This window comes from Rhea pennata, chromosome Z, assembly GCF_028389875.1.
Source record: "Rhea pennata isolate bPtePen1 chromosome Z, bPtePen1.pri, whole genome shotgun sequence".
In the NCBI taxonomy this organism is placed as follows: Eukaryota; Metazoa; Chordata; class Aves; order Rheiformes; family Rheidae; genus Rhea; species Rhea pennata.
Window position 1 is genome coordinate 4,799,534 of NC_084702.1, and position 72,089 is coordinate 4,871,622.

The window sequence follows — 72,089 nt, forward strand, 5'->3', positions numbered from 1 at the left end:
AAAAACTGTTAGTCTATTCCTAATTCATGTCATCATCTCAAAATTAAAGAGTTCTAACTCTCTAGGGAGCCTAAAGTAGAGCTCAAGTTAGGAGACATTAAAAGAATTCTTAAAGATATTTTAAAAGATTTAATAAGTGCTACAAAAGTGTGCCTCAGTAGTTAAAATAACTGTTTAAATACCAACAGCCAGTGTTGGATGTTGCCACTATTTGTTGTGATCTCTCAGGTTTACAGGAGAGCGTACTGTGTGAAACAAACTTTATTTCTACAAACTTATTAGTTTTTAACTTATTAAAAAAGAAGCAATAAAGAGGTCAATCCCTTCTCTACAGTTTAGCCTAAGGTTTTGATTCTCCAGTTTCTGAAGTCAGTAGTTCAGTAATTCTCATGCTTATGAGCAAAAAACTAGTTACTTAGTTGATAGTGAGAGCGCTTTTCTTCCCTCCTCTGTCACAAGGAGAAGCATGAGAGCCATGAGAGCCAGCTGCTGGTTGATCTACTTCAGTAGCTGAGTGAGCTGACTTACCTTCCAGCTTGGAAGTTTAGTCTAAATCATTGGTCATTATTGGTTACTATTGATTATTTCCATTACTGGGTAAGAACTTGCTTAATTCTGGAGAGTTTTAGTCCTATCAGGTGTTAACAGGCCACTACTTACAGAACTGCAAGGACTGAACCTCATTCTTTTTTCTTCTTGAGCATCTGGAGAATATGTTGCTCTTGTCTCAGCCTACTGATATTACTCCCAGGAGAAATTAGACCTTAGCACAAACTGTGTGTTAGACCCAAAAAGTGAGCAGGAGTTCAGTGAATTGTCAAATTCCAGTAAGAATAATTTTTTAACAGGAAGGATCTAAATATATTCATTTTACAGTCTCTAGCTATTACTTATTTTTATTGTTCATTGCAAAATAATCTGGATGGATCCAACTTTGTAAGTAGCTTACATCCGCGTTCAGGAAGATAAGTGAACAGGAAGAAGGAATTGAAATTTCTTTCATGAAAACACTGGTATAGCTTTTGAAAATGTGTTTATTTTTCTTCCTGTATTTTTACTATTTTTTAATGGCAGAAACAATGTGTTCTGTAGCCAGAATAAATTACAATGTGTTCTGTAGCCAGAATAAATTGGCAAGGAAACATTCCAGCATGGGTAAATGATAGACACAATAAGGATGAATAAGATGATTGTGAAGAAAGGGGTTTTAAAAGAAAAGGCAACTTGAAATGTCAAAGTTTCTTCATACATAAGAAAAATAATATGAATAGATACTGTGGGTAATTTAAATTTTGACTGAAAATCAACACGTTTACTGGGGTTCTCCTACTCACTCCAGCATGAAAAAGTGACTGTATAGTTTCACTGAAAGAATTCCGATAAATTTTTTATAGATTATTTTCCATCTACTATTGTATTAGCTTTTATGTATCTTAATCACCTTCAGAAATTTTTCTTCATCACCTCCTTTCATTCTCTGTGCTATATTCTAGTAATTTTGTCTGTCTATGTTTGGCATTTTTGTTTTAAGGAGACTTTTTTTATAGTTTTAATTTATTTAAATTTCTATATTTTTTCTCTTTTAAATTTGTTTTTACATATTGTATCTTTAGATTTCTCTATATTGGTTCACTTTATCTTAATAAATATGGTTTTGAAAGTCCATTTAGTAATAGTTTCTGCTTCCAAAACATCAAGATCCATCAGGTCACATATCTAAATTCTGTTCAAGTGCAGGCTAAAAACTAATTTGAAGTTAGGGCAAGTCAGTATGACTCTCAGTAATGCCTGAGAAAATTCTGTATTGCTAAGATGCAAGAATAAGTTGATTGTATAAAATGTACATGGCAGGATAACATCAATTGCATTAGGTTTCAACTTTCAGCAGAAAGAGAAGTCAGAGCACAGCCGAAAAGAAACTATAGGGCAAGTATGAGGAGCTTTCTGTATTTTCTCCCTTCAGACATATTTTTCTTTATTGTGATCATTGGCAAAGTCAGTTCAAATCTTGGGAGTTTTCAGCTAATGAATTATGGCCTTTCACATGTTAGTACTTACAGAAATACTTTCTCATTTTATTTCTTGTTCTCCCTACATACCAGGATGTTCTGATGTTGTAGTAGCAAAAACATTGAATAATCATCAGGTGCCACACAGGTAAACATGGGACTCAGGATGGTGCAGACCATAGAAGGGGGGTTTGCTCTGGGGTGCTACCCAGGAGTTAATGAACCCTGGATGCACCACAGCCGGAGTCACCACACTGTGGGAGCTGCTGTAGCCTCAGGGCACATCTTCAAATGACCCCTTGACTGACAAATCCAGTCAAAGGAGAAGTGACACTGCAAACCCACAGCATAAACACCTTGGTGCTGTGGGACTCCCCACAGATGGACCGGTTAATGGGTGCACTGTTACCAGCCAAAAAGGGTTGTGGGCTGAGCACGAGGTTACCTGCTGATGTGCCTGCTGCTACTGACTAGAGCCATACAGTTTCTGCATAGCTGGGTGCTGGCGTTGTTCTGACCAGCTGTAGAAGAGAGCAAGACACACGTCTGACGTGAACTTGGACCCATGGTCAGCTGAACTGTGAGCTTGAACCACACATCAGTGGGAATGGCCCTGATGTCAACAGCATGATGAGGAGAAGCTGGGGAAGATGAGATCAGAGGGGTGGCCCATAAGACGCAAGAGTGGTTGCTGCACTGGGCAGTCGTTGTATGGGAATCCAGGAAAAAGTCAACTGGATCGGAGTCCCATGAAGGGTGAGAGTGGTTGCTGTAATGTGCACCAGTGAACGTGATTGAACATATTCATCATATACTCATTATATATTCAACATATCATATTATATATATATAATATATAGTTATATTTCTAGCTTTGCTACACTGTTAGCTCTGCTATACCCTCTTAGCTCTGATAAATTCTCACATTTGACAAATAACAATCTCTCGAGTTCAGTATAGCTAAGCCTGGAATCCAAAACAACCCCCAGACACCACTCTAGTGATGCATCACAATAATTAAGGAAAATAAAAAAACTTCTAATTTTTTAATAGTTAATGAATCCAGAGTAATAGCCTGGACCAGAGTGAAAGAATTGAGCTAATGATCATGGTCAAAGGGATGTTTGACAGCACAGGAAATGGGAATTATTTTTTATTCCTCCATAGTAATAAATGAAACAATATAAATACTGTAGCTATAGAAATACTGATTCTGATCAAATATTCAAGTCTTCAAATATTTGGCACTGATCTAGTGTATAAAATGTTTTGTCTTTTCATTTTTTTATACGGTATTCTTTAACAAAAATTGAAAATCCCTTTATAAATATTTGCTTATCACTTTACATAACAAAGGTAGAGGGCCCTTATGGGGACTGAGGATTCTACTGATATTGGAATATTTGTAGAAAGATAATATTTGAGTTAACGAGTGTAATTTATCTTTGCTAATGAATATTTGCACATGATAAAAACTGCTGAAATAAGACAGTTCACAAGAGTAGATGCTCAGAATATGAAGGATACACAAGCAAACTATTAATGCTGGGTTTTTTAAAATCAAGATATGACTAGGAAATCATCATAACTGCCTAATTAAAAAAAAAACTTCAATGTCTTATCATCTCATTATATCTTCAGATTTCGTGAAGATAATATAAAACCTATTTTATTTGTTTGTGCTCATGAATGTATTGGTTGAAAATTCTCATTGCTAAACATAATCATATTATCACTGATCTGATCATGTTAAGATGCTTAAAGGTTCATTAATCAGAAGTAAATTCCGCCCCCTGCCTTGCCCCGATCTGTTCAAGTGACTGGTAATTGCTACATTGTCAAGGAAAGGGGAAGGGGAGAGGGAAGATGCCTGGGGAGAAGAAATATGTTAATATTCTACCAATCATTTAGTATTTACATTCAACGCTGAATACATTAGAGTTCCTCTTGCTGAAAGATTTTTTTTTTTTAATTTATATTGCTGTGAAATACCAAGACAGTTTGTGTGTCTGGACACTTCTTTAATTTATGTCTCAGAAATAACCTTGGAAGGATGTCGTAGTCTGCAGATAATGACAACTTTGACTAAACATAGAGAGTATGTAATTAAACAAACTCTTAAAAGGTTATAGTCACAACTGTGTCAGAGCATTGTCATTATTACATACTGAAGAGAAAGAAACCTAAATTCATCTACATTATTTATACAGCTCATCATTTTTTGGTTTGCTTTAGGCTATACACCTAGCTATTAATAGAAAAGGAGGTGCAAGTTACTGGATAAGTCTTTCTTTTTCTCTCCTAGAATGCAATTCAGCACTCAGACTTCTGGCATTTCACTTGAGTATTTAAAACGAACAGAAGCAAAATATCTAAGATGCAGATTTAGTGTAGAATTTTCTTTCACTATATATGTTTGCTGTGAAAAGCTTCTGATTTTTCTACAGTTTCAACATCTGCAAAAGTAAACACTTTTAAAATACGCACTATCTCTGAGTTCTGTATTAGCATAGTAAAAATAAAATTTTTACAGAAATTTTTATTGTTTGTCTCTTTTATGAGCTGAATACTTCAAAATGATTTATCTTGCGTTATACTATCTTGCTGTTTCCCAACTAATTTTGAAACCAAGCCCCTAAATGGATGTTATGATATTACAAGAGAGGATGAAAATTTTGCAAGTATAAGCTATAATTTCTAGAGGGTACTACAACACTCTCCATTCACTAAGTTTCCAGTTTTTATTGTGTATTCAAACTTCACATCTCAATTAAAAGTACTTGTATATGATGTAGAAGATTAGTCAAACCTGCTTTCCAGTTAAGTCTAGTTTCATCTAGCATGCTTTCCCCCCTGCCCCCAACATGTATGGACTTTGCTGTTGTATATGTTTTTTTTTTTTTCTTTTATATTTTAGGATTATACTAAGGAGTTTTGTTCTGTTATTATTCAATAATGTCATGTGTTTTTACAAACTGAAATCCCAAAACACGATTTATTTATAAAGTGATTTAGAGGTAATTCTAGATATTCAGGAAGACATCATGAAAGGGATAAAGATGTGGATTAATATGAATACTTTTTGGTAGATGGAAGAAATACAGGAATAATCAAGAAAGAAAGTTCTTAGCCAAAGTCATTGAAAAAATACTGTGCTGATTCCCAGATTTCTTGCATATTTCCCAGATTTTCATAGAAAGAGCTTTTGAACTAGCAAGAGTTCAAACATTACATTTTGCACAGACATCTTTGCTCTTATCATGTAGAAAGCGCCCTGTGCTTTCCTCCTAGAACAGCAATTGCAGCCTACACAGTGCTCGTACAACATGGTTCTAAGCATAGTTGCATGGTTGGAACTGCAACCATTCATCTATTCCCTATCAATTATTTCTGAATGGTGTACCTGAAATGAAGGTATAGTTATTGTAGCTTGTTGTTTCTAAAGATCAGTGATGGATCACTTCTCTGTTCTCTCTCCCTCTTCTCTCTTGAATGGCAGCTGAGAGGCACAGGAAGGATAGCCAAGTGGAAGTTTATCAGTCTGTTTCCTAAAGTGGGTAAGGGGCTGCTTTAGCTCACTCAGTAATGACTCAAGTCTGGGAAATGCCAAGGATCAAAATCCTTGTCCAGGCATATGGACTTCAGTATAACATCGTCTTTTTAATCCCTCTGAGTTAATTTGTATTGTAACGCTAATTATTTTTAAATTATTTTTGCCTGTAGATTCTATTACCTACCTTCAACAGAATAATCATGCTCAATAAAGAAGATCCATGTGGGAAAATAAGTGTCAGGTGGGTTATGTGACATTCCAAGAGATATAACATGTCCTCTGCATTATTGATAGAAATCTGTTCAGAGAGGATACTTGTTTAACAAATGCGCATAACAAATTATTGTTTTAATATTTATACCTTTCACTCTTTTTCCCTGATTTAATGACTCATTTAACATGTTGCTAATTCCTTAGATAATATTAGAAATCTGTTTCATAATTAGCCTCTATTCACACTCGTCTCTATGCCTTGTACACAAGACAGCTTTGATGATCTGAGTTTACTTCATGTAGATTAAGTATATGTAAACCATAGTGTAGAAAGACACTTTTACTTGAGAGAAATAACAATAAATCTTTGAATCAAAAATAGATGAATGAACACTAAGGCTGTAGATTATCAAATGTAAATCAGTATCGTGCCATGGAAGTCAAGACAGTTCCCTTGCTTACACAGAGCAGCAATGCTAATGACTAATCTAGTCTAATAACATTTTTCTTAATTTTGCTTGTGTAACACACACAGCTTTATGATTGGTGAGTATAACTACTTATTCATCAGCTGCATCTACACATGCATAGAGCACATTTACTTTGTAACTGTCTATGACAATGACTGAGGCTGTTTGAGAAAGCCTATCATTGTAGACAGACAATAAATTGTTTTATAGTCTTTTCTCATATGGAATCTAGACAAGACCAGGCCATAAACCTGAATGTGCCATAAATACTGACTAGAGTTGGAATTAGATGGAATGATTTAGCTTGGAAGAGACTTCCGAATATCTGTGATCCAATCACCTTGTCAAAGCAGCACCAACTGAGGTCAGGATATCCATGGCTTTGTTCAGTCAGGAGTTTGTCTTATATATTAACAGACTCTCCCTTACCACAGCTTTTTTCTGTTGTATCTCATGGTAGTACTGCATACTTTCAAAAAGATCTTGCAAGATGTACTGCAACAGGAACTACCTCTGGATATTTTGGGTTGCAATGCTCAAATCAAGGACATCCTTCTGAATATTATATTTACTGCTGGTGGAAAAAGTTGCCTTTTTCTTTTTTTCTTTTCTTTTTCTTTTTTTTTTTTTTTTTTTTTTTTTTTTTTTTTTTTGCTATATGCATGTGTGCTTTATTTATAGTCAAGAGGGCTGAGTTCCAGATTAGTACAAAAAATGACATCTTATCAATTCTTTTACTTACACCAGGCTAAAGAGGAGAGTGAGAATATGTGAAACTGTGTCTGGAATATACTATTTGTGTTCATTCTTCTCACGGAAAATTTAGTATTCTAGGCAGAATGGCATTGATGAGACTGCCTCTCAAGTCAGATTGAAAAGCAAATTGATATACATAACACTCTAAAATAATCTCTGTGATTTTCTGTTTTGGCTCAGTCCATTTTCATTTTTTACTGTTTTAATATTAAGAGGTTGGTGGTAGGTTATTATTATTATTTTTATTACTTATTTTTATTTCCAGTTTGACTTATGACAAGAGTAGGCAGGTTTGAAAAACAGTCAACACTTTGTAGCCTTGAGAACTCTCTCATCTTGGAAGATTTCTAAAAGAACATAAACCACCAAGGACCAACAAGATCACCAAAGAATTTCAACTGTCTTGGATTACAAAAGAGTGAATAAACACAAGCTGAGCTTTTCTATGAGAGATTTATTCCCATTCTAGCAGTAAAAAACACCCAAAATTTGATTGTGATGAAGAGCTCTTTTCAGAAGTGCTTTTCTCCTTACCTCATCTGTTATTATTCAGACACAAAAGAAAATTTGGGAAGTGAAGCTGCAGAGATTCCGACCAGTTATCTGCTTCTCATTTAGGGCAGAAAAGATGAGGAGGAGAAGAGGAGTTAAAGTTAAATTTAACACTTTTTCCGTTTAAGTCAACATAGTTTTACAGAACACGCCACTGTTTCATTCATATATTACTGATGACTGTACTAAACTGCTCAACTTCTGTCAACCGACAATATCATCTGTTTCATTTAGAATAGAAAGTGCTTTCTTTTATTTTTACTAGTCACTTTTACAGTTTGTCCAGCTTGTTTTTAATGATGATACATCTTGTCTTACTTTAATAATAAATAAATACATAAATTGGAAATGTTCAGTTGCTGAATTCTCACTACTTTTTTGAATAATGTAACTTTTTATGTTTTACGTGTATCTTCTGCTTGTGTTCATTTTTTAACTTTTCTGCTCCTTCTCATGGTTTTACCTCTATCAAGTTATTTCTACTTGCTTTTAAATATTTTTTTTTCTTATTTTTGTTACTGTTATGACAATCCCAGCTAGGCTGAGACCTGTCTCTACTGACATACAAAATACTGTTCTTCATCTTTAGAAAGGCTTTATGTGCTATCAGATCTGACTTGAATAAACTCTCCAGTCAAACAGAGCATCTACCTCTTGGGAAAAATAGGTGAGAAAAGTAAATTTATGTATAATGGAAGATCCCTGCTATAATAGACTTGGCATTGTTCAGCTCGTCAGAACAGGAGAGAGCTCAGGCTTGTCCTTTGAGTGGGAGTGAAGTTTCTGTCTAAATTTGTGGAACCTGATAATGACGGAAATTGTTAAACAACCACTTGCAAAGCTAATGTAAAACATACTAACGTAGCATTTTGTGTTGTCTGATGGATTTTGAGAGACTGGTCTTGTAAATCTGTAATGCTTATACATATATATACACACAAATATATGCTTATACACGTATATATACACATACCTTATATATATATATGCTTGTACGTGTATATACATATATATACACAATACAACACATACAGATGTCTGCAAATGTCTGGGTGTATGTATTTATTTTGTATTCCTCTGCACAGAATAACCCTGCAACCTGAATGCTGGAGTCTCTGAAGTGGGGACCTGGTATTTTTATGAATTTCTTTTTCTTTCTTTTTTTTTTTTTTTTTTTAGTTCTGTTTTTGTTTTTGCTCTGGTGGGTCAAGCTCATTATGCTAATAATTAGCAACATGTCTTTTTCATCAAAAGAAAATTGATTATAAAAATACTTGGTTTTAGTTTTGGTTTGTTGCTGTTGTTTGTTTTGTTGTTGTTGTTTTTACCTTAAACATGGCAAGTGCCTTTCAGCAGATCAAAATCTCAATTGATTGAAAAAATGCATCATTGAAGTGTTTGGGTTTTCTGTTGTCATTCTTGGAAGAAAAATGTTCAAAAATAAAAGACTTCTTCAAAGAACATTAATTTATTTCAATGTGACTCTTTAAGAAAAAGATACCCACATAACCCCCAAAGTCTACAAGCTTGGGATGGGAAAAGATGCAAATATCTGCACCGCCTGAAAATATAGATATATATTTCGCCTTATTGCTGACAAAAATATCAGTCAAAATGGAGCAAAAAGAATTGTTCAATATATTTCACAGAAAAATGTTTATGAGTGACTCCATATAAGACTGCAACTGTTGTCTATGACAATTTTGCCTAAATTAGAGTTGTTTTAACATCACTACACAAACTCCCTTAATAGTAAAATTATTCATACATATTATTAAAGAAAGTATTCTGAAATATACAGAATTTGCCTATACCTATATCTATCTGTTTTTATCTAGCTATATTCATATCTCTGTTTATGTATCTTTAAACTTTACCTATATCTGTCTATATTCATATATTTTTAGTGTCTAATAAAATTCAAGCAAAGCCTATGGCTTTGTATTAAAGCAGAATTCAAAAGAAAGAGAAAAAAATCTGTAAGCTGTTTTAGAGGATATTATGCCTAAGAAATGGTTTTGATAGATAGTTACAATGTAAATGTTAGAATACAATTTCAAGACCTAAACTATACCAGTGGGAAAGCAAATCACTATGTCTAAAAGTGATGTGCCATTTGCTTTCAAAACCACTCAGTTATGTTGTTTCTCTCACTTTTGTCAGACTCTGATGTACTAAAACAGGTCTTGGGAACTGTTCTCCCTATCAGTCAATGTCTCCAAGAGCACACCACTGAGGCAAGGATGAAAGGCATTTGTATGTAACCAGGAAGGTTTGGGACACTAGGACAGCACAGAAATTTTATCAGGCTCCTGAATAACAAATCATAATCAAATCAGGTCTACTGTGAGTGAGGGCTGAAATTCAAGCTGACATTACTGTTATATAAAATAGCAAGTAGCAGGACAAGAGGACTCCCACTAATGACAGATGTAGGCAAAAACCAAGAACATAGAAAATTAGGCTGACCTAGAAATGCCAAGAGCTTGTCGATCTTTGCAATCTAGTAGAATTGAAAGATTTTGGAGGGAGGAGAGAGGGAAATTCATTTCACTCCAGATGGTAGATAGTATGCATATACCATCCTGTGCTCATTAAATAATGTATGCAGGAAAAAGTGGAATTGAATTTGAACAGCTGGATATTTTAGATTAATTATTATTCAGTATATGCTGTTCAAGAGAAGCTTTTAAGAGTGTTTAGCATGAAAATTTGATGTGAAAATAAACTATGTCCTTAGAATAGATGTTGTGCTAAAAGCAAACAAGTTTGAAGAATTATTAATACTGCTTTGCTCTTGAATTTCAAATGACCAGAATGTTAATTGAAAACATTTATTAATGACATATTTCTGATTTCAGGGTGCTGAATTTGGAAACATTTCTTCCTGAGGCCTTTAAAAGTACATTTATTGCAGACTGGAGTAGCTCCAACTGGCTTTCATTGCTGTGCTAGTTCCCGTGGGATTCATTTTTTAACCAAGCATAGGCAGAGTTAAGGTGATAAAGCTGAAAAGATAATAAATTTCATTGTACCTATTAAATTGCCTGCACCTGTCTTTTTCTCTGCCTTTTTCTAGTCTAAGAGTACCAAAGGAAAATCTAGGAACTCTAGAAACTGGCGCATTCCTAAAGCAAAAAAACTCATGAATTTTGAGATCTCTGAAGGAAAAAAAAAAAAAAAAAGAAATATTTATGAACCCCATTCTAAAATAAAATATCAGGAAATCTTGTACATATCAGTTTTGCAGCAATTTTTAAAATGGAAGCTATCGTGGAAAAAAGATAAGGAATGAGGGTGCTTCAAAATTGTAATGATGGCTTCAATACTGAGTTTTACTTGACTTTAGGTTAATTAAAAGTCTGATTTTTTTCCTATGCTAAAGTGTTATGAAAAGGCAGCACAAGAGGAATGGTTGGCTTAATTAATGATTTGAACAGTGAGTTATGAAGTATAATTATGTATTATCATTAAAATGAATACAATTCCTTTGGATATTTAGCCCATCCACTGTCTAGCTCTCTCCCGCTTTAATGAAAAAATGTTTTGATACGGAAAGTTTAAATAAGATCCTCAGAAGTCGACTTCGAAAGCTACACTTCTAATATTTTTAAACTTTTGATGTTATTGATGGAAGAGGAAGAATTAAAATGAAACTGTAATAAACAAGGCTATCATAGGAAAAAAAATAGATGAGAAGCAACATTAGTAAAGTCTGCTAAGTTGCACAATGGTTTCCTTTATATAACTTTGCTTCTAGCTTTCAGGGGAAGGAAAAAAAAGTTTATGCTTAAACAACAGTTTTGTGCTGAAATAAAACTTATTTCCAATAACAACCCCTGAGTAACACTCTAACTTGGAGACAGTGAGAATTGTGATTTTGTGCAGCTATACCAAATTTCATTCATTTTCTGTTCATTTTTCTCTGAATATTCTAAGGATAAATCTTACAAGTTTTCAAAACAGCAGTCTAGCATGAACAAACATGTCTGATATTGAGGAGCATATGGAACTTCGCACAGTATCCTATCTTACAAAATGCTCCATATGTTTTAAAATTAATTTGGTTTTCAAATGCAATAACCATAATGAAAGAAAGAGTACATATGAATTCCACAGTTTAATTGCTACAGCTAGGCTGTGAGTAAATGATAGCTGCAGGTGTGGGGGATTCATAAGTTTGCACAAATATAGTTGAAAAGAAATAAAAGTGTTGTATTGATATTTATTTATCTTTTGATAGAGAGATGAAGAGATATTTTATCTCTTTATGGAATTCTTACTTGAAAGTACAGGAGACTTGATTTTGCTACCGTAGTTCTTGAGGAGAAGTATGCTGCAGTAAACTAAAGCAATTGAATTACTGGAAGAAAGTTTCCTTCTGGAGGGGAAGAGTCTTGTGCATCTTGGGCCTTCTCATTCAGTCTTTCGGAGAATTCAGATCCTTTAGAAAATTTACCATGCCTATGCATTACGTTGTCCTGTGTAGTACTGTTCTTCTTCTTTAAAGTGCTCTATTTTCCATAATCCTTCATTAGATAGTGTTCAAATAGCAAGTTAAGGAAACATACAAATGTCATTTTCATCCTCATTTTGAAAGGAGATGGTCTGCTAAACAGATACAGGCATGATGGAAATTAGGAAAGGGAAGTGGAACATCATAAGTGAGGGGTGTGTAATGAGAGAAGAATGACAGAAGAGAGGAGCTAGATGTAAAATACCAAGCAGCACAAAGTCAACTGAGCTTTCTTCATTTCATTATTTATGATCAGCTGTGCTGTAAACCTGCTTCAGAAGCAAAGCTTTGCTGAAAACAACAGAGTGAACATAAACTGTGTAAAGGATAACTTATATTTATTAGTAATGAAAAATAAAGAACTAAAAAAAGTGGGTAGTTGCTAAGGATCAGTGGTAACTTGTTTATATGCACCAAAATTCTTTGTGTTATAACAGACTACTTAACACTAAATAATATCCTGTGCTGCTGGAAATCAACCAGATGATTCTATTAAATGACAGTCCCTCATTCCTCCTTTACATCAATGATTTCAGCCAAAAGTAATTTACTTTACAAACAAGCTACAATATATAAAGAATAAGTTAATGTGAAGTCTTGTACATTTCTATTATTTCAATAGCTGGGTGCCATATCGCTTAACTAAGTGTGTGTCCATTTCATAATTACAGATTATGTGCTAATAAGAGTCCTAAAGTGAGTTTCAATAATATTATTAAAGCAGCAGTAAAAATAAGCAATAGCTATCAAAGCTACTTCTTTCTTAAATTCTGAATTGTTGCTACCTATAGTTACTTCTATAATAGATCCATTCATTGAATAGATCTTTAAAATGTAGTTTGATATAATATCTGGTTTTACTTGTGATGTGTTTTTACTGGTAAAACAGAAATAATTTTTCGCTCTGTTTCTAGGTGAAATGACGATTTTGCTTTTGAATAGACACATATGTATCTAAGCATAGCTCTAGATCTTGGGCTTAACGACCTTTGATAGCACTGTTCAACAATGTTGTAATATACACTGACTAAAACCCACCATGCTTCCAATCTTATTATGCTGGAAATCTTCTTGGTTCTATATTGTGAAGCTGTACTGTAAATCTTGAAGGTTTTGGGACAGGGAAAAGTGGTATTTTTCATTGAGAGTGTTGGGAATGCTTAAAACAAGGATTGTTCTTCAGGGCAGAATAAGAATATTTGAAAGACAAATTCTGTTATACTGTAGTGGCAGAAAATTGAAATACATGTTATCTTTTAAGATAGCATGTATAATATCTGGGTAAGGATAAGAGAAGAAATATAATATTGACTACTTGATGTCTTTGATTGTCCAGTCGAAAAATATAGTTGTTTCTTTCTAGTAAGTGAAAACTGATGCTACAGTGGAATATAAACATTTTGACTTCAGTAAAGATTTCTATTTTTAATCTTTATGGGATGTGCCTTTCACATATTTAATTGATTATCTAACATGAAGTTATATATAATATAACTAATGTAATATGAAGTTATATATATGTAAATAATATACAGTAATGTATATAATTATGTATAATATATTATTATATATTAATATATAAAATATATTATTTTATATATATAAACAATATGAAGTTATATATAACTGATATAATATGAAGTTAAAAATTATACTTTGATACTTTTTTTTACTTATGTAACAGTATTACTAACCATCTGCTGTAAATTTCTTTGTTGTAGTGCTTCTGCAACTAGATCCATGAAAAGGTGGTACTGCTAATTATCTGTGAATAGTAGCTGTGTTTAGTAGTCATCCATTCAGTTCAACTCTACCCTGAGACTGAAAAGCAGCTCTGATTTATGTCACTATTCAATACATGCATTGTTACAGAAAACTTTTCCCAACTATACTGGAAAACGCAGAAGCTATTAGTAACAGAAAATACTCTATCCCTATAGAAAATTCTCTGTTGACTTTTTCTAAACAATCTAAGCTCCAGCTGCAGCCCTTAATGCCCAAAATAGTTATATATTAAAAGTTTCTCTTGCTAAATGCCAGAAAAGCGAACTTAAACTTGCAAGTCTTCAAGATGCCAAGAATTTCTGGAGCTTCTTTAAACAATTTTCAATTTCTCACAGTCCTTTTTGAAATTAAAACACCAGAGAGGGACATGAGTGATCTCATTGGTCCAATACCAAGAATGAGTACAAAGATGACATTCACCTGTTTTAAACAGTCCTAGACAGTGTAAAATTTTTTCTGTTTTAGCATTACATCAGCTTTCTTTGGCTTGCTATCTATGGTGTTTTTAACAATGTGATATCAGCTTTCTATGGTTGCTGGGTTTTTGGTTGTTGTTGTTGTCTTTTTCAAATTTTCCAGTATTTAGTAGAGGCTCAGTTGTAATTTCTATCTCTTTGGTATATTCCTGTGAGTTGAGGAGGGGAACCTTGCCTGAAAGTCAGTGGGAGCTGAGTCTATTGCATCAGAGACTCGTGTCTATCCAGATGAAACAACCAATGACTTTTTCATATATATGTATATATTCTGAATTAGTGATATTTGTATAAATGTGTGAAAGAAACAAATTTTGCAATCCTAAGTGCTTATATTTGTCTCTAAACTCAGTAAAGACTAGGAAATGCATCAAACTGTCTTTTAATATCAAAGTATAAGATAGTTTAGTATCTTCAACACATTTATCTTCCCTGAAATTGAAAGTCAAATGCCTTTTACAGTGAAAAGATACTATCTTCTAGCAACTCTGCTTCAATCTCCCCATGAAAATCCAAAGGAAAATCTTTGTAGGTCATTATTTTAGATGAATGAAGGGGTTTATTTATTTTTCTGTTTGTTTTTTTTCTGTGGAAGGTGAATATAATTCTTTTATAACATGTTTAGGAGGCCAGATTTAGCACTTCATTTCTACAATCTTTTTTGCATTCAAGTTCATTGATACTGGTAGAATTAAATTGGAGTCCACTTGGAATAATGTAAAAACAAATTAGATATTCTATCTTATTTTTTGCTCTTCACGTTTCCATTTATTTAAAATCATTTTAAGTTAATGCCCAAATCTTGTTGCAAGAAGCAACTAGATATCTATCACTGAAAATTTCACCTTCAGCACAACACTAGTCTTCAGAGAAAAAGTAATGCTTAAAAACTATTCTTCAGCCTTTTCCTCTTCTCTATAACATTTTCTTTTTTTTATTGTATAGCACACACGTTTGAATTTGAATTCAACAAAAATATAAAAAGTCTGATAATAAAATATAAGCTTCTTAGACAATAGACTTTGGTTTAATATGTAGTACTATAACTAGACGTTATGTATCTTGAAAACACTTTGCACTCTGCCTCCAATGAATTTATATATACGTATTCCCATGAGTATTTGTTGTCTACATTTCTTCAGAAATTTGCTGTTTGCTGGGTGTTATACTCTCATTTCTATGGAGAATTGGATTTGTTCAGAGGAAATTTTGATATATATGGTCAATTCTCAAACAAATTGCTGTAGCGTAGTGGGGAAACTTGGTTGTATGAATATGAAGGAAAAGCAGTTGGAATTTTCTGATGTGAAGTTTTCATATACTGAAAAACGATTACTTTAAAAATTCTTAACAAAAAAAGACTCATTTTTACTGTATATTTAGAAGCTGTACCTTTTAGAACTGAAAGTGAAATCATTGGATGCTTAGTTTTGAAGCTCTTAAAGAAGAATGGCATACTTCTTCTGTAATTATAGACAAAGGAAGTTGATCAAATGTAGAGATTTAGAATACAGATAATGTTAATTTTCTAAGCAGCTCCATGGTTTATTCATTTCTTTTGTCTGAATGAGAGAACTGTTTAGAGGAATTGGTAATGAGCTGAGAATTTAGTGGAAAAAAGCAATATATGTTTGAATGAATGTCAAACTCAAAAGTGGCATTAAGATCTAGTTCAGAGAAAAATAGCTAAAAGCTTCTGAGTGAAAAGACTAAAAAAGTAGCTAAAAAAGAGACTGAGGATAGGCGATAGGCCAAAACTTGCAGCAATATGATCAAGATCTAGATTTTTCTATTATTAAGGTTTAGCCTTTGTAAAGCTCGGAGTCAGATGAAGCAATTGAACTTCACAGCTTACTGAAATTCAAGAACACTGAAGTACCATCTGCGCCTTCCCCCTGCCATACTTCCTCCCTCCCGCGACCTCTCCACCATCCCTCCCTAAGCAGTCATTATTTTCAGGTAAGACAATAGGTTTACTTTTTTTTTTTTTTTTTTTTTTTTTTTTTAATTCAAAGCTTTTTTGGAAGTGAAGTTCCTGTCTGAAAAACAGAACCTAGTGATGTAGTGATGTAACTGCTGAGGACTTTGTAACAGAGCAGCATGATCATTAGATGTTCCATGTGTTCTTTGTGCCAGGAGTAGGAAACAGACTGGTAAGAGGAAGAATTAAGCCTTACTATTCTTAGTCAACATCTGTAGCCCAGTGTTCATGTCCATATCTTCCTCCTATCTCTCCTTCATTACACGTATTTAATACCATGCCACAAGGAGCATTTCATACCAACAGAATGTCCTACAGAAGTTTCTAGTTCTCATATTTGCTGTTAGCTGTAAGATGTGACTAGTGTAACCCAAATGAGAAGGAGTGGGGGAGGAGAGGGGCAGAGAGGCTGAGGAGGAATATTTATGAAGGTATGAAGGAACAGATTTTTTATTGTCTGAACTACCATTGTACATGTTGTGTTACTTACCATAGTAGTTAGGGTTAGGAAGAAAATAAAATCTTGAAGCAAAACTGAAGAAAGAAGAGTGGGGTCTTAGGGAACTGTAAAAGTGGTAGAGAGGGCAGGATGATGCTGTATCTGTCAGAGACTAGTTCTGAGTAGAGAGGCAGGGGCACTGACATGAAGCTCAGAGAATAAAGAAGCCAGCAGCTTCTGACAGAGTCAATGAAAATGACCTCTCTGTTGTGACAGTAAAGTGCCTCTTTGATGAACAGCAAATCAGATCTTCCATGGAATGTTAACTGTAAGTGAAACCCTAGGATTTCATCTGCCAGCTCTGAAGCAGAGCTGCTCTGACTCAACATACACTGAAGCAGTCTATGAAATGAGCCAGTAAAATCCATCCTGTGAATAAGGAAATGAGACAGTAACTGATCCAGGATGAGGAGGAAACTAGATCCCTACTAAGAGAACCATAATAATGGCAACACATAAAGAATTTTTGAATGTAGAGAATATGCTGCAAGAGCCTTTCACGAGACAGAAATTAGCCACAGATTCTTGTTAAAAAAAAATAATTTTCTATGTCTCATGTACCTTTGAGATAAATACTTTGTTTTCAGAGCAACTGTGAAAGAATCATGTGCATATTAGTACATTCTCTGATTGCATCGCAGGCAAGAGAAAGACAGTAGCAAAGCAAAAAAATCAGAACTGAATAATGACGTTCATTAAGTGAGAAATACAAGAGAAATGAAAGGGACTATGGTGATAAAATAGAATAAAAGGCTAAATAATACTAAAAAATAATACTAAAAATAATGATAAACTCACATGCCTAATGTAAGGCATGGAATTAAATGATAAAGGTTTTACAATGAGTTTAGAGTAAAAGTAATTTGTACAGTAATGGTTTTAAGTATTCCTTTAAAGTTCAGGACCTAGGTGCATGTTTACAGATATATTGCCTATTTATCTGAAATCTGACTGTTTCTTATGTTTGTACTGACTAATATCTTAAATCAAGTAGAAACCTACTTGAAATTATGTATTTTGCAGCCTAATTTTAGGAGAGACTTAACATGTGCCTTATTTTCATAATTCTATTTACAACCTTTGCTTTTTGTTTTTGCTGTACTTATCTCTCTTGCAGTTCAAAGAGGAGGGTGGCCATTTGTTCTGCAGGGGAAACCATGTTCTAGCAGAAAAAAAAGCTATTTTGATGAAGTTGTTTGGCTGGATAGGACAGCAGCATTATGAAAAGCAGTAAGAGAAGATATCACTTGGCATAACTTTGAACTCCCATGGGTGATACTCAAAGGGATTCAGTTGTGATTTTACTCTCAAAAAGAAGTGGAAATGGAAATAATTTCTCACAGCTTTTTGTCTCTCTTCAGACTATGCTGACCAATTCACTGAAAAACTAGAGATAAGGCTTTCCTCATTTCTATTTCTTAGCTAGCTTGATTAAGCAAGTGTTTATTTGACACATAATACACTAGCAAATTCTGGCAAACTGGAACACCAGGGCTGCATGGACTGATTATATACACAAGGAAGCTTTTGAGACATAGTATGTTTTAGGTGCTTTTTAGTACACCACTTTCACAGCTTACAGTTTCCCTACTAGTTCCTAACTACTTTATATCAGCATGCTATGCATGATTTAACTCCTCATTCTTGTAACAGGCAGGAAAGGAAAGGAAAGGAAAGGAAAGGAAAGGAAAGGAAAGGAAAGGAAAGGAAAGGAAAGGAAAGGAAAGGAAAGGAAAGGAAAGGAAAGGAAAGGAAAGGAAAGGAAAGGAAAGGAAAAAAGAAAAGAAAAGAAAAGAAAAGAAAAGAAAAGAAAAGAAAAGAAAAGAAAAGAAAAGAAAAGAAAAGAAAAGAAAAGAAAAGAAAGAAAAGAAAAGAAAAGAAAGAAAAAAAAGAAAGAAAAGAAAAGAAAAGAAAAGAAAAGAAAAGAAAAGAAAAGAAAAAAAAAGAAAAGAAAAGAAAAGAAAAGAAAAGAAAAGAAAAGAAAAGAAAAGAAAAGAAAAGAAAAGAAAAGAAAAGAAAAGAAAAGAAAAGAAAGAAAAGTTCTTCTAAGTAGAATATTTGTTCAAAGAATGTGAAGTTAACCAGCATCCCTTGGGCTACACTCCAAACATACAGGAAAGCTTGACTCAAGTTCTAGTGAAAAGTTACATCTGTTTTCAGATAGATTTTCTGCCCAGTTTTATATATTATAAAAAGTTACCATGTTGACTGAATCTGTCTTATGACTTTATGATGGGGATAGTTCATTTACAGGTAGTCATATCTAAATGTCTTTAAAACAGCTAGTGAAAAAACTGTACCTGGCAGACAAACAAAATAGCAAAAACAAAAGGCCTGGTTAAAAAAAAAAAATCAAAAGATAAACAAGTGAAATGGAGGATCAAATCCCAAAGCGAAATTGAAAATAGCTTGGCAGAAAATATCTTGTTGCCAGAACATCTTATTTAAGCCCTGACAATCTCATATATAAATTTTGTTGAAGTTGGAAAGACAAATGTATTAGTGATGTGGAAAACACACAGAAGCTTCCACCTTCCTTAAGCTATGCAGAAGATATTTCAGGTGCAACCTCTGCAAACACTGGTATACTGAATGTGGAAGCAGCAGCTTTGCAGGCCCCTGAAAAGTAAAAGAAAGGGAAGTACTATAAGATCTGAAATACACTGCTGTGTTCCAAGTCTATTATCATCCAGATCTATCCAATCTTAAATCGAGGAGGGGAAGGCATCTTCCTGTAATACAGCTTCTCAGTATCGTGTTGTTTATGTTTTGTATAAAATGTTTAATTTTACTCCTTTCTCGGGTGGAGGGCTTTGTGCATCATAAAGACTTGACAGTGCAATCATTTCTAGACTGACATTCTGCACTGCAAAATTCAAAAATGCTGCGAAGATGTGAAGAGACATTTGAAGTCTAAAAATTGCCTGGATGCAGTAAGCAAAGAGGAACCATGTAATTTCACCAACTCTAATCATTTACCATGTTATTCCACTTCAGTTAAAATCTCTGACAGCAATTAGGACATAATTGGCAGCTGCAATGCCACCAAATGCTACAGAGCTAGATTTTCATCAGTTTTAGTTAATTTAAAAGCTCTCAAGCTACTCAGAGACACAATGTGCCCATTTCAGAGACCTCCCAAATAGTCTTACAGTCCCACCATTTGCTCAGCTGGGAGAGTGTTAGACCGAAGATCTGAAGGTCCCTGGTTCGAGCCCAGGCTTCAGCGATGGGGGTCCTTCTTGTTGTAACCTTGTCTAACATGTTGTAGGTGACCCTGCTTGAGCAAGAGGATTGGACTAGATGATTTCCACAGGTCCCTTCCAACCTTACCAATTCTATGATTTGCTAGAATTTACTTTTAGATGTAGGACTTACAATCAAATTAATTTTTAACAAAATCTTGTGTATAAGTTCCTTTGAATTTTGAATTCAAAATCATACTTCTGAAAACATTGCATTTTCACAGCTTATGAATGCATTGTATTGTAATTTTTTTCTCATTATTAAAATGTAGTAAACCTTCTTCATAGATAAAAAAATATTAATGCAGTTTATTTGATCAGTATATAAAACAGAAATATTGTTTCCTTATTTCACTTCTTCCCTTATTTTTGCTGAAACACAATCTCTGACTTAGTTGCTGTCATGTCCCAGATTAAAGGGCTATGAAGATGATAAAAATGGAATATGAAGTACCTGAGAATTTTTCCTTCTTGGAAAAAAAAATAGGGGTTGGGATATTGCCAATGATGAATATCAATACCAGTATATATATCAGTCAGTTATTAGTAATATCAGACAATTAATCCAGTCATTGGTGAAATCACTGACTAAGCAAAGGAGAAGAGATGTGATTTTTAGACTTTATTAACCTTTAACTAGAATCTAGTCACTCATTAGTGATGATTAAAAGTATTGGTTTATTAAAAGAATTTCCATAAGAAAGAACAGCTTAGATATGAGAGAATTTGTCTTGCTTCTTCAGTCTTTAAAGAGAACTACTAAGATGAGAACGCTACAACCTAAGAAAAATGCAATCAGCAAAAATGGAGGAAGGAATTCTTTTAATTTGAAACAAGGTACAGCAGAAAACCAATTACAGCGACATCATGCTTGAGTAACCTTTGGCAAGTATTAAACAAGAAGAAGAAGATTGTTAGTTTCAGAGATCTGTATGAGAAGTAAGGATCTGGTTAATATCAGAGATATATGTACCAACACAATAAATGGCAATCACTACTCAGATCGTGTTTTATGCAATGATGATTCCATTCTGCCATTCTTATTTTATGTTCATTCATGCTCATAACACTACTTTCATAGTTAAGAGTTTCTGAAGTTAATCAAATGTTGCAAAAGATTTCTTGAATTTAAGTGTGAATACTGCACAACACGGCCTTCAAACCTGCAAAAAATACAGAAAATTGCCAACTGACATTACTGATGTCTGTTAAGTATGCAGTACTATTGCTAATAAGCCATTTTAAAAACCACTCTCTGTTGGATATATAAAATATGTACGTATATACACTATATATATAGTATGTATGTACTGTATATACTGTATATATGTGTGTGTATATATATGTGTATACACACTATAAATATATATATTTATATACATATATATAAACCCATACATAATTCATATGATCCATGTTTCTCTAATATTTAAGTTAACAGCAACATATTTTTGGGGAATTCTTAAGTTACATAAGTAAGCAATTTTTAAGTTATATAGGTAAGCATACAAAAATAAATAGTTGATTATCTGCATATTTACATTATTAAATAGATTTTGATTTTAGTATCATACTACTAGGAACCTATTTGCCTAGAAAGGTTGATTTCTTTCAAAAAAAAAAAAAAAAAAAAAAAACCCTATTAAAAGACTTTCTCATCCAGCAGAGAAGAATGTAATAAAATCTAATCATTGGAAGAAAAATATAGCATATCAATTGAGAAATAATCTATTCACATTTTACCTATGAGAGTAGTGAAAATTGCCCAAGAAAGACATAGGTTCTCCTTTTCCTTCTATTGCCACAAAAGCAGATATCACTCTGATTCTTTAGATTGATTTTGGTTGCTTTTTGTTTGCTTGAATTCCTGCAAGTTTATCTAAAAAAAGAGAGAAATATCAAGACTTTTGCTCTAAATTTTTAAATATGAGGACAGTTTAACCTGGGAACTTTGCCTAATTCACTGCACAGGTGGACTGCAGCCTTTGAATGTTTATTTTCTCAATATTTCATTTTACACTCATTCTCAGTGAGTGTCTGCAAGTTTTATGTTCTTTTTACAATCTAAATTCATTTCTGAGTTTGTCTGGGATGGGTAGAGCAATAGGTGATCTCATTATACTGTTTTATATGGACAAATTTATGATCTCTGGTGAATAGATTTCTCTTCTGTTCTGTAAAAAGACAGGATATTATCACCTCTATTCTACACACATGGCAGTGATGCAAATAGATAAAGGCCAAAACTGTCTGAAGTGTAAAGCGGTTTTTAGTGTCCATTCCAAGAAGTCTAGGGCACAATGTTAGCATTTTTAAAGCCTTTTATTTAATCAGAGTAAAGCTGCCAGTGAATTTATTGACTGTTGCTAATTAACACTTGGCAAGTCCAGTTACAAGGCTTCAAATGTATTAGTTATCATATGAATTCTTTTTGAAATACTGAAGAGAGTAAATCCCATACAGGATAAAAGCCAGTCACAGCTTCTGAATGTTGTTTCAAACCCCAGTATTTGTCAGATACTTTTGATAACACAGTCACTGTGTTCCATATAGCTGACAGCTCTGTGTAAAGTGTAAAACAGGGCCTAAAGGTTACCCATAAGAAATTACAGTTCACTTAAAATTCTTCTTAACAGCCTGGCTAATATGTCCTAATGCTTAATTCCTATATTGTAATCAGCAGCCAAATGAAGAGCCTCATAGAGGAGACTAAATGGTATAATTAGGCAGAAAAAGAGGCTAGCTACTCATTTAATTTTGCCTAGAAAAAGACATGACATCAAAGAAAGACATCAAATTCTTCAGAATGGAGACCAGTAAAACACGTGGAACTTTGCAAACATTTTTCATGTTAATTTTCTAGTACAAGCATCTTAGATTTTAGCAGTACATAACAGAGTCATTTACCACTTCACCTATATAATATATGAGAAATGCTATCTTTTACTTCTCATTCTTGTCTCCAATCAATTTTTAAGTGAGTTTGTACATTTTTGCTATCTCTAAGTATCAACTTCATATTCAATTAAACTATATTTCACATAATGCAAATGCCCTGTTGCTTTGTCTATTTTTTTTATTTCAGATACTATTTCTTAGTCATACCTCTTATGGCTTTATTTTCAGACCTCTCTACTTTACTACTATTTTTCCTTTTCCAGATGTTTGGACCTTTGTTACACTGACTTTTGATTCCTTTCAACAGCTTCTCCTGGATTTTGAAGCTCTACATGTTGCTACTTGCCATAGGTAGCTTGCATATCTTTGCTCTCAACCTTTTTTGCTGTTCAGTTTCACATACATCCATAAAAGAACTTCCATTTTGTGAGTTTAAGAAAAAACTCTACTTCTTCATTCAAAGCAATCTCTCCTATCTCCTGTGACAAAATAGTATCTGATGACAAATTTGTGGTGCTTTAAGTCTGATTCTTCTATTTTTTTTTTATTCTCTCTCTATATAGCATATACTTCCTAATCCTACATAATATATAGAATATGTATAAAACACAAAAAATATAGAGAGAATAGAGAAAATAGATTATATAGAAAGACATACCAAATATATATTAGAATAGTAATAGAAAGAGATTGAATTGTTTGTATTCCCAAATAAAGCTAAGGACAGGAAGAAATTAAGCTGAGGAACAATATTGTCACTGGAACAAATTTGGATTGGAAAGGAGAATACTCATACTTACTGCAAGGCCAACTGTAAGAACTACAAGTTTATGAATCAATTCAGTTTTAAGGAAGAGCTTGATCAGAGATTCAGCGTGTCATATGATTCAGCAATCATATCTGTCATTTTTATTTATTTGAAATCAAAACAAATTTTCTCTCCTTCTTTCTACTCCAAAATATATTTTTATTAAATTTTCAAAGTTTTATAAAATATATATTCTTTGAAATACAAAAAAAGTACTTTAACTCCAAAGGCAACGGTTTCAGAAAAAGAACAGCTCACTAAAATAGAGATGGAATGCAATATTGTAATGCCTATTAAACTTACAACTGAAAAAATAAAGACACTAATGAATAAAGACATTCCATCAGAATCACACGGAAACGGGAATCTGCAATTTACTACGATGTGGAATACACATCACATCATAGAATTACATTTATTTTGATGATTTTTTTCCAACATAAATTCTGCAACTTGCTGTGAGGCTTCTCAGATAATAAAGATACAACTTAATTTTCTATGCATAGCTATTATTTCATTTGTAGCCATACACAACAGTCTAGTTTTCAAAAGTCCAGATATTATTTCTGGTATTTTTCATTTGGTTGTGGATTTCAAATGAGAATAAGCATAATCGACAAGTACATCTTTTTCCTTAATAGTGTTTTTTTCCCCCTTAACTCGTTCATCACTTTCCTGACACAGCATAAGTGTCTTCCACAGTAATACATTCGTGCTCAAAAATATGGGCTCAAAACAGACCAAAATTCAGGACATTCACCTTCACTGCTAAGTAGGTGGAAACTAAGACATTCAAACCTAAAAGTGAAACTAAGACATTCAAACCTAAAAGTAGTCACCCCTTAGCATTTAAACAACTTTGTTTCCAGTCCTTTAGTTCTAATTTATTTGTCCTGTGCTCGATTTTATTATTCACATTATGAAGTTATTATAAAAATAGAATAAAAAGTGAGAAGAGATGTTAAATGGAGATGTAGCTACATCATATACATCTTCCAGGACATGAATTTGACTCAAAAAGAGTAGAAAAGGCATTTTTAAGTGAACATCAAATAAAGTTCTCATAATGAATCTAGTCAGAAATCAAATAGATAATGTACTAGCAGTGGACTGTCATTCTGATCTCCTGACTCTAGTTGACTAGATGACCCAGAAAAATCTACTTATTTCCTAACCTCATGTTAAAACGAAAAATGAAAATATTCTACTGTGCATAGTGTTTTGACACCTACAATGCTAAATACAATGAACAGAAATTATTTGTCAAGTTCTAAAAGTCATTTTCATCCCACATTTAAAATCAAAAAGTAAAATAATGATAAGAACATAATAATCAAACCCACCTATTTCTAATAGCATTAGAGACAAACATATATACTGAACTTCAGTGAATTCTTCCCAAGATCAAATGAACTAGTCCAGATATGACAGCTGTAAAATGTGACAATGAGCAGGACAAGCTAGAAATCAATCTGTATGTACTGCAAGATAAGATTAAGATCTATTCAGAGACGAAGAGAAAAATAAGTTCCCTGTAGCTGCAGCCACTGAATTCTGTTCCCTTACTGATTCCCTGACTCGAACATTTAAATAGAGCAGAATAGAACCAAACTGATTTTCAGAATGAGCTAAAGTATTATCTTAAAAGCTGGCTGCCAGAGAGACAGTATGGCCTTCTAAAGAAAATAACAGATCTAATTCTGGATTTGTTTAAGATGCTGAGTTCTGACTTGCTGTTTTTCTTTACATGAAGACTTTTCAGCCTACTCTCCACCTTGTAAGACGAAGAGGAAAAATTTCACAGAACATGAAAAATTTTAATTTAGTTTGACAAGTAATGCATTAAGCACACACACAGGGAAATAATATTACTACCTACTATCATCCAGCCTCAGAGAGTTTTCATGTTCACTTAAAACTGCAAAAAGGACACCAGCTTCTCCTAGTTCTGAACTTATGTAAGTCAGTTTCTCCCGAGCAGGTGGTGTTGCCGCTACACAGCCACTAATGGTGTACTGACACTAAACTGGTTGTCTCTTGACTGAATAGTACCAGAGCCACAGCAGTTTCAAACCTGGTTTGTACAGTCACACATGATACTGCATAAATGATCATTCCTCACCCAGTACTGGCTATGCTTGCAGTGGACAGTCTGAAGAGAAAGCTCCTCAGAACACTTTATTTTCCTTCTGCCCTGGGTAGTCAGAATTGGGATTTTCCCATAGCTGACTGAACAACTCTCCCCCTTCCAAAAGCAAGGGAAATATGAGGAAGACTAAGCTCTCCTACAGTATTCTTAGGACATCCCACTAGTACTATTATACTCTGTTACTGCATTCAAGCAGACCTCCAAGTACAACAATTGACAATTTGACTGCAGTGTCCAGTTAAATGCTAATGCCACAGAAATTCTAATTGCTCAGTGTAAATAGAACTTAAGCAGCATATCCTCTAAGAACAGAATGAAAAATAAATTGAAAATCATTAGGGCTTTTGCAATATGAATGTAGATATGCCAAATATTTTGCCAATGTGAGATAGCAATCAAATTAAAGTTCCTGTAAACAAAAGCATAAAGTGAGATTTAATAAAATTTACATGACTGGTAGTGTTTTGTGCGTGGAAACAACAGCCTTTCTACCAAAAAAACTATTTAATAGCTGCTACAAGAAACTGTATATTCCCTATGATGCATTCTCGCATCATACTGTTTCTTCTGTTATGCATTGTACTCTCAATTTTCTGTTTGTGTACTATCATCTGCTTTGCTGTTTTTCTAACTCTACCCAGACAGGAAGTGTACGGATGTAACTTATGCTCATTTTTTTTAGTGCAATATAATAAAAAGAGGTGATTATAGTATTCTATTTCTGCAAAATTGTGGTACTCTTCAATATCTTTCCTATATTCAAGAAAGCAAATACTGATCGTTTCTTTCATTCTCCAAATAAGACTACCATGTAAAGGTAAAATGTCTTCCAAATAATAATACAGATTATTCCATTACCACCAGGTAACAACTACATTTCTCTCACCTTTCCTCTTTTTCTTACTTTCTTGTTTGCTTTTTCACTTTCTTGCTTCTCCCCCCAATTTCTTCTGTCTCTTTCACTTGCTTTTGTGTTACCTTTCCTCTTTTATTGCCTCTGCCTCCTCTCTCTCTTTCCTCTTTTCTTGCTTCCTTTCTCTCTTTCTTTTTTTTTCTCTTTGTTTCCACCAAAAAGCTTACTAAAAGACATGCATTTGACATTGGGTTACTGTTTTTGATCAGGAACTCTTTGTACTCTTTGTCTTTATTTGTTCGATGAAATATATTTTTAATTGAATTTAAGTATCACTCATGCATAAATCTTTTTTTCCTTTTGCTTCTTCAAGAATATCTGTATTTGTTCTCCTCTGAAATACAACCTACATATTTTTAAGGACTGGCATTCTCTGAAATGAGCATCTCTAGTTTCCAAGTGCTAACCAGCAGTGATATGTTCCCAAATCTGCAAATAACAATATTTCTGGCATTTTTTTCTTACAGAAATATCAGTCAGTTTAAAACTTCTAATTTTCACAAACGGTTACCCAAAGCTATTTCAAACATCAGAGAGTGTTCCTGGTTGATTAATTTAAGATTACTTCGTACTCACTGACCTGAATAAAATCAACATAGTGACATTCCTTGCTATTTTGGGTTTGTTCTTCTCTGTTGAACATCACAGTATCTATAGGAAACTGTATCACAGCAAGACAAGATCAACGCAGAACAACCGCTACTTGTAATCCAGAACACTTAAACAAGTGTGTACATGTCTCTCTCTCTCTCTCTCTATCTCTCTCTCTGTCTCTCTCTCGTCGTCTATCTGTATGTATGTACGTAGGGACACACACACATACATACACATATAAATATATACACATTTACTTGTATGTAAATAAGTACATGGATAAATACATATAGCTATATAGTCATACTAATTTTTTTTAAAATGCTACACTTCTGGCTATAAATTATGTCTTTTACGTTACATCACTTCTATATTTCCCCAAACGATTTTGGGTTACTAGGAGTTTTAAATGTCTTGTCAAAACGTTCAGAATTAAAAAAACAAGCCGAAACATTACATACAAGTTAGCAAAAATTGCATGACACTTCCCAAATATATTCTACACTAACAGAGAGATGCATCCAAAAGTTTCATTAACCATTACCCCCAAAATACTTAATAAATGTAATTTTTGTGTGTCACATACTCCAATTTCTTATTACTGTCCGATAAAGCTCCAAACCATTCAAACCTTCAGTTCTTTCCTAATCATTTCATTACAGGTACCAAAATCATCCAGTGATAAACAGATTAAATCAGATAGGATACACAAAGGGAATTTATCTGTCTCATTAACTTTAGAATGGATAATTTAAAATGTAACAGAAAACATTGGCCATAATGACAAAGAGCTTTATGGCAGCCTCCAGAGTTGTGGAACTAGACCTTTGCTTTAAGTTACACATACCACAGTTCATTGCTACATATGGAGGAAGTCAATTTCAGGAATAAAGTACAAGTCAATCTAAAGTTCAGCTTCTGAATGTGGGTTTTTAAACACAGACACAGTTCTGTCCGGAATATTTAGAGCTGTTATCCTGTAGATCAATCAAAACTTCAAATTCACTTTCCCTTTCATTTACCTAATTCCAATATTTCACTTAGGAGTGAAGCCTTTCTTTATACCTTTACCATTCCAACCACTTTATCGCAGCCTCAGTTTCTCCAATTTATTCAGCAATCAGTGAGATTTCAAAATTCCATTCTCTCATGCACCTGGACTACGGTTTATTTAACTTGCACTTACTTCACTGTTGGTGGCTCGTCTATCAAAAACATGCAAACCCACAAAAACAAAGAAAATGTTTAATTTGCAAAGCTGAATGCTTAGAAGGTTTCTTAGATAATCTATTAAAAAATGTATTTACCTTCTTATCTCTAAAATGTTGCTGGAAGGCATAGCATAACTAGTTCAATTTTAGTGTGACTTCATTCCAGAAAAAATTTATCTGAAACTGTGCAAAGAAGCTATAGCAGGACATGCTGAGCTTTGGTAGCTAGATAGTAACTGAGAATTATTAGCTGAGCCTAATATGTTTTTCAGCTCTCATTTCTCAAAAATACTCCTCATCAGATACAGTAGGTGCCTTGCTTTTCCACTTTCACCTTCTGGCTGTGTACAGAAGTACCCAAAGAGAAGAGTCAGAAGACTTACGATTATATTATTTCCCATTTACTAGCACAACATTACCGATTTCTTCAGTGATGTTTTAAATATGCAGGTTTTATCTCATCTGAAGTCATCACATGACTGCAGTATTTTTTCTACAACTGAAAAGTATTATAATTCAATATATTTTAATCTACCTGTAGCTCCACTAATACTCAATTCAATTTCAGTACTCTCTCTCTTTTTTTTTTTTTTTTTTCATTTTCCAAGTAAAAGATAGTTACATGTACCTCACCTAAACTTTACTTCCATTAGTATATGCTGAGAACATACAGCGAAGTCTCTCCTGTCTGTTTTCCAGGCAGGACTGCTGTATACTAGTCCTTTGTCCTTTCCAAATTCTTTTAGAAAATTAAGTTTGCAACTCACTCATACTGCTTGAGTTGTTCCATCAATGCTGAAATTTTCTTGGAAAAATCTTACATGTCTCATTTGGTGACTAGCAAATTCCATCATTTTACAATGAATTACTTCTGTCAGAGATAAACCTTCAGGTCAACACCAGGCAAAAGCATCCCAAAGCTCCTCCCTACAGATCAGCAGTAGGAAGGAAAAGTCAGAACATCTAGAAGCCAGTGTGCTTCAATGTTACAATATGTTCCATTCTGCTGTAACTTTTGGTTTGGATCCCACAGACAATCTTCATGTCAGACATATAATAGGAGAGAGAAGAGGGAGATAAGGAATTACTTGTTGCCTTGCAGTAGACAAAATATGTACACATACACATGACTCTCATACCATATTAATTCCTTCCAGAGATTTTCTCTGTGAATTGTCAGTGAAAGCAGAAAAATAACTGCATCACACTGTTGAATCAACAAATGTCAGTGACAATAAACAACTGACAACATGGTCAAAATGGGGTAGCAAAAGATACAACAAATACCTAAATTGTAAATGTCTTGATGAAAAGAAAACATGAAGTTTCATGAAGCAATCTGGTGTTAGCAATGAACTTGTGCCAAGTTCAGTGTCTGCTGGCTACATTTTTCTGCTAGTTGTTTCTGCTACACTTTTGGCTGTATGCTGTCTTAACTAACACTTCTCTTTAAAGCTTTTGCTTTGCCGCTAAACATTCAATTGTCTAGTCATGATAAAATTACGGTATATTCTCCACTTAGTCAATTAAATTGAGGGACTTGTTTTTCCTTCTATTTACTAGGCTTTCTATACAGCTTAAATTTTGATTTTGAAAGCTATAATCAGAAGCATAGCTACCTGGAGAAGTAGTCGTACCAAAAGAGAGAGTTAAAGATTGACGTCACAAACCACCTGTTTGGGCGAACAGAAGTCCTAATTGTCTATCGAATAAATCCTATAACACACACTACATTCTTTCAGACTACTAGTTTCAGAATATGATTTAAAAAAACACCCAACAACAACAACAAAAAGAAAACAATAACTGCAGAAAAATCAGAAAGGGAGCCTGTTTGCCATCAAGGACTCTTCCATATCTCACTTTCACTCTAAGTTATTTAGAAAATAAAATGTTCATATGGACCTGTAGGAAACTGGGGGTTTTTATTTGTATGGTTCTAAAGGGTGCAAGTAACTCAGTTCTCAAGACTGTTCTTTAGAATTATGCCAGTTTCAGAGTTAATAAGGTACACAAGCTGGAAGCTCTTTTTAAGAGGAATTATTTGGAGCAGTCTCAAGTGATACAAATAATTTGAAAGTCACTTGATTAGTCATGATTAGGCTATAGAGTACTTAGATTTTTAATTTCATAGTATCGTAACAGTATACCCAGGAGCCACTGTTTTACGGAATTAAACATTATGATTTATGGAATATATAAGCATTTAAATACAGCAATTTTGTCATTGTGACCTACTGAGTAAAGTCTTCTAGTATGATAAATCTGTGTGAGTCACAAAGTCCAATGACTTCATGTTCTTTTTAAATTCATTTCAGTTGTTTGTGAATAGTGTCAAGGAGTGACAGAAGAAATAGTTCCAAATGATAGAAAATAATTACATCTACTTCTCCAAGGAAAACTGATTTGAATAGTGAATTAATAATGTCTACTGAGGAACTAATCTGAATTATTATGCAAGGAAAGTACCTTAGGAGGTATGTGATCATAACCTTGAGGAAAAAGAGGGGAAATCATGACAGACAACTATATTTCTTACTGTGTTGTGTTCATGAAGTAAGATGGAAATAACGTAAGCTAGCAAATCATTCATTATCTTGTTTAATTTCCTTTTCATGCCTTCAGTATGCGGACAGCCTGCACTCACCCATTCAATTATCATAATTATATTATGCATCAGAATTCCCAAGTAATTGTATGCTCTATCTGATAACTTGCAATTTGTTAAATTTATAGCATCTCTTATTTTCACTACATTTGCCATAGCCTCTGTACCATTCTATTTATATGAGAAAGAGGGGAACTTACCTTTTCAGAGGGAAGCTGTTTTAACTGTAATTAACTCTGCATGATGGTTTATATTTTAGCTCAGAGGTGTACAAGCCATCTGTGCCCCTAATACGGTATTCTTAAAAACTCATTTTGTAAATTGTGAGATTTCTGAGCGTTTCTGCTTTAACCTTCAGCCTTCTGTTAACATTTTACATCATTTAACTCAAACCAGAGACCTTCAGGTCTCCAAATACTATTACCAAGATTTAACTGCTAAGTGACAGCTCCAAAAAATTTTACATTAATTGTTACATCAGTCTTTGAGATAGGTGATATTACAAAGCTTTCTGAACAGAGCAGTGTCTACTAAAAATGCTAAACACTTATATATAGATTAACATAGCAACCAGAGTTTAAGTACTCAGGTTTCAAACCAAGACCTAGTACCTCTCTTTTTTTTTTTTTTTTTTTTTTTTTTTTTTTCAGGGAGCGTTAACTCTATTACTCAGAACTTCTGATCTCCGGCATATTTTGTACAGAAGGGGAGAATATGAAGGAAAGAAAAAACTTTCCCTCATTCTCTATCTCACTGTCATGCAGGAAAATAAAACTGCGTTTTATTGAAAGATGGAATTTGCTGACGTACATTTCCTGGTAAGTATATTATACTTTTAAGGAAAGTGTTCTGAGCCTGCTGCAATGACATCATTGTTTCCATGGAAGGCAAAGAGACATAGAGAATATATCCACATTGGAGTTCATAATTATGATTTTTTTTTAATATAATAGAAAAGGAAAAGAAGGTTGACTAGAGTTAGAACATAAAAAACTACACATCTTTGTAAGCCTACAAAGCATGCTTTGCCAGAATGTGCCAGACCTACTTTTCAGAACAAATCTTGATGTTAACACTAATATCAGTGGCAACTTCCTACAGTAGCAATATAGAAGGCATGTTTTTCTAGGCCCTCCAGACTCTCCATGCTTCCTTAAGAATTAGGTTTCTTATGGTCACAATTATAACCTTATTTTTGAACATTTATCATGATTGAAAATACACAGAAAAACTCCCTTGGATTTGCATTACAAATACTTTTGTATTTGTAAGAAAATTTTTGTTTGAACAACCAACATCATCATGGGTGCAAATTTTTATGTGTAAATATTCAAAATTACCAAATTGCAAAACATGGTATATGCAGAGAAAGAACTTAAATAATCACTTGCTTGCTTTTGTCAGGTAATCTACAAGGATGGATTTTTGTGTCTGCATTTTCATTACTAAAGTTTAGAAAGAGGCTTTACTGTTCAAGAAACAAAGTGTGCTGAATTCTACCCCAAAAAGCAATGCAATATGACATATTTCCTAGGTCCATCTGCAGTTGCAGTGTTACTGATACCAACAGAATAGAATTCTACTTATTGGTCAACAAGGTTTTTATACATATTATTGTATATTTTCCACTTTCAAAACAACTAAAAATGCCTATTCACTTTTAATTTTCATAAAACAAGCAGATATGACTACAACAGACATCACTAGCAACTTGTTTTAAAATTTATCTCACAGAAGAAAAATAAAACTAAAAATTTTACTGTGAGCTAAAGTTTCAGCACCAACATTCCCAGACTATGAAAAATCAGATCTAAATCATATGGCTGACAATTATTTCTCTAGTAATTTAGCTTGTAACGCTAAGATGATGAGGATGTTTAGTTCCTCAAACTTCTACTTCCAATAAATATAGGTGATTTCTTTAATATTTTATGGATCTTGTATGGTTGTCTTTGACTAAAAAAGAACAAGTTGTGAGTGATGGCTAGGACAGTATGAAGTGAATCAATTATGCATCACTTAAAACTTACTTTTATCCTATAAGATATCTTAAATATCTTTAATACATGTGCTAAGAAGAGGCAGCTCATAGCAGAAGTAAGCTGTACACAGTACTGTAAGACCACTAAGAAAGGCAACAGTGAAATATTGGAAATATTGGAAATATGGTAGAAATAAATAGAAAATTATATTATTGCTTATTTAGCTGAGGTAGAGCAGTCTCTTTTCATAGTTCATTTTGAATTATGGTGCAATTTAAAGACAACATTACGTTTTTGCAGTGTTAGCAAAAACAAAAAAAAAAAAAAAAAAAGAAAGAAAGAAAAGAGACTGTTCTGCTGTAAAACACTAAAACTTTCTAACTCTCCTGGTAAAAATATTATTTCTTTGTCTGATATTGAAGAAGTCAATGTAATTGCTAAGAATGATAATTTTAGGGTGGGGAATAAGTTTATTTATATTTTCCCTGTTAAAGATAAATGAGCAATATATATTTAGCAACTTTATTCCATTGTGACATACAAGTAAACAAGTAAAAGCTTTTTTTGATTAGATAGCAACAATTTACAACTACTGTTTTTAGAGCTGTAAAATTCTCCACTCCATCAGAGGGGCCTGAGATGCACAGACTCAGACACAGAGAATAAAAGTCAAAAGATGCAGGTTTGTCACTGCACACACTAGAAGTCTATAGATACTGGGGATGGCTACTGCTCTTTAGAAGTAGCAAAGAAAAAGAAGAAAACACAGTAACTTTCCTTGTGTTATGTGCTATGTTGGTGCCAGAAGGGGAGCCTGTGCTGCTGGGTAGATATGCTCAGTGCTGTGCTCGAAAGTCATGTTCCTGGCTCATACTTTGGCTTCATCCTGACTCTGCACTGGGAAGATCTGCATGTAGTCTTACAGTCTCACACATTTTCATTTCTTTTGTCTTTAAGATGTAGTTGTTCCTACATTTAGTAAACCAGAACTATAAGACTGATAAAGAAAGAGTTTGTTAGGTTTAATAAAAGTTCCAGAGATTTTTATTATTGGCATATTTGCCTTGTATGTCTCATAAAATGTCAAGAACATAGACCTGTGGTTTTTTTTTTTTTTTTGTTTGTTTGTTTGTTTGTTTGTTTTTTAAGGCACATAAAAAAGGAGGTTACAGCAATCTTCATTTTATTACAGACTCCTTAGTAAAAAGTATTTTCCTTTGTCTGGAATTATTTTGTAATATGAAAATCTTCTGTGAGAATCTAAAAAGAAAAAAAAAGGAGAGAAAAAAAACATATCAATTTTTTCTCTAGTTCCTATGTGCAAGAGGGAAAAAAATGCTTGAAGGCACACACACACACAAAAAAAAGTAAAAGTGAATTCATCACTAAGGAAAAAAAGTCTAGCACACTAAGTATGTTTTATGATGGGTGAATGGGAAGAGTTGATTAATTGTAGAACTCACAATGAGTGGAAAATAGAGCGTATGTAAGAGATTGTAATGAACTTTCTTCAGCTTTGAAAACATAACTACAACATGGCTCATTGAACTATAACTTTAACTAAAGTTAATGGAAAACTTTGTAACTGAACTTTTTAAGAGGAGAATTATGAATTATTTGTTCAAATTTTCTTTTGCTGGCAAAACAAACATCACTGAAAGTGATCTGTCCCTTCCTGTGGAAGTAGCAGCTGACAACTTGTTTGAAATCCCAACAGAAGTCAGCGATGCATAATATCTTTCCTCTTATTCCTAGGAACAGGTTTCAGAAAGTGTATACTGTTTCAGTCTTTACTTTACCAGAAGAGAGGAGGCCCTTCTCCTTTTTCCATTCATCATTAGTTAACTTATTCAATATAGCTTAATTGTCAACTTTAAATTTTCCTATGGCAAGAAGTGCCATTATAGCAAGAGCAATACATTGCACTTAATAACAAATCTTCCAAAAGATCTTGTTTTCACTTAGGAAGCTTCCACATAATGTTTAACATTAAATTTTATGCTTACATAAATGATCTCTTTTCACACTTTAGTCAGCTATAAAGTTGAAAAAGTACATCTCCAAGGCCACTGAATATGTCTATTTAAACAATAAACTCCTTGAAACCAGCTATTTATTGGTTTGTTAGCCAGTTCTCCTCACTTGCTGGTCAATCTCTGATAAACTGATCGTTCTTTGCAGCTGTTGTAAAAGACTACTCTAGCTTCAGATAGATTATGATCACAAAAAGATAAATAAATCTCTAAAACTTTGAAAAAAAAGTATTGCCCAGTATAATGGTATAGCTCTTTAACTGGATGTTCTTTATATGCTTAAGTAAGTAGAAGAGAATTGTGTCATAAGCTGATCCTTTCTATTAATTAATGGTAAATACATACAAAAAATTATTGTCATATATTTTTAGTTTTTATAATACAATATAATATTACAAACATAGTGTCTTGCTTTAGTGATTTGTTAATTCTGTCCTATCTCACAATGTAAGAATACAGATTTATGACATTCTGTACTCTGGTTATAAACTCTCTCTGTACTTAGCAAGAACTCTGTTTTATAATTTTAGCAGTAAGATAACTCCCTAGTAGCACAAGTTGTGTCCTCTTGTGCTGAAAAATAATACTATGTAAGACTCTGGATAAGAAACAACTTCAATTTCTGGTTCATATTAACAGTATCTCTTTCAGAAATACTTAGCTTTTCAGGTACAAAAAGATTAGAATTTAATTTTCAGAAGTAATTATAAGTTTACATTATAAATCATTCTAGTAAAGAAAGGTAACCTTCACAGGACATGAGTCCTAAACATTTTCATTTCCTGTGGTGCCTTGAAAATCCTTTAGTTGCAGAAAAATTGAGGATTGACTAGTGCAGGAATGTGACAATCAGAAAAGGTAAGAGTCACTGTAAACATTTGGTTTGAGTTCATTCCAACTTTTGTCTTCCTTGGATAAACCTCATCTAACACCATGCAAGAATAAGTAAGTAAATTAGAACAACTAAACTCTGAAGGCTATGATAGATTATATCCTTTAAGAAATTATCCTTCACATCTCTGCTCCTTCTTCTATTTAAAGTAACAAAGTAAGGTCAAAGTCTCTGCAAACACAAGGTCAAAAACAAATTCTTCGGTGACAGTTTTTAATGCGAGTATTGTAAAGTCTACTAACCACCAAAAATACCTGCATATCTTCTTGTAAAACAGACTTTTTCTTTGTTCAGAAGGATCTGGCTATATTTACATACAGCTAGATGCAGCAATTTCAAAGATAACGGGATTATACATGAAAGCTTCTATCACCTCAGCTTTTCACACAAATTGAAATAAACTGACAACAAATTGAAACATAGACAGATTTAAAATCTGGTTTGAATATCTTTCAAAATTCCTTCCTCCCTCTCTGCACCCCCTTTTCTTCCCTCCCTTCTTCCTTCCTTCTTTCCTTCCTTCCTTCCCATCCATCCTTCCATCCATCTGTTCCTCAGTCAGTCTGTAATTTTGCACTTAAAACTGATTAAGCAGTTCAGAATAAGCATCCCTCACAGTCTAGCCCTACCAGCTTGAATTAGAGCTGAAGCTGTGTGCTGTGGCTTGGTCTGCAAATGCTTCAGCTCAGTGTAAGTGCTAGTTTATACATTAATTGGAGCATGTAGAAAGGATAGCATGAATTGGATGTTAAGAGAAAAAAAAATCTATGTGTTTAACGCCTAAGTGAAAAGCTTTTGCAAGAAATTGCTCTTTTGTTCCCCCATAGTACAGTAAGCAGCACTTGAAGTAAGAAAGGAGAACAGGTTTTCTCCTTGCTGGGTTCTGCCTCCCATACTTCACTTCCATTTCTTCTATCAGCTCTACAAATCCATCTGAATGTAGACTAGACTCTATAAAAGTTTACAGAACTATTGCTCTGCTGTTACATTCTCAAAATTTTAGGGTAGACTTCGTAACAAAATTTTGTTGTTAACATACCTCTAGACATGTAAATCCACTTACAATGTAGATATAGCTAGATTCCTTCATAATCCCTTTCTTTTACCTAACAGTAACATTTTCTCTTTTTGTAGAGCGCATCTCTCTTACTCACACCCCTAAACATATATACTGTATTTTTGAAGACTGAATATTACTCTCAAATATTTCCTTTTTACTTCATTTTTAAAGCCATTTCAAAATGATGAGATTTCAGGAGATCTTATTTTCATTTTTATTTCATTGAGGAGTGTACTCTACCTTGATCTGAAAAAACAAAAAATGTGAATAGGCATATTGTTCATATTTATAGCCTAATCATAACATAACATTTATGATTTACTGGAAACTAACTATGATCAATGTGGCCAGATTTTATTTGATTTTTCAGTTCATGGATAATAGAGACAAACTGAGCAGACAGAGCAGCATAAACAGTGTCTGATGCCCATCTTTTGTCTTTTTTTTTTGACTGAAGTAACAGCTTCTCACATAAACTTGTTCTTATGACCTACAAGCTTCATATAGTTAAAGTGACTACTCCTATACTGTTTTGATGAGCCACTTCATTCTGTGCCGAAGTGCTTAACCATGATATTGCACTGATATGATAGCAGGCTGTATTGTGTCCATATGCCTAACCTACAAATTAACTAAAAGAGGGGGTGGAGAGTCAAAACAGATCTACCAGGTTGGTCAGTCTGTTGCAGTTTTCTTCTCTATATGAGTGCAGAGAATTCCTAAAATTATCCCACAAGTATATAGCTAAATTAACAGTTTACAAACAGTTTAAAAACAAGGATGTTTAGTGTTCCACTTGTGACTTAGGCAGGATACTTTAGAAAGGTTCATTTTCAGGTTCTATAACATATGTTTGTGTAAGCTACATGTATAACCAAGTTAAGAACCAAATTTTTCATACGTTTACTATTTTATGCAAATTGATGAAATAAGCTATTTTGGTGAATGATAGCAGTAGTACACCTGGACTGTCTTTAGGATTTCATATCAGTGTTTTTAGTGTGCTCCCAGCACTGAGAATTAAGGGCTGCACATATAAGAACTGATTTACTGGTGACTGTATGGAGAATTATTGAATAGGGCTGGCAAATGTTTCTGGATGCCTGCTGATTATTTTTCTTACAGCTACCTTCATCCTTGATTAAACTTTTTTGCTATGACTATAGGTCAATTTAAATCATTTTAATCAAACACTGTGACACACTAATTATTTATTATGATTGCAGTGTATGCTTAAAACAACAGATTTTCAATTTATATGATTTTCAGCTTTGCACTAATTGCCAAAGTTAATTAAATTAATTGTGGATTAAGTTTCCTCTGCTAAGCTGATGACATACAGATTTACTATTCTTTCAGTAAAAAAGTCATTAACATTCATTAGATAAACCTCATAATCACTTTGTAGTAAGATATTGATAAATAAGAGCATATCACAGGTTGTCTGTGTACAAATAAAATGAAGTATTTACTGTATATCTAACTGCTTTTAAGGAATAATACATGATCAGAACACATTCTGTTCAGCACTCAAACATGCATGAGTTAGCACTGCGGTGATAATAGGTTGTTATTCACTTGTAGTCTCATGTTATTCAAGATCTGATTTTCTATATTATACTTTTATCCTGTTGATACACTTGTGAGCTTAGTGTTATAATTTCTGAAGGAAACACTCTTGACAGATTAATTTTCTTGTTTCTTAGGGGAATGTTATTATTTACATACAATATACAATACACAATATACAGATTTGATCAGTTTTACAAAAGCATATGTTTCATCCCAGTGAGATGAACCTCACAGAGCTGAAGCAGCATTGAATGGCTCACTGTTATCTAGAACTTGAGCAGCAATACTGAATACTCGCTATTTCCCTGGCTGCTGCTGTACACATGTGGAATCTACTGTTTAGGTGCTGCACAGCAATTAAACAACACACAATACTTCCATCTGCAGATCTGTTGATAGAGAGACTGTTTTTAACTCTGAAGATATTAGCTCTTTTTTTGTAGTCTCTTGTGTTTTGAATAAACACAGACTGAAGTGTGGGAAGGTGATTCAGTGTAACTGAATATCAGTATATCAGTAAGAATTTGATTGATATTTTCCATTTCCAGCAATTTCACTCTCCCAGTTGAAGTTTCAAAAAGCTTCTTGTGGCTCAGTATCTCCTACTAGCCTGATAGATTTTTAAGACTATAAAAGAGTCTTTTGATATCTGTCAATCATCTTCATGTAACTCTGGTTCTTGGCAAAATAATTTTGATTTGGCTTTCGGTACATGAAAGCAAAAAGCTCCAATGGACAGGTGCATCTAAGCTGTAGTCAGATGTAGCTCTGGTGTTGGCAGTGGTTTCTCTTCAAAACTATGGAGCTCAGGATTGCTTAATTTGCCTTTCTTCTTTTGAGATATCTGTGCTCTGATTTTTCAAGTTATATATATAATTTTCATCACTTTGTGGCTTTCCTTACTAATCATGTCTGAGGGTAGAACCAAGTACTTGTGACCTACTCTGCATAGCTCTGTTTTAAGTGATTTGTCAAGGGTCTTTTACAAGCCCTGTGGCAAATATTGCCACAAGACGTTGGCCAACAGCTGTAGCTGTAGTGTCATTCGTTCAACTTGTTTCCTCTATCAAACCTGAGAGGTGTTTACCATATCCACTTATCATCTCCAGGCTATTCAACAAGTCAAAAATGTATAGTCAATTTCCTCCTGGACTCATGAATTCCAACACATTTTTAAAGCAAGACAACCCTTTTAAACTAAAGGAGAGAAAAGTTCAATTAGAATATGTCTACGTATTTAAAGACTACCTTCTAATCTTTAGAAGCAAGAAGGCGGATGTTACTGCATTTTGGTGTTCAAATCCATTGTCTCCAAACTTATGAGCACTTTGATTTACACCCTTAATTTGTAAATCTGAACATAGAAATGGATGGGGAATATTTTATGGTGCTGCTCAGAGAAATATGTGCCTGAAATCTAAGCCCCTTCACATTATGTTGGGGACCATTGTTGTGATTCCAATAAACTTGGGAAATCACTGAATTCAAGAGTTTTGCGAGCAATAAAAGGGCTGCAGTTTTTATTCATTGTTTATATACATATATATAAATGCACTTTTCCAAAAGCAATTAAACCCATCCATAATCTTTATTTCTTTAAATATTTATAAGAGTGAATATGCATCATTTCCAATTAACTTCCCAGCTTACAACATTTACAGGAAAAATATTAATTGCAGCAATATCCATGCATATTATGGTTTAATTTCAAAGTGCAATTTTCTGCCACTTTTTATTTGTTACATATTTATTTTTTACTGGCTGATTTTGAAAGTGCTTAAGTGCATGACATTGGACAAGACAGTAATACTTGCTTATTGCAAATAAAAATAAAATGTACTGTTGTCACAGGTAGACTAGTAGCAAGGTGTACTTCCAGAGATAAATTTCCTTGTCAGTTGTCTCCCTAAATATGTATTTGTGGTAATTCCCAAACAGGAAAAAGTACATTTAAGTTAGCTGAGAACTGAGCTATAGGCACAAAAAATGTGCTTGGATTACACAGCACCTCCATTCTCAGTGAGGAAGAAGTTGTTTCTGTAGGATGGAGGAAGTATTATGGGGCAGATGGGAATAAATTCATTCAGCTCTGTTGATAAAAATTTTAACTCATGAAGGAATCCATATCAAAATAAGAGAAAAAAAATCTGTTATATTAAAATACTACAGAAACAGTTAACCCCTCACACAAATACATAAGTTTCTGCATCTTAAAAATTCCACCGTTCAACTGAGAAGCAGCTCCACTATCTTGGATTCTTGTATTAAACCTTCTATATAGAATTCTATTAAAGTTCTAGTCAACTAACGCTTAGGCCAACTTATTAGAGGACTGAAGAAATAAATGATACATGTTTTCTGTGAAGGTTTTCATTTTACTTAGATAGTAGAAGTCTGGCAGGTGTAAACCATTGTCTAATTTTAAACAGTTAAGTGATGACTCACATAAATGGAGACTTGTATGCCGAAAACATTCTTGATTCTTGATATGTGTTTTTAATACCTGGAGGTCAGTAGAAGTTATCTAACAACAAAAAAAGAAAAGAAAAAGAAATCTACCCTAAAAATATAGTAATAGGATGTAAGTAGATCTTGTAACAATCACCATTCAAAAACTGAATCATGAAAGTCCTCAAATAATTTCTGCAATGTCATTTTTTTAAAAAAGGAATAAAGAAATCATCCAAGCTTACAGCATAACGGGACAATCAGTAATATATGAAATGCCAGGCTGTAGAAAGCTACTTAATGATCACATCTTATCTGATTCACATCTTTGCAAATTTCTGAATAACTTGAAATCCACAGGTAATGATATGTGCTTGTGTAAATAGGGCTAACAAAGATTTTTTAAATAAAACTCATTATATCATGTCATGTGACATTTTTAAGAGTAATTCACAAATATCCTGTCTCCAGTGCACCACATCTCACACAAAGCTTTCATGTGTATACACAGGTTTTTGTGCTGAGGACAGTAATTTGTTGATTAATTATCTACATAGAATCATTGAAAGACCTTAAAAATGTGAATATTAAGACTATTTGAACATCTGAAATCTGTAGAATTTTCTGAACAGTAAAATTACCTATAATTCTTTTTGAATTGAGTTGAAAAAGCTGAAAGTGTATCTTCCAAAAAAATATTTCTTGTCTTCCTTTTCTAGAATTGTTTCAGAATCTCTGTTAATAATCTGACAAAAAGAAACCCAAAACATTCCATTCAATGGAAAAAATACAAGATTATATACTATATAATACTATATTATTACTACTGTATACATAAACACTACTGAACAAAAATTATGCAGATAATGAAGATCACAAGCATTTTATATGTGGAATGTGGAGATTTCAGTTTAGATGGAAAGTATGATAGTTCCATCTTCCTGACCTTAGACCTCTTGAATTTCATCTAAACGCAGCGACAAGGTGCTACCTAATCAGCTGTAAGGCTGAATTCTGTAAGGCCTCCTCTTCTTCACAAGAGCTGATTTACACTGAATTAACACTATAAAAAAACATATCTGTCTAGTCAGGATGCCAAACCCTGTCCAGCATGGGAGGACTTCCCAAAATCTTTAACCATAAGCAGTATTAAGTCTTCTTGTTGAATTTTCCCTGTAAAGTGCAAGCAAAGTCTGTCATCCATGATGTCTCAAATGTATTCTACACTTAATCCAAGTGTAGAATACTTTCTCCTCCTTATTTTTATTTTCTGTGGCCGAACGAGGGGGTTGATCAAGACTTATACCAACACAGGGTTCGATGCGGGAAACAGGAATCTTTAGGGTTTATATGCTGCCAGTGTGTGAAGTCGTGCCAAGGATTGGTGCCAAGTCTGGAATTCTTTTGAATGCTCACTAACTTTAGGGAAACCATAAAAGAACCAGGGTTCCAGATGCAGCACAGTGCCAATTAGAAATATTTATTGCTCACTCCTACATTGCAGTCTTTCAGCCTAATTTGCTATAGCCAAGCACTAAAATATGGTTCTATGTATGCTTCGGGTTCACAACCAGGTTGCTGTCTTATGGATTCTGATCCCTCAATGTCTGCTCAGTCAGGAAGGAATCACAGTGGAGGTGATTCCCTTTCTCACCAGCTGGAAGTCCTGGGGGTAGTCCACTGTCCAGAGCAGGGTCCACCCCATATAAGATGGCATTAATCTTTTATAGTTCCTGCCCATTGCTACCTTCAAAGGTAGCAGCTTAAACCAATCACAAGGCAAATTATCTTTTTATGTTATCAGGTTTTATTATTTCTTACAACTCCTTCGTTTTACTTCTTTGTCATTACTTTTCCCAACATGCTATCACAACTAAGAGTTTCTGCAGAGCCATCTCATTTCTTGTCACTATATTCCTCCAGTGTGGTGTCTCAGGCCATGGACACCCCAGGTGATTGCTCACTGATGGGATATACCAGAGCCAGCTGCTGTAGTCAGGACTGGGTTATCCATGAAACCCACTCTTGCCTACTGGACTGTGACAGTATCACCCTTAACCTACAGTATTTCAGCCAGAAGCAATGTCCTATTTTTGTGAACGTGGCAGCAGGTGGGCATAGGGACTTTTTCCTCATTTCTATCACAAATTCAAGTATTTGCTGACTCTCCAAATATGTGCACAGGAGTATAAACAGCAGAGGGATAGGTAACAAAACAGAGCAATCACAGAAAGCAGCCGTATAATAGACAGATCACTTGTATATCTGACTAAGAAGAAGTCTTAACAAGCTCAGAGTCTAAGCACTTCTCCAAGACAGCATCAAACTATTGCAGCCACAGCATCCATGACATAATTTCTGTCATGGTGGGTAAGCAGAATGTTCTTATATATTTGTAAAGAGACCAAAGGTAAAATTGGCCATCTGGGGAGTTGAAGGGGAAAAATGTATTAGTAATTGGTACTTTCAACTACCTTGGAGAATAAAGACAGATAGAGTCATTGCTATGCTGGTCTCATTATCCTTGTGATGTATTCTTCCTCAGAAAGAGACACGTATAAATATTTCTTCTTCTTGAAAAATGACTTCTGATGGGATACTGAATCTCCACATCATTTTGATGTAGTAATGAAGTAATTCACTCGGTTATATGAATAAGCTTTATCTTTATTCAGGGTATAAACAAATGGTATCATATTTCAGAGTCGCCACTCAGTTTAGGCAAAATTACATCAGCTGAGTTCTTATCTTTGGTAAATTTAATAAGCAAAAAAAAAAAAAAAAAAAAAAAGAGTAGAAATTTTTGACTTCTCTTTTGGACAAAAATTGTATTTGAGCTTGTATTTTAAATTTGAATTGCTACATCAGCTCAATTTTGGAATGAGTTTTATTAAAAATTTATAAGTTTGTTTGTTTGTACAGAGGTATAATTAGTTTTCACTCACCTTCCAGTGACATTTTCTTTTTACTATAATTAAAAATTCCTTTGTTCTAAGTATAGCAAGCCCACAAAATTGATAAGCCTGCAATTTTGCTACTTCTCATTTAATGTCCTTTTGTAAGATAGACTTTTCTACAAAGGCAACTAAACCTCTCTTATATGTTGAGGAAGAATCTAAAAATTCACAGGATAGGTAGAAGCATTAGACTTGACTGGGATTAGTGAAAAAGAGCTGGCAGAAGATTACTGACTGTTACAGAAAAAAGAAAAAAAAAGAAAGAAAAAAGACGGCTTCATTCCTTTTAGTGAGCTGACAGAGAGTTTGCAAAGATAAAAAGCTGTCTTGCCTAAGAGAGACTGTATACTGTGCATAAAACACAGCAATGATCACTACGACTCAAGGTGCATGGCCCATGGTTTCTGGTTTCTGCCATGATACGCTGCCAAAAGTTTAACAAATTTCTTCAAACATTTTCCACTTTGTGCCTGTAATGCACATGACATTCTAGCTGAAATATACTTCTGGTCACCCATAAAAGCTCCTAATCTTTCCCTCTTTTTCCTAGCTTCATATCCCTTTTCGTACCATCAACGCTACATAACTTGTAGATCTTTTTGATCTTTAACTTTCTCAGCTCACCACCCTGCTTCTCCGTCTTCCTTCACATTGTCCTTGCCTGGAAAGCTTTCCTTACGGCAGAAAGGGTGACCTTTGTCCTGCAAATTCCTGGCATAGGAAGCACACCTTGTTGCATTTGGCTGTGGGTAGCTGCTGTTAAGTTGCAGAATGAAGCGACTTGGCTTTCTCACAGTCTGAATTGTACTAACTGTCCCTTCCCAAAGAAGAGAAGCAGATTCAGGCTTGTTGCAGGAGCTAGTTGGAATGGGAAGAGATTTTTGTGCTTCTATTTTTGAGTAGGAGAGGTAAGTTTGCTGAGGAAGGATGTCTGTTCACAGCCATGGTAGTGGCAGCACACTGTAAACACAACAAATACTTGAGTGAGGTTTTACCACCATCCAGACCTGGTACTCTGTCAAACCAAGCCAATGCTATTAGCTTCAGGTATTCTAGAATGATTTTGGATGTATGGATTTTTTTCACTTTTTCATTAAATTAGGTATGCTTTCCAGACAGCTACATCTCTTATCAAGGCAAGATTACTAAAGTACTTTGTAACGTTCATTAGAAGAACAAAATTTACAGTAATAATAAGAACAATACAATATAGTGGTTTTCTGCATAAATTAACTAACCATTTTGTAAGTTATTTTACAGAGAGGAATAAGAACTTCTTTTATTCAAACAATGTCTAGTTCTCAGATTGTCTAGCTCTCCAAAATTCTATGGAAGACAAAGGTTTCATATGATTCTTGAACAATTATTTAGCTTCATGTTTTTAACTTTTAAAGTGAAGAATTACCAAAAATCTCGTTCTTCCTGTTTTTTTTTTTTTTTTTTTTTTTTTTTTTTTTTTTTAATAAGGATAAAGAATAGGCTGCCAAGTACTGGTTCATGGATGTCATTCAAAAAGCCATAATGCTAAAAAATTTGACTTTATACTCCTACTTAGTTTTACTGGTACTAGTACAGTAATACTACTATACCACCACACAGAAAAACCTACACAGAATACAACTAATTGAATCAAGGTAGTTTAAATCATTATTATTCCCACACTCCTTTTAATTCCAGGTCATTTGTAACTCATTGAATTTACATTGAATGAAGAAAGGAATAACTCCAGAAACTGCAATGATCCATGAGAGCTGTAACAGTATTCAGAATAACTATCTGTCTGCTGTACAGAGGGCAGGAGAGAAATCAGCAGTATATCTCACTAACTGTGAGGACTTTACCCATTAAGTAATTTAGGGCAGAACAGTGATCTCTGCAGTGATTTATGCTTTCTGTGATGACAAGCACTTTCAGTACAGTCTTATGTTGGGTCTCTGTCAGGCCCATGCAGCACACTTTACCTCACTGCATCCTCATAAAAGCCTCTCCAGATTTTCTGTTTCTGATGAAGCTGCAGCTAAGTGGCCAGCATTTGCAATGGAAATTGAATGGAAAAATCCTTCACACAATTTAGAAGTAACTTTTCAGAGGTCTTGCTAAAAAGTAGCAGCTGTGTTCTTTTTTTTCTTTTTTTTCCCCCAATTAAAAAGAAAAAGAAAAAAATCTGATTGCTCTTCTACTGGAGTTCCACTGGCTTGAAGAGTGTCTGTTTCACAGTCATTAGTATCTGAAAGCACTATTTTTTGCTTAGGTGGACCACTTCAAGCTGCTACAGGCCTGGTTTTGCTGTTTTATAGAGCCACAAAAGAGATCTTTTATGGCCAGTTTGGAATCTTATCTTGCCTTCTGACAAATCTATCTACTATTTGGATGACTAACGCAAGCTGGTACTTTAAATGGAGGTTAATTTATATGATGAGACCAAACTCAAGATTAATTTGGTCTGCAAGCTTCCTTTTGTGAAGATTGCCTGAAAAAAATATTTAAGATTCACTAAGAATTCTGGAAAGATGATGGGGGATTTGGAGAAGACAGGAAATAGCTCAGAGTTCTGGTACACAAGATTATGGAAAAATCTGCAGGTAAAGAAACATGGGAGGGTGTTTGTTCTTGTAATAATTCTGTACATTGATAAATTATACGACACCTGAGTTTTCTCTACAAAGGAAAAACATCTTATTTAAAAAAAGAAAACACAGCACTTACTTCACAGTGCTTGTTTCATTGGTAATATGCAAACACTTGCCAGAACTTTGAGAGATGGCGCTATAGAAGTTATTGAAACATTTGTTGACTGGCCACTACAGTGAGCAGATTAATAATGAGTCATCGTGTATCCAGGATAAGCAAAATTTTTCAACAAATTGTGCTAAGAATATGAGAAACCCCAGAAGGTCTTCAGACTCTTCCAATTAAACATGTTTATGCCCTTTGATGGAGCAGACATTTCCTGGCAATTCTGAAAATTGTGTCCTCCTTTAAACGTTACTATCCAAAAAAGTATGGATGAACCTTTGTCAATAGCAATTGTTGTAGAGATCGTGATGGAAGTTTGTGTTCAAAGTATATTCTTAGACTCTATAATGACAGATAGTCTTATATAGTGCATTATAAAACCTCTTTCTGAGCTTTGTTTGCTTTTCCTTAAAAATAAATAAAGGAGTTCATTGGTGTTTGCTGAAAATCTGTAATGGTGTCTGCATACATCCAGCTTAACATACTTTCCACCAACACTAATCAAATAAACCTATGATGTTTTACTAAACTAGCAAACAGCTGCCACTGTTGCATTTTTGTGGAGATCCTGCCAAGGAAGACAAATATGTCTAAACTCCAAAGTAAAAAAAAATGGAATTTGAATACATTTTATTGTTTTCATTAATTCCTTATTTTCACTGAGGCACACAACATGACTTGTGCTACAAATCATTCAGAATATCTATGACCTTTATCACATTTATGTTCTGAAGAACTTGGTCTGTTGAGGCCAAGGATAATATTCTGGTGTACTTGTGATCAGCAGCTGGCCTTGTGTATGTGGCACAATTTATATCTCTCTTTCGGTCATCAGAGTCAATGAACATTTATTTTCAGTTAACTAGAATGCAACATTTTCTGTCTCAAATATAGATTCCAAATTCTTTTACGGTGCATCTCCACTTCATTAACAACAGTAGAACCCCAGCATTTGTGAATTTAACCCAATAAGGGTAAACCAAAAAGGTTGTGCTGAAAACAGTAATTTATTTTCTTTCCTTAATGTTTTCTTTAAATAAGGTGTTGTATTTGTCTGACTTACAACATTGATCTCTGTACTTAATCTGTGAAGCAATTAGTCAAAGTTCTTTTGGGGGAAGTAATGATGCATTTTTATTTGGAACTCTCACAGTAACAAGCTGCATCAATGCAGAAATCAGGCACACTTGACTCACACAGTCTTAGAGGGAAGGTGTCTCTCTCTTTTGTAACACATGTAACTCAATAATTTGCATGATTTAGAATCATTATTGGGTCAGTGTTCAAATCTTCACTTAGTAGTCTTGTTTTACAGGAGGGGGGATACTATGGATTTGAAAAATAAAGTAATAATTAATTAACAAGTTAAGTGCATGTTAATGTATAGAGTTATCAGAAACATGAGACACATTCAACTTCTGGCAAACATAAAATGATCTTTAAAGTATTCTCATTAAGAATTATGTACCTACTATTGTTTAATACTTAGTATTTATATACAAACATTTGTATAAAATACTTATATACAAGTATTATATACGATAACTATAGATACATGCTTAAAACTATTATTTCATTAATAATAATGCTAATAATAGGAATAATAACTACTATTACTTATAAACTTAATGTTTATAGGTGCTCAAATCATATTTATTGATAATGAATTTTTACCTATATGTTTCTTTATATTATCTGAGTTTGGTAGCATTTAGGAAAGCAAAAAATATAATTATGCAACCTTTTAAGAGTTTAGAGACTTACTTAACCTTTAAAATGTTTTTATGATTTATTGTTAGTGCATCTCTTAAAGGTTAAAACCAAGATAGACCCGTAAACAGTACCAAGTCTGATAGTCTAATGCTGCTTTCTCCTCTTCTCTATTAACCATATAGTTTATCAGAATTTAATTATTTATTTCAAATATCCTGATTGTTTTCATTAAAATAAGAAATTCAGATGTCAATGTTTAGATTTCTTGTTGCTGCTTTTTACATTTATAATAAGCTAGAGAAGTCACTGAATACGGAAAACCATAGATGGATAATGAAAAGCCTCTGCACCTTCTTTTTCAACTCTAGCAGAATTAGTTGAGTATCTTTTTTGCTATCAGATACTAGTTTAGTTCAATAACAGCAGGAAGTGTGAGACACATCAGTGTATTCTACAGACATCTATCAAAAAGCTTCTGCCTTTTTTCAGCCCATCAACTTTCCCGCAGCTTCTGTTGGAATTTCTATGAAGTTGTCTATTTTTTTGATAAGGAACCTAAAACTTCTCAATATCTATGTCCTAAAGGATGTATAGATAATAGTTTCCTCAGAACAGAATATTAATTCGGATTCAGATACTAAAGCAGCCACCCATTATCAAGTTGTAATCCTATGGCATTGTGCTTAATGCTCTCTCCTAATCCCTCGAAGAAGAACTCTTAGGTGGATTAGGGAACCAGTAGGAGCAGAGTTGTTCTAAGGAATGTTTTTATTACCCTTGATATATTCCTTGAAAATAATGTAAAGTCAGATTATTCAAAGCTACTAAGAGCCAAGGAACCTAAGCAAAAAGTCACTCCTGAAAATTCAAGTTTATACTTAATATGCTTAAAAACAAAGGAAGAAAGGATGAGACCATTAATAAAGCAACTTTATTCTACCTTTCTGGAATAGTATAGGGACCAATGTACCTGTCATAGAACCTATTAATGTATACTTTTGTTATTAAATTCAAACGAAAACTAAACTGCATTTTTCCTGAGGCTTTCTAGCAAAGGCATATCAACTCCTTGCAAATGTCCTCTGCTATCCTATTAGAAGTCAAATATTTGACTAATATCAATAGACTTACTCTAAGATTACATTTATACACCTTTGTATATTTAATTAACCGACTCATCCCACCCATCTTTCCATGCATTCATATCCTAGTATGCGCCTCTGTCCTTTATAAAAATAACCATAAACTTCATTGCCATACTACTTCCTTTTCTGACTCAAAATACAAACTTTGGTAAAGTGAAAAGATTCTTTTGAACTATTGCACAAATATAGATCTAGTGAGCACAGCTATAAACATTGCTGGTAAATGATTCATTTATTTTCTACATATTTTATCTCAGATGGCAAGACTTATGCTGAGCACAATAGAAAGGTGGAACCCAGTTTCTGGCTTCTGGAATCTGGGTCTCAAGTATCACAATGAGAAGTAAATGTGCTCAACTTATAAAACTTGCAAGTTGCTTCTCTTTCACATTCCATCTTTTTAGGAATCCTTCCTTGCTCCACTCATATACGGTACGTATGAGCAGTTTTTTTGTTTATTGATTGATGTTTCTCTCTGTAAAGTAACTACTCATCAAATCCTGCTTTTAGTACAATAGTAATAACGATATCATGTATAACATATTTGTTTGATCAAGATACTAATCCTGGGAAATTAAAAAGGAGGCACAAGCAACTTGTGTGTGAACATGAAAAAAATCCCAGAGAGACAATAGTACCTTTGTTAATCTATATTTATGACCATTCATATCATTTAGATACAGATGTACTTTCATTTGATTATCTTTATCAACATTAACTGTTTTCATAGATGAGGAATATGACTTATTGCCACTGTTCAATGGCTTGACTGTGTTTTAGCTGCAACTTCAGAAGAAAATAAAGGGACCCCTTTTCACCAGATACATGCTCTCTCTTTAAACAAATATATTACTGATACTAACGATGGCAGGAGAAGATATGAATATTACAAAAGAGTAAGAGCTTTTCTGTTTCTTTTCTTATTTTTGCCTTTATTCTTGTTGCCAGCCCAGGTACTTTACTTCATATTGTCTTCATTCCTGTGATCTAGAAACATCATGTTCATATTCTTGACTCTAATATGTGTAAGAATTTATTATTATTGACAAAGCTTCTTGATTTTTGAGGGTCTTAATTCAGATATTTCCTTTGTTCACAGAATCATAGAATGGGTAAGGTTGAAAGGGACCTCTGGATATCATCTAGTCCATGCTCAGCAGGGTCACCTACAGCATGGTAGACAGGATGCATCCAGGCGTGCTTTGAGTATCTCCAGAGAAGGAGACTCCACAATCTCACTGGGCAACCTCTTCTAGTGCTCTGTCATTCTCACAAGGAAGAAATTCCTCCTCATATTCAGGCAGAACTTCCTGTGGTTCAGTTTCGGGCCATTGCCTCTTGCCCTGTCACATGGGACAACTGAAAAGAGTCTGGCCCTGTCTCCTTGACACTCTCCCTTCAGGTACTTATACACATTGATCAGATCCCCCCTCAGTCTTCTCTTCTCCAGCTGAAACAGGCCCAGCTCTCACAGTCATTCCTCAGAGGGCAGATGCTCCGGTCCTCTGATCATCCTCGTAGCCCTAATCTGGACTCCCTCCAGTAGCTCCACGTCTCTCTTGTGCTGGGGAGCCCACAACTGGACACATTACTCGAGATGAGGCCACCCCAGGGCTGAGGAGAGCGGCAGGATCACCTCCCTCCATCTGCTGGCAACACTAATGCACCCCAGGATACTGTTGGCCTTCCTGGCCTCAAGGGCACCTTGCTGGCTCAGACTCAACTCCCACCAGCATTCCCATGTCCTTCTCTGCAGAGCTGCTCTCCAGCAGAAATTGTTCTCAGAATACATCTCTGACATATTAGTCTGTCCTCATTACAGCTATTCGATATATTTCAGATTACTTAACCAATTTGGGGATAAAAGCTTAGGTGTGTTAGATAGGAAAAAGAGCAACCCACAACATTTCTGGGCTATAGGTACAACTTCTCTTTAAAGCTTTTTACTACTGAACATTCCTCCCAAACCATGCTGTCTCTTTAGGAAGGATAATCTTCTCCTTTAATGAGTGTGATTTCTTAGCACATTTTCAGGCACAATAAGCTCTGAGATAGGCACTTTCATACCATAAAAATATATATAAACAAAATTTTTGCTTATCAAATGAAGAGAAAGAATACAAGTGTGTCTATCAGTCCTGATAATGCTTCTGAATCACCCTTGAATAACTATATATTTCAGTAAGCTGAAATATATAGGCTTCTAGGAAAGAACTTATACAAATAATTGCTTCAGTTTTACAGGGCAATTTGATGGGAGAAATAATTTAGAAAACTACTATTCATTTTTACTTTAGTGGAAACTAAGGAAATATTTATTTCTGAGCAAAATGGGACTCTTTGAGACAATCTTCCTTTAAAAATACTAGATTTCAGAATCTGATTCTGTAAGCATGAAATTCTTTAATTACAAAAAGTAAGCAGTAGGTAGCTCAATTTTGCTAAGCCACAATGTGAAACGCATGTATACTAAGGCACTTTAAGTTATAGACAAAAGCCAAACATGGTTTATAAATTCAGCTCACAAGTAACTTTGAAGATAGTGAGAACTGAATATTAACTCATTTACACCTGCTCACATTGCAAAGTCAGTGCATTTACTTCTGATCATTTCCTACTCTGCCTCTGCACCAGCTGTAGTGTGCCATAATAAATCCTACTTGACTTTTATATACCCTGCCTTAAAAGTAAAGAAAATTGTAAGGCATGTAATATATTCTTGTACACTCTACTTTAGCATCAACATTGATGAAAAATTAAGTGCTCTTGCATGAACTCTGAATCAACCAACTTGTTTTCTAATAGTTATCTCTCCAACCAGTCCAGAGGTGCTCAGAAGTGGCCCACTTTCAGTGTGCCCCTGGCATAAAAAATTTGTAATATCAAATTTGGCCCGTAGTATCAGTCAAAGAAACCAGATGAGTAAGAGGTAACTTTAAAACAACCTCCCTCACCATTGTGGAAAACAGCAGTCAATGAAACTAGCAAACTGTAACTTGAAGCAAAGCAAAGACACCAAAATCTTAGTGTCATTCTTTGGCTTTAGCACTTAATCAAAGAAAGGCAAATGTGTAGGAATTTGAAAGGGAATGAAGGGGTATGCCCATCTTTTATTTGACAGAAAGCTTCAATCATATCTAAGGCAACATTTTTACTCTCAGCAGTAAGAAAATTAATAAAACTTAAAAAATTCAGATGAAGTATTTGCTGGTTTCAATTTTTATTTTTATGGTACCCCTACTGTATTTAGCACTGACACCATATTTTTCTCTGGAAAAAAACGAGAACTCCTTGGGAAATTTTGGAATCTGAATGATCATACACAGGTTTAAAACTAAATTCTGGTCCTGGAATAATTTTAACTGGATTTCAACATAAACATCTGGGGACATTTGGGTAGACATGTTCTCCAATATTTGAGCAAAAACACCTGCCTACTTGTGCAAGGTGCTAGCCTGTGGGAAGAGCTCTCCTCCCAGATCAGTTCTGTTCTAAATGAAACTTAATTTCAGAAAGTATTCTCTCTGCTAACAGGCTAACACTCTTAGAGATATCTTCCCCTCAATTCTACAGCTGCAGAATCTGCCATAAAGCTTCACCTTCCTTTCCCTGAGGCAATTACCCCTGGTTCCTAAGAGAGCAGATAGCAAGGTGAGGAAGAATAGCATCAAAGAACAGGATTTGCCAGAAAACAGGTTGCATCTCTTTATCTGTTGAGAACTGGAGAGTTACTAAGATGCCACTTTCATAATAATGTGCAATTACGTTTACTAGTGAGACATGGCAGAATGGTACAGGACTTCTCTTTCTTCCCACTTCCCCCAACATACTGCTTACAATAAAATTGTAATTTGAATTTGCAAAGCAGCCCAGAGCTACAGTTTTCAAACTTTATTCCCAGTCTATTAATATTATAAAGCAGTATCTGCCTGATTTTATAGCTCACACAATAACAAAAATGTAAAAAAAAAACCCCACTATTATGCTTTGATGCCCTCTTTTTCCAACTATTAGATGTCAGTCTTACATGCTTGATTAGAAATCAAAAACACAAGGGAAAACACTCTCATTTTTAAAAATTAAAATGTATAATTTCTGTAACAAAATTATTTGGAACCAAAATATCCATGATGTAATAAAATTAGTGATTTTCATTGGGATTAATCTGTTCTTTTCTATTATATATATATATATATATGCATATATATATATGCATATGTATGTATGTATAGTAAAGAACAACATAAAAAATAAAGATTCTCTACTAATAGAGTTAGTTTCTCATAATTTTTTGTCAGACTGCTGAAAATTGATACCTTCTTGATTTGAAGCTGATGAAACATTCTAAAATATATAATCTTTACACCATATATACACTATTTCATTTTTCTCTCTCTTTTTTTTTTGTTTTTTTTTTTTTTTTGTTTGTTTGTTTGTTTTGGGTTTTTTTGTTTTTTTGGGGTTTTTTTGTTTGTTTTTGTTTGGTTTTTTTTTAAAGAAAGATAGCAAGAAGATTATTTCTAATGGAATAATGCACCAAGATACCATTCTTCAGACTACAGATACAAATTGATACAGATACACTTATAAAGCCAGTGTTCTGTACAGTGACAAAAATCTTCTTCAAAAAAGTTTTACTACAGACATAAACATTTACAAATATTTTTAAAACAGACTGTGTAAAGCAAGCATAACAAACAAAAGTGAGATGAAAATCAGTAGCCTCCTGGGATTAGTTATACACAGAACTCAGCAATACTGAAGGCCTTTGTTTTTCACGTGTAAATTTATTAGTAAGACAGAGAAGTGCCAGATGTGGGCTCTTTTTTCCATAGTCAAATAACACTGTCAACAAAAGGAAAATTCTAATTTTTGAGCGGAAACATCATTTACAGGTGTAATAGAAGGAAGCTCACTGAAATGTATGTTTTTCCAGTTACAAGAATAGACCCTGGAAGCAATAACACAGGTTTCTGTTAGAAATCTAGAAAACAAATTGAGGAAACTATGGCTCTCTTCTAAATCCAAAAGTTATGAAACCTGGAATGTTTCCTGAACTTTTATTTTTTTTCAAAAGAAAAAAAAAAGACAAAAACACACGACAAACTCTTGAAGTTTCTCTGTAGCAATGAATTTAACAGCGTGCAGAAGGATAGAAAAAGCCAATGCCTCTGCCATTCTGCCAATCTTGAGGATCTATATTCCTGCAAAAGATGTGTCAAACCACCCAAAATGAGCTGCTATTGACTGGGACTCACTAACTGGCTCTCTTCCCTGGCACTACTACCGAGCTGTCATCTGGTTTAGTCAAGCTGTGCAAATATCATTGTTTCGTCCTTCTAGACTGTAAGCTCTACCTTAATATACGGTAGGACTTAATATAATGGATCAATGACATCTCAGATAAAGCTCTAGATCATTCTGTAGTGCAATATTTATTATTACTAATAATACAGAAATGTTTTCCAGACAGTTAATTCTCTGTCAGTCTGAAGGACATAGAATATGCTTCCTGGGGAGAACAAGTAGGTAGAACAGGCTGCATGTTTATGATTCTGTCTTAATATTTTATGAACTTTTCAGTTGCTACTAAAGGACTGTTCTCAGAAGCTACATGAGAGAATTTCTGCTTCTTAAAGCTGGCTGTCACTGTCAGAATTTGCAATTATTCAAGTAATATATATCTTGAAGCAATGTATATCACTGCATTCATTGTAATAGAAAATATACTTTGAGTACTTTGAGTCTACTAAGTTTCATGTTGCTGAAAGAGTGTCAGTACTGTCAAAACAAACGTACTGAGTCAGCCCAACAGAACTGCCTGTCTGCACTTCTTAGTTATACATAACACTTAGATTTAATTCAAACAGTTGACTACAGCTCACATTTTACAAGCCAATCTCTGAATTGATCCATGGCTCACAGATTTCGCTAAATGCTGTGTTTCATTGTGTTTCAGTTTGATCAGCAGGGTAGTCAACATAAATTATGGGAAAATTAACTTTGAATGAATAACAGTTCACTTCCGTGTTTGTAAGTAGCTTGTTTTTGTTGTTGTTGTTGTTGTTGTTGTTGGGGGTTTTTTTTTGCTTTTCTTTTCTTCCTCCTGAAAAGAAAGAAGTTCTGCACAAACAGAAAATATATCTAGATGAAATCTCCATCTTACACAATGTTGCATCATTTGTGGCTACATATATATGTGTGTGTGTGTGCGCGCGCGCACGTGCGAGTGTATATACATACATACATACACATATATACATAAAAGAGAGATGTATTTCCTTAACTTTGTACACTGATGAAGAGAAGAGATAAAATTCCATCTCCTAGCCTAAGTCTAGAAGAACATAACTAAAAATTGCAAGCAGTGTATCCACCATAAGTACATGGTAGGACAAATAGTATAATTCTATCCGTTGTGGCAGGAACAGCCACATAACACCTTCCCTAATGTGTCCTTTTGTTGCCTAGATTAGTTATCGCACTCCTAGTTAAAATGACCAGGTGTCATTTATATTTCTTTTTAGTCATGAAACATAGGGACTAATGTTAATATACAACCTGCTTTTTTCATATTCAGTCACAGCTGTGTAAAACATCATATAACATAAGCCTGCACATACGTATTTGGAAACCTGAGGGCTTGTTTTCTTGGGGTGTAAAACTGATGTCCATTTACACATCTCCAATTATTAGGGATGAGTTATCTGATTTAAAAGTCACAGTTTTGGGGAGAAGAGCTGCTGCTGTGCTGTATGCAAAGGGCAGTATTGATTGCTGACCACAGGATAATGCCTCTCTTGAAATAACACTATCCACACAAGTAAATCACGTAATATCTATGTTTACACAATGCTGGCATTTGGGTTATGTTTTCTGTAAAAGATCTTTTGAAAATCTGTGAGAATGTATCATTAACCTGTTCAGTGCCTATCTTCTGCCTGACAACCTAGCATCAATGACCAACAAAGACTGACTTTTATTAAAAGCAAGGAAAAAGAACATACACAAACACATATATCTTAAAGAAATATATTTCTCCCTTTATATAAATTTTTAATTGCTGCAACTACAAATGATGCAACACATATATACATGTGCATGTGCATATTTCTTCCCACAGAGGAAAACTGAAAAAAAAAATGTTGCTGTTATTTATATCTGGGGAAAATAAAACAAAATATTCTTTACCATTATCTGATTCAACTCGAAAGAATTTCCTTTATTCCCTACAGTTATCAGGTCAAGCTAAGTATCCAAATGTTTTATAGAAACCTCCAGAATCTCATTCTTGTCTTCTACATCAGGCCTTTCCCAAGGTGACGTGGGGTGAAATATCCAATTTTTCCAGTAGGGTTTCCTTAGAGAGCAAATTCACTCTTGGGGCATCTTGACTTGTACAGTCTACTGACTAATTCATTGAATACATGTCTTAAATTCTGTCAGCTGTCTGTCAGAGCTTTGCTGTTGCCATGTAAAGGAGCCTTCAGAATTTACATTCTGGAAAGGTGGATTTTGTCTGAACTTAATTAATACCAGTTGACTTTAAATATTAAACATTTCTTTGACTAGCAGACAGCTGCATAAAATGTGAGTATTCAGGAACCTAAATACTAAATAATTTTATGTCATATAACTTCAGAAATATAAAAATGCAGACCTTCGAATGGAAATAAAAAGTACCATCCATTAATAGACTGAAATAAATGCCTTTGCTGAAGGCAGGATATATAGACATGGCTTATGGAAGTGGGAGACCAATGACAGTCCCCTAATCAACCTGGTGTGCATCAAACATGCCTGAGACCTGTAGTATTGTGGAATTACATGTTGGAGGAAACATTATCATAACTTCATTTGGTTAGAATGTGGCTTCAGTCTTTAAATATTTTACTGTTCTCTTGGCAGATCCTATCACTTTCAGGGATGGTGCCCATCATATGGATGTCTATGGAATGGATAGTGTCTGACCAACACACGGCTCTGAGAGAAAAGTGCCTTCCAGGGCAGGAAAAACATACATATCAAAGATGTCTGTTTATCAGATCTGTGTGAATGAAAAATATAACAATAAACTGATATTATCTTACAAAGACTCATTTGCTTAATGTTGTCTTTGTTCATTCTGTTAAAAGCTTTTGACTTAAATTGCTTCTCTGATATGTATATTTTCATAATTAACAGCCAAAGCAGACCTGTGACAAATACTGATTGTGAGAAACTTGAGCATTGCATATAACCTTCTCCCCTCAGATGAAGCTGCACAGTGAATTGTATTGTTGTACTTCTACATTTTTTCCTATAGTGAGAAAAAAAATGTAAACAAAGAGAAAATATGGAAATAAGTCATATCATATAATTAAATACTTTTGCTGCTTTCTGAGATGATTTTAGGACTGGAATTGTATTTATGTTATTTTATAAGTCACCTCAGAGCAAGCAAACAGATTTCCTTTAGTTCCTTCCCTGTTAAATATGGTCGTGTTTCCTGTACTGGACAGGCTGGAGAGCTGGGTGGAGAGAAACTTCATGAGGTTCAACAGGGGCAAGTGGAGGGTCCTGCATCTAGGGAGGAATAACCCCATGCTGGCGGCTGACGTGCTGGAAAGTAGCTCTGCAGAGAAGGACCTGGGAATGCTGGTGGATGACAAGTTGAGTCTGAGCCAACAAGGTACCCTTGTGACCAGCAAGTCCAGTGGCATCCTGGGGTGCATTAGGAGGAACATTGCCTGCAGGTGGAGGGAGGTGATCCTGCTGCTCTCCTCAGTCCTGGGGAGGCTTCATCTCAAGTGCTGTGTCCAGTTCTGGGCTACGAGGATGATCAGAGGACTGGAGCATCTGCCCTATGAGGAATGGTTGTGAGAGCTGGGCCTCTGTAGCCTGGAGAAGAGAAGACTGAGGGGGGATCTTATCAATGTCTATGAACACCTCAAGGGGGAGGGAGGAGTGTCAAGGAGATGAGGCTAAACTCTTTTCAGGGGTGCCATGCGAAAGGACAAGAGGCAATGGGCACAAACCAAACCATAGGAAGTTCCACCTGAATATGAGGAAGAACTTCTTTCCTGTGAGAGTAACTGAGCACTAGAGCAGATTGCCCAGTGAGGTTGTGGAGTCTCCTTCTCTGGAGATATTCAAGACCTGCCTGGACATGATCCTGTCCAACATGCTCTAGGCAAGCCTGCTGGAGCAAGGGTGTTGGACTAGATGATCTCCAGAGGTCCCTTCCAACCTTACTCATTCTGCAATTCTGTGTCCAGTGATTCCTATGTAAGTGGAAAATCAGAGTAGCTTTACACCTTTGATTTCCACTGTTGTATTTAGGAAAACAGCTGTTTCTCATCCATTTAACTTGGAACTTCATGGAACAATTTGGTTAAAGATTGCACCCACCAGAGACTGAATTTCCACTAAAATAATAAATCAAGAGTTACCTTCTTTGTAGTACAAGGCTAGAATGAATGTGATAAACTATGCAACAATTCTCAACAGACAATGATAAGGCAAAAGGGAGGAGAACGTAATTATAATCCTGAATAGAAAGACAAACTTTGATTAGAACAGGTTATTACTAATAGTCTAAACCCACCATTCTACTAAGTGGTAATTTTCAGACTTTTTCTAGTCTTTTTTCAATCCTTTTTTTTTTTTTTTTTCAGTTTATTTCTTTTAAGGAACGGAGTAAGGAATCATTTGATCTGTAAAGATCTCATTTCTTTTAGGTACACCAAATATATTTTTTCTAAAAGAGAAATAATGGTAATTCTGCAATGTTCTCTTGCAAGATGTGCATTATTGTTTGTGCAAGTGACTGCTAAACTGGAAATAAAAGGCTTACTTTTCCTCATTATGTCAACAGAAGAATAATGAATTTGTGTTGCATTTGAGACAAATACATCAGAGTAGCAAATCTTACATGATTAGTACCGGAGTTGAGGAGATGAGCTCAGCAATTAAGAAATGAGATAATGTGAATCTCCAAAGCCTTCCTTCTTACAACTTTTAAAAATGAGATAAGGTCTTTAGTATCTTTCTGTGTTGAAGAGGGATTTCTTTCATATTTTGTTCTGGATATTGCTTTTCTCTGGCCACTAGAACCATGATTCTTAGTAGCTTTACATTGCAAACTTGTATTGTACCTGCTAGATGATGGCTGCTGATCCTATACATGTAAATGACAATGTACTGCAGAGGGAGTTGCAGAGTGGGGAAGTCTACTTGACTATGTTACAATGAATATAGTGAGTCTAGGGAAGGAAACAAGAAGATGCTGAAACTGTGGAAAATTACTAAAAGGATCCATCAAGAAGCTGGCTCTGAAAACTTGGAAATCACAGACAGAGAGTGTGGGAGTATAATGGTGAAAAAAGAGAAAAGAACCTTCTAGTATAAATAATGAGAACATCTATAGATAGGGACATGAAGTCCTCCCCTGTGTATCATATTCATTGAATTATCAACATACAATTTGTCTCATGGCTCTGATTACACATAAGCCCGTTCTTGCTAATTCTGAATTTCTGTAAGACGTTTAGATTGTAGACTAAACCATTTACATTGTTACAAGAACAGTATATATATCCTTTTGTTGCTTTTTGAGGACAGATTCTAACTTGTGTGATGCACCACTAGAAGGACATCCAAGATTCTTTCAGATCCTGGGGTAAGTTGCACTAACATATATCACTACATATATCACGGACACTGCACGATACTAAACAATCAGACACTCTACAAGTATAACAAAGCAAAAAAGTTTAGTAAAGCTAGAAATATACAGAACTAAAAATAGAACACACATATCAAGCCATGGATGCATGGTAAAATGACCATTCTCACACAGACGGTACAACCATCCTTGCCTTTTTATTGTCCTTATGGGCCACCCTTCCAGTATAATTTTCCGTAACTCACCACACTCAAGCTGTGTCAACATGATTCAGAGTCTCCCTGGCAGCTAGCATCAGGGATGTCCACACAGATAGGTGGGTTGTTGGGTCCACAAGTCAGCTGATGATGAGTCTAAGTCCACACAGAGGTATGTGATTTATTTGCTTTTATCCTTTCTGGGCTTAGTTCATTATCCAATCAAACAGTGATTCATGATTCATCATCCTGAGTACAATGCTTGCCTGTGTGGTGCCTACTAGCCTACTATTAAAAAAAAAAAAAAAAAAAAAAAAAAAAAGAGAGAGAGAGAGAGAGAGAGAGGAGAGAGAATAAGTATGAATAGTGTTTTTCTGAAAAATTTAATCTTCTAATGGGCACTTTGTAAGATAAATAAATGAACAAATAAATAAACCCCATGTGCATTGTTCACTCAGTTCTGGTAGCTGAAAATCTTCAAACATGCAAATGGAGTGTCAGTGTCCATCAGCTAATGAAAGAGATTGAGGGAAGGCAGGATTGGAGGCCAGGGAATAAAGATCTCAGAAGAAGGGTTGAAGAAATGTTCTAGGGATATTGACTTTTCTTCTATACTCACTAAGAAGTGGACGGAGAATATTTTGCTGTGAGAGGCCTTTCAGGCATTTCTTTCCTTTTGTGTGTCACAGAACAGATTGCAAAGATCTTACTGGTCTTGCAAGAAGGAAAATTTTTTTCCTCTCTATTTACTTTAGTCAAGCTGAGAAAAGTACTGTGTATGAATTAGATTATCTAGTGAAAGTAGTTATTGGTCTGCTAGGGAGAGTAGACCTATAGACAGCAGTTATATTTTGAATAGAATAACAAATTTGACTTGTTTTTATCTGAGCTTGATTTAAGTTTTATTGCTTTCATCTGGCTTTAAATCAGTTCTAAACTGTTCAGTTTCCACTATTTTTTTTCCCTTGTGTTAGGCTCCTTTTTTCAATAGTTTCTTTTATGAATAGCGTACAACTATATATAAAATAGTTGGGACATTATATTTGGTGAAAAGAATTGCTGCTATAGCTATAGCACCTTCATTTTTGAATAATCTTCTGTTTATAGAGGGTGTGTGTGTATGTGTGTGTGTATTTGCATACTGAGTAACAGGTCAAGTGATTCTGTCAATCTTGTAGTGAGAGATCCTAAAGCTTTTGATGATGATTTTCCTTCAACTAAGAAAAAAAAAAGAAAAAAAGAAAATTATTGCCTTGGGTCCTTGTGCTAAAATGTCCATATCCAGGATATGACATTAAAGAATAGGTCCACAATTATCTCAAGAGTTTTTCTTCCAATAAATCCTTTTCTTCTCTTTCTTCTAACTGAGACCTTTTGATACATGTTCTATTGACCATGTCAACAAATGCACTTGTAATTGGACTGATCACTTCCTCTTATAGATCCCAAATCATCAAAACTTTAAGACCTGATTCTATGAGACAGAATAACATCTTTGAATTTATTGAATAATCAACTTCTCCCACAATAATTTGCTTTTAAAACACCACTAACGGCTTTTTAACAGATCTCTGTGATAGAGACCTACTTGAAAAACATTATTTCTACCTGGATGTTATTATTTTACATCAAAACTGGAAATTTTTGTCATTTGAGATAATTGTGAAATATTGGAAGAAAATAAACTGTTTAGAAGACAAGTACAATGGACTCTTGTGAACTCTAGCAGGCAAAAGTCAAACTATACAATAGCAGTATTTAACAGATTTTTTACATTTTACCTATTATTATAGGAATTTCTCATTTCTTACTTTGTGGGCTAAGGTGAAGAAAGGGGTTGAGCAGGTGGCAAAATGCTACAAATTCTAATTAAAGAGATCAGAGAATTTTATCAGATGTCTGTGTTATGGTCATGGAGAGAAGGAACTAAGGAGGATGCAACAATGATGTAATTAGGGCTCTTCACTTTTAGAGCTCAGCTAGAGCCATTTGGTATAGCACAGTGAGAGGCAGCTGTGTTGATCCTAACCGAATTTGAATGAAAGCATAAATAAAGTGTGTTAGATTTCTTCAGCAGCTTATTGTTAGCATTGTTATATTTAATAACAAATTCAAACACACATTTTAACTGTGGACTAAAACACAGTCTTTTTCACCTACGGATTATGATTTTCAGCTTGAGGTATCTATTTCATCTGGATGGTGTTAAACATCCCGTCTCTTAAAGTAATATTGTCCAAAGCCATGGTTATTTTCGATACAGCTATGATTGGCCTCCAACAGAAAAAAAAATCCTTCAATACTCAAATCTCCCCTGATTCTGGATTTTGTGCAGATGAGGTATCTTATCTTTATTGTTTTGAAATTTTTAATTTAAAAACTTTTTACTGAAAAAGACCAAAAACTCTGTACTTTTTAACTTTGAGGAGAATATTTATACAAATCTTATTAAACAGGTGTTAGAAATTAAGCTGTTTGAATATTGCAGGACAAGTATTTGAAATTTTCCAAATAGAAATTGTAATTTTTAATTCCCAAACACTTTGTGTTTTAATGAAAACATTTAGAAGAGTAAAATAAGAGATTCGGAATAATATGTTTCACTTTGTATTCTGATTGATCCAGAAAAGAAACATGTTCATTGATTAAAGAAAGTGTGGCTCAGAGAAATGGAGAAGATATATCTGAAACTATACTTCAGGAGCATAAGTGGATGACTGAGTTGCAAGTTTGCCATTAATAACCAAATTCTTTAAAATGCTCTCTGCATCACTAAATGATAGCTATTGAGATCAAGACGTCCTGAAGACACTGATGAAGAAGAAAGAAATTTTCAAAAAGCCTGTCTTTTTATTATGTTTCTTGGAAAGAGATTTAATTGTATCAGTGCTTCCACGGGACAACTGAATTGTTAAAAGTGAAAAAAAAAATCTTATAGCTGATATATAATGCCTTTCAGATGCCCTGGTTTCACCCATCTCATCTGCAAATGTTTCTTAGCTCCTCCTGAAAGGAGCACGAGTGAAGGTAGCATAAGGACTCTTCATCTCCCTGAAGAGTTTTGCTGTTGCAGTGAAATTAATTCCCAAGACTCACATTTCTTATTTATTTAGAGGTTACATGTACTGCAGCCAGCTGAGAAAGGCTGTGAAAGCTGCTCTTAGCAGTTAAGATGTGCTTTCTAAAAATAAATGAACATTTTTTCCATCTCTTTATCCCAGAGAGATCTGTAAACGTGTGGCAGCTCCCTCCACTGGCTGAATATCACCTATTACTGAAATCTCAGTTATTTGTTCTTCCTCTCTCCTGGCTATTTTTCTACTGCATAAAGTTGTAAGATAGCTGCCAAAAACAGGATAAAATGTCTTTCAGGTCGCAAATATTTTCAGAGCTGTTTGTTCCAAAAAGAAAAAATCTGGAAACAAGTCTCTCTCTATTTATGCATTTATGCACTGAGAAATGTTATAAGCCAGGGAATATATTTCTCAGGGGCATAGTTTACTAGCAGAACATTTAGAAAATATTCACAGGAAGAGCCATGCATTTGCCCCTGTAAAGTATACATCTTATCAAATAACAGTACAGATTTCTGTATATCAAATATCTCAGGAATGAATCACATGCAGCTTAGGTTAATTCCTAAAATTTAGACCTAATGTGTTCACAGGATGCATACGTCCAGCCTACTGCAAAAGCAGGCTCAGTCATGGGACCAGACTAGCTTACTTAGGGCTTTACTTCATTGGAGTCTGGAAATTGCCAAGGATGGAGATGGCACAAGCTCTATAGGTCCTGACTCCCCTGCCTGGCTATCCTCATGGGAAAATATTTTCCTGAAACATCTCTCTTTGGCCCATGCAAGCTTATTACTTGCTTGGGCCCTAAGGCTTCTCCACAGAGTTGCTCCCAGCTCTGCTGGCCCCAATTAGTATCATTTCTGCAGCTGTCTTCCTTTGGGAAGGGTGGGCATTTTTCCATTAAGAATATCATGTCTCCTTGTCACCTTTTCCTGACCAGGTTCTTGTGACTGACTAATAAATCCCCAGAGTGGAAGAAAGCTCAGAGGAGATGGACAAGGGTGAGGTGTCTGTGAAGCTCAGGGTAATGTGGAGTGTGACTGACCACATCTATTCCACAAAACGCTGACTTTATCTCTACACAAAGGAGTGGCTTTGTGTGACCATAAGGTGGGCAAGAGAAGGTTGGAAACAGGGGAGAGAGACACTCAAAGTTCGTAAGGGATTAAACAGGATAAGTTTAATAAAGAACATACATTACAGACTGCATGGGGAACCCTGGGAACCATGACAGGAGGTTGCCAATGGGAGGCTGCTGGAGGCTCAGGTCAGACACCCAGGCAGGACTCAACTCATTGTTTGTAAGGATCCCTTGAATCTGCTAGAACTATGTCCTCAGCTCAGTTGCACTAATCTTGTGCAGCTGCTGTGAGGGAAGCAGCTAAACATTGTTAACAAAATGGGATATGCATGCTTGGCCCGGACAGGAATTTGTAGGTAGTGCATAGTTTCACATGCTGGGCCTGCTATCACGTACCCTGCCAGTCACTGACTTCTCATCACATTTCCCACAGCTGTTCTCACCATATGCCACTTCTTGACTGACTGAGACATGATGGTGGTGTTGCCAGCAGTGTGTGGCCAAGGTTCAGACATGCTCTTCTGGTCTTAGCCTGACTAACAGCAACTAAATCATTGTGAGTATACATATCTACGCGGTATAGTCCATTATAACACGTATGCACACACAACTGACCAGCCCAGAAGAGCAGGAGAAGAATGTGTGTTTCCCAGGGTCCTAAACTAAACAGCCAAGATGACAGTCACTGCCAGGAGCTGTCCTGCACTGCTTCTTTGCACTTTCTGTTGTGTAGTAGTTGAACTAGGCTCTCTATCTTATGGTTGTTGAGTTCAGTGTGCTCACTGCAATTCTGTCGGTGTCCTGACTGCCATCAGCATACAAAGCTGGGATGTAGAACAGCAACACTGCAGCTCCAGTTGGTGTAATTATCAGGTCACAGTTCTCTGGGTGAAAGTCTCCTAGGGAGATGGTAGACTGGGATGCTTTCCCTTTGGATTACTACCAGGCAGGTGTCCCCTGTCTCCTGACCCATTAGCAATGATTTTCCCTTATGACTATTCAGGTGTAGCTGGATCATGCACCCACACAGCACACCCTATAGACCTGAAACCTCTTAGCTTCTGCATGGAGATTCCACAAGGAATCTCTTTCCTGGATAGTGGGGACACCTATCTGCTCACAAATCCATTGGGCTATATGATCTCCCTGGGTACATCACAGGAGCTGGGATCCTCTGTGAGGGATGGCAATCTTGCAATCTTCACATCTTTAGAGTAGTTTGGGTCAATGACCCCTGCAATAACATCCATCCTCCAGAAAGTTAAACTATTATGATGCACCATGTGACCATAATACCCTTGAGGTATGGTGGCTGCCAAACCCATACTCAAAAGATGATGGCTCTATGGGTCTGGGGTTATTTCTTTGTGTGCCAATTGCAGGTCCAAGCCTGCACTCCCAGATACGGCTCACCTCAGGAGGCGGATTGGGGCTGCAGCAGTTGAACGTAAAGTATATGTGGCTGCTCAGTGGATTCTCCTTTGAAATGACCAGGGGAGAGCCATGCAGTGGGCGCTCATTGAGGCAGGCAGTTGCAGGATGAATGGTTTTGCTCCAACCCGTGAGAGGACCAGGAGGGAACCATTTGCACAGCAGCTCTTTGAACAGCTTGATCATCCCTTCCATCAGTCTCGTTCCTTGTGGATGGAAGGCTATGTGCTATGACCAGGCTAGTCCTTGCTCTCCCGCCCCATTTAGAATGTTATTGCCTGCAAAACAAGTGCCGTGATCTCTCTGGACTTCCACCATTGAACCGTATACAATCCACTCAAGTCTTCTATTGCTGTCGTGGTGTCAGTCTGAACACCTGTGGGGCAAGTGTGGCTGTACAGTAGACCAGAGCAGGTGTCTACAGCAATCAGGACATACTGGTGCTGCTGGCTCTCTGATACGTATCTGGTATAATCAATTTGCTGCACCTCTCCAGGTTTCTGCCCTCTGCAGAAATAATGCTAATGGTTCGTACCCCTTGTGGAGGTATGTGGGTGTAACAAGGGCAATGCTGCCCAGTTTTTGTGCTGCTGGCACAGTGTGCACTGCTGACAGGGCAGTGAGTGTTGCCATCCCCCTTCTGTGCTCCTTCACCTCTCTAGGGTGTGTGCTGCTCCGGCTACAGCTTCAGCCATTGCTCTGGCAGCTCTGTGCTGGGATTGCTGTCCACCTCCTGCCATGGTGTGCTGCCTTGCAGTAGGTCTCAGCACATACTGCCGTGATTCAGTCTTTTTTTTTCTTTTCACATTTACCCTCCTATTTCCTGACTTCCAGTCTCTGCTAACAGAGGATGCTTCTGCTGACTGAGATAGCAGTGCTGTAACTTCCCTCACTGTACCTGTCCCTTGGGCAGCTACTGCCTAGGAAGCAGCTACACACTGTTGACACAATGGGATATGCATGCCTGGCCCTGATGCGAATTCATTCACTCTGTAGTTTCACAAGCTGGGACTGCCAGTCTTTGACTCCTCCTCACCTCTTCCACAGATGTTCTTACCACACCTCGTTTTAGATAAGCAGCTATGCCTGTTGAGTGGATCAGCGGATGGTGTAAACCTTCGTGGAGTTGTGCAACTAATACCTAATTTGACCTGCATACACTGCTGATCATTCTCTGCCTCCCTAAATCCTTTTTCTAAGCACAGAGCCCTGAGAAATTTTGTTGGTGAAGACTGTTTTATCTATTTATTTATTTTGTATTATATAACTACTTGCAAGAGGAGAATAGCGTGACATTTTTATGGCACACAAACCTTTTTTTACATAACATTTATGCTATTTGGATGTCTGTTTTATGCAGATACACACATCGTACATTCACAATATATTCCCACCCCACACAGACACTTGCATTTAGAACTTCACACTGAAAATTTCTGTGAAGCATTCTCATTTTCTGACAAAAGCATTGGTGAAACATTCCCAGTGGACTCCACCAAGATAAAGATATTTTCATTTATCATGATGTAGATAGCCATATTTTCCTTAATAAAACTTTCACTTCTTGTATTTTACATACTATGGCTATTCTGTGTTACAGAAATAGGTTCCAATGCTGAGAGCTTTTGAAAAAAATCTCAGTAGGAGATATTCTGAATATAAAACAAGCCCAGATTTTTATTTAATTTTCTACTCACATAGCACATTGTTTAACTGAATGCATAGGAATTTGTAAGAGTAACAGAAAGCAGTACACGTGAATCACATAAAGGATGAAAGTATTCATATCACTTCTGCTAGAGTATGACTGTTATATATAGACTTTATTCTTAGTTTTATGCATAACCTGAACAGTAGGAGTAAAAAATGTGTATTCTGTGGTGATCCAGAATGAATAAATGAAAGATTTTATACCATTTACTGTCACATGCACAGAAATTGGAAAGCTTGTAGACGGCAATATTTGTTTAATTAGATCTGCCATTTATGGCTGACATGGTGACTGAATAAGAAAGCCAGAGGGCATACTCATAAATCACGCTGAACTCCAGGGACAGTGTTTTGATTCCTAGAGCTTTCAGTCAAATTTAGAAATACAGCCATCGCAATTAGCAGCATACTTCCAAAATTCATTACAGAAAATGGTTGATTGCTTCTTAGAGTATTTGCATTCCCGAAACCATGACATAGTCAAGGGATAGAGTACTCGTCAGTAACCAACAATACTCTGCTGAGGGGAATTCCAAGCAAGGTCATAAACTTATTATAAGGCTTTGCCAAGTTATTCAATCTAATTTCCCTATCAGGGTTATAGAAAGACCAAGAACATAAGGAAAACTGTACGGGATTATTGTGGAGTTACAAGAACGTAAATTCAGATTGACAACAGAGATTTACAGTGCTCTTCTCTACCCTTTCCACTGTAATGTACAACCTTACTTAGTATATCATTCCTGGAGATGCAGTACTTTTTGAACTGCTCCTGGGATTCAACTCTGAGCAATATTTCAAAGAATACACTGGTAGAAATTGACAACTGTTTGTATCCAATCAAGAATATTCAATTTGCCTAATGACCTCAAGAAGAAGCAGGAGGGTGATGTCCTTCAGATTAGTAAAAATTTCACCTACAAACAGAACTGTTTGAGGGCGGTGTATAATGATGATGACTATGGAAAAAAATAAATAAAAAAAATAAAAAGGAGATCTTTCACTTACTCATTTTAAAAATAGAGCTGAACATTTCAAGAAAAAGTAAAATAAAATGAAAAAATCTATCAAAAATCTCAAAGATATTTTGTATGATGTGTCCTTCCTTGCAGCCATGACAAGAATCAGTTGTCATAATTCTCACCTAAGCTGATGTGAGTTTCAAAGTAGAACTTAAGTCAGACAGCTGTAGTTAAACTGGAGATATCTTGAATTCATAGCATTTACCACAACTAATCTAGAACTGAAGTTATTCAGTCATTCTAGAAACTAATTATCTATGTTGTGGTATGTTTGTGGTAGCTGAACCAAGACTGAATCTTTTTCAAAGTATCCTCTGCACTTTTAATTTCAGTAGGTATGAAAAAGTAAATGCAGACCAGCAGTAGTTATGCTTATAAATGATGTCACAACACAAATAAACAATGAGTAGGATACAAGTTATTAATTCACAGGCATAGGCTATTCACATATCAGAGGAATAGAAAGAAAGATCAATCAATAGTTAGTAAATAAAGCAGAGTCTACGTACCACCAAGCAATTTGGGCTCTTAACCTCAAGGAGTTTCCTGGTCAGGCATCCCCGAACCAGGGATGAGGCGACTTGCATCTGTCTCTCCTAGAGTAAGTCCCCTTTCCTCACCTATAGATACAGCTGACAGTGATGACCACAAGTCATACAACAAAGCTTTATTCAGCCGGTGGAACTAAGATGTGGTTCAGATGAAACAAAGATGTGGTTCCAGGTGGTCAGTTGTTGGCAGATTGTCCGGTTCACAGGACAATGCAGCTGCCCAAGCCCTGTCCATAGGACAATGTAGCTGTCCAAGTCCTATTAATAAAGCAAGTTGTATCAACCCTCAGGTATCCGCTCACATTAATAACAGTGACTGGAGGGCAGCCTGTGGAAGCAGGGGTACTTAATCAATAAAACAGTGGGGTTCAGTGTAGCCTTCCCTACAGCAGTGTGTCCAAACTCCTTGAGAAATGGAGAGATAGAGGGAAACATGAGCGATATTTGTGTACAACTTTTTTCTAAGAAACCCTTAAAACCCCAAGCTGCCAAATACAGACAAGTCTCAATGACACTGCCATACCATGAGAAAAAATAAGTATTTTTTTTTGTTGTTTTCATATGAGATGACATATGGACATGTATTAATTAGTAGCAGCATCAGAGGATTTTCATGCAGCTCCCAGACATACAAAATTGAAGTGTTTTTTTGTTGTTGTTGTTGTTTGTTTATTTATTTACTTTTATAAAAACCTGGAGATGGGCAGCCATATACTGTTGTCCCTGTAGAAATCTTGAAAGATGAAACACAGGAAAATAAAATGACTTCTTGGATCTCCTCCAGAGCATCCTTCTATGAGAATTTTAAATTTGTGTTCATATGGAGCAAGAATCAATTTAAAATTTCCAGATTTAATTTCACCTTGGTTATTCTAAGAGATGAAAAGAAAACTTTTCCTAGTTCTTTCCCTCACCTGTTCATCCACATTTGAAGTTTGCTGTTTGTAATACTCCCTGAAATTCTAGGAAAAGGGGAAAATAGCTTAGTAGAAAGAACAATGAATACACCCACACTGCCTGCCTGACTATAAGCAGATCACGCTAAAACAGGCCAGGGAAATTATTCCCAGATGGACAATGGAGCTAGCCATTACATAGATTTAGATTCAGATTTTCATGTAGCTGAGCAATTCTTTGCATTGTGCAGAATGTCACAAGCAGGTCTCTAAATAATGGCTTAGGAGAATAAAATATACATCCACAATGTATTGCTTTTAGAACATCCAATGTTTGTTATCAGAAGACTAAATGTGTAACTATTTGCATTTCTACAATAAGCATGAGCATGGTTTTATCATATACCAGTGAGACTATCATAATGGAAAAAGTAATAGCTTTTCATGTAATAGATGAGAGATAGAAATATTAACAGCAAAAAAGAATTACAGGAAAGTTTGAAAGAAAAGAACACTTATGGGAAATACCTCAATGGAAGGACCATGCAAAAACCACTCTAAGCAAAAGGAACCAAATCAAATACACCTGAAAACATGAAATGGAAATTAGCATTATATAAGCTAAAGGAAGAAAACAAAACATTATGAAGGAAGACACAGCCCAAAACTATTAGTAAAAATAAAACTAAAGGAAGAGGTAGAAGACAGAAGAAATAATTTGCTAGCTTGAAAATATATTGAACTAAATATAGTTTTGAGAAAACAAGAAAAAATCAACAAGATTATTCCTGAATTAATGAGTTAAGGAAAGAAGAATACAGTATTTTTTTTCCACATACAATAAAATTAACTTGTCTAGAAGTTACTCTATGAGCAAAATGATTGAGCCTTTGAAAGGTAAAGAAATTTACCTATACAAAAGTGCTCAAAAAGAGAGAACTATATGATAATTCACATATTTTACAGCAAGAAAGTATTGGTCAGCTTCATTTCCCGAGGCACAGATATACAAAGGGAAGAAACAAAATGGAGGTCATTAGTCAGAGAGCACACAATTTCAAAATCAACAGCATCCTTCAGAAACGTCAGTCACAATTTCCAGGGTTACATAGGTACCTAACTGCTAGATCTGCCAATAGAGTTATAGGTAAAGCCTATAACTCTAGACTTTAGCCACTAGACTTTAATCGTTTTATAAGCATTTAGAAGCAGGCTGGGTGTCTGATTTTCTGTCATAGTCAAGTCTGATCCATGCAATCAGGTAGTAAATATGAAGAAGCTAGAGAAAAATCTGCATAACCCATACTATGTGGTAATTGCTTCCCCCCCAATCCCTTTGTGGTCCATGATATAAATATGCTATTGTTACAGACTGATGACAAACATTTTTAGATTATGGAACAAGAAGTTATGACTTTAGTGTCAAAGGCTTTTGGATCAAAATCTACCATCAGTCCCAGTACTATTCATGTCATTGTTTACAGTCATTTAGAACATTTGGAAGATTTCAGACTAGAGCACTGAAAATCTGGCCTCTTTTAGCAGGCTTATAATCACTTCAAAATGAGAAAGCTTATGTGCAGTTTTACAACCAACTTTTTCATAGCAATCCCAGCATAAGTCCCATAAACAGTTACTGCCTCTTCTTGCTGGCTCGTTTGCTCTCTGTGATAATTCATGTTTTGTC